This window comes from Vicia villosa, linkage group LG6 (genome assembly GCF_029867415.1).
Source record: "Vicia villosa cultivar HV-30 ecotype Madison, WI linkage group LG6, Vvil1.0, whole genome shotgun sequence".
Classification (NCBI taxonomy): Eukaryota; Viridiplantae; Streptophyta; class Magnoliopsida; order Fabales; family Fabaceae; genus Vicia; species Vicia villosa.
The window spans coordinates 153,686,625-153,758,713 of NC_081185.1; the positions used below are offsets into that span (position 1 = coordinate 153,686,625).

At 32.2% G+C, this 72,089-nt stretch overlaps 8 protein-coding genes and 1 pseudogene across 8 annotated transcripts; 4 read left to right on the forward strand and 5 right to left on the reverse strand.

Moving 5' to 3' along the window:
* Positions 1-3,514: 3,514 nt before the first annotated feature.
* LOC131612830 (putative UDP-glucuronate:xylan alpha-glucuronosyltransferase 4) lies at positions 3,515-6,261 on the reverse strand. Its single transcript, XM_058884582.1, has 2 exons — positions 5,509-6,261; positions 3,515-4,601 (listed from the first exon to the last, which is right to left on the reverse strand). The coding sequence occupies exons 1-2, from the start codon at positions 6,254-6,256 to the stop codon at positions 3,658-3,660; spliced, it is 1,692 nt and encodes a 563-aa protein (XP_058740565.1). The 5' UTR covers positions 6,257-6,261; the 3' UTR covers positions 3,515-3,657.
* Positions 6,262-16,509: 10,248 nt separating this feature from the next.
* On the reverse strand, positions 16,510-31,589 carry LOC131615036 (putative UDP-glucuronate:xylan alpha-glucuronosyltransferase 4; annotated as a pseudogene).
* A 3,584-nt stretch (positions 31,590-35,173) lies between these two features.
* Positions 35,174-38,378, reverse strand: LOC131615037 (putative UDP-glucuronate:xylan alpha-glucuronosyltransferase 4). The gene is made up of 2 exons (XM_058886553.1): positions 37,640-38,378; positions 35,174-36,117 (listed from the first exon to the last, which is right to left on the reverse strand). The coding sequence occupies exons 1-2, from the start codon at positions 38,376-38,378 to the stop codon at positions 35,174-35,176; spliced, it is 1,683 nt and encodes a 560-aa protein (XP_058742536.1).
* A 10,761-nt stretch (positions 38,379-49,139) lies between these two features.
* On the forward strand, positions 49,140-53,041 carry LOC131610609 (uncharacterized). Its single transcript, XM_058882599.1, has 6 exons — positions 49,140-49,347; positions 49,421-49,460; positions 49,637-49,717; positions 50,742-50,934; positions 52,322-52,589; positions 52,674-53,041. Exons 1-6 carry the CDS (start codon positions 49,285-49,287, stop codon positions 52,878-52,880), a joined length of 852 nt encoding a protein of 283 aa, XP_058738582.1. The 5' UTR covers positions 49,140-49,284; the 3' UTR covers positions 52,881-53,041.
* Positions 53,042-54,492: 1,451 nt separating this feature from the next.
* Positions 54,493-55,798, reverse strand: LOC131610610 (uncharacterized GPI-anchored protein At5g19250-like). Its single transcript, XM_058882600.1, has 2 exons — positions 55,554-55,798; positions 54,493-55,127 (listed from the first exon to the last, which is right to left on the reverse strand). Exons 1-2 carry the CDS (start codon positions 55,633-55,635, stop codon positions 54,616-54,618), a joined length of 594 nt encoding a protein of 197 aa, XP_058738583.1. The 5' UTR covers positions 55,636-55,798; the 3' UTR covers positions 54,493-54,615.
* A 314-nt stretch (positions 55,799-56,112) lies between these two features.
* Positions 56,113-57,879, forward strand: LOC131610608 (NADPH-dependent aldehyde reductase 1, chloroplastic-like). The gene is made up of 4 exons (XM_058882598.1): positions 56,113-56,306; positions 56,422-56,798; positions 57,176-57,534; positions 57,651-57,879. The coding sequence occupies exons 1-4, from the start codon at positions 56,187-56,189 to the stop codon at positions 57,671-57,673; spliced, it is 879 nt and encodes a 292-aa protein (XP_058738581.1). The 5' UTR covers positions 56,113-56,186; the 3' UTR covers positions 57,674-57,879.
* On the reverse strand, positions 56,380-61,490 carry LOC131610607 (mevalonate kinase). The gene is made up of 5 exons (XM_058882597.1): positions 61,079-61,490; positions 60,725-60,968; positions 59,913-60,166; positions 59,134-59,547; positions 56,380-58,771 (listed from the first exon to the last, which is right to left on the reverse strand). The coding sequence occupies exons 1-5, from the start codon at positions 61,212-61,214 to the stop codon at positions 58,653-58,655; spliced, it is 1,167 nt and encodes a 388-aa protein (XP_058738580.1). The 5' UTR covers positions 61,215-61,490; the 3' UTR covers positions 56,380-58,652.
* A 3,728-nt stretch (positions 61,491-65,218) lies between these two features.
* On the forward strand, positions 65,219-66,822 carry LOC131615038 (uncharacterized). Its single transcript, XM_058886554.1, has 3 exons — positions 65,219-65,705; positions 65,989-66,207; positions 66,302-66,822. Exons 1-3 carry the CDS (start codon positions 65,219-65,221, stop codon positions 66,820-66,822), a joined length of 1,227 nt encoding a protein of 408 aa, XP_058742537.1.
* A 587-nt stretch (positions 66,823-67,409) lies between these two features.
* LOC131615039 (uncharacterized) lies at positions 67,410-67,958 on the forward strand. The gene is made up of 2 exons (XM_058886555.1): positions 67,410-67,839; positions 67,951-67,958. Exons 1-2 carry the CDS (start codon positions 67,410-67,412, stop codon positions 67,956-67,958), a joined length of 438 nt encoding a protein of 145 aa, XP_058742538.1.
* Positions 67,959-72,089: the final 4,131 nt, after the last annotated feature.

Below are 72,089 nucleotides of genomic sequence, written 5' to 3' on the forward strand. Positions count from 1 at the left end.
TATTACACCTCTTGATTCTCTTAGGCATTTGGCGAAATTTTAATTTTGCCCCCTGCTTTCGTAGATGCACATTCGGATACACCTTTTTTTTGTCAAAAAATTAATTTTTTCGTAGGTACATCTGCAGAAGTATTTTAAACTAATGTATGTTGAGAGAAATTGAAGATTAATTCAATTCAGGGATTTTTTTTCATAGGTACATCTACGGAACAACTTAGCGTCAGAATTTTCTATAGATGTATCAACAGAAGTATCTGATATAGTTTGAACCAGCACAATCACTCCCCCATTGTTACATTTCTTCTTCAACACTCACTCTCAACACCCTAAAAAATCATACACCGTCAATATCATTTTTCACTCTAAAGCTTCAACTTTTTGGTGCAACAAATCAAAGGGAGCATGAGAAGACAAAATTTCAGGTAAACATTCATCTTTATCCATTGTATTGCTCACATTATCAATCAATTTTCTATCAAAAAAGTAATGTTGCTTCCGCAGGTACATCTACGGAACGTGTTGAAGATGAACACGTTCCGGAGGTACATCTACGGAACGTGTCTGTGCTCATTCTCGATTCTACCTATAAGACCAACAAGTATAGACTTCCGTTATTTGAGATGGTCGGTGTTACATCCACCGAGAAGACATGCGCAATTGATTTTGCTTTTTTGGAGTGCGAAAAAGAGGATAATTTTACACGGGCATTAGAGGTGTGTCGGTCACTACTTCTTAATTTTTTTAATTCCTATTTCATAAATTATTGAGCTTCATGGTTGCAACTTGCTCCACCATCCATGTAAGCGAAACAACATGAAAACAAGCTTTTCCGATTTATGGTGACGTTAGACGTAAGTATTCAAATTCTAATTTTTATCAATAAAGAAAAAAATTAGTGGATTGTCCTCCTCGATACACTTCAATTTTAATTCAAAGTAAAAAAATTTACAACAAAAAGCCTGCTGGTAAAACCCGCACTGATCCTCCCTGCCCCATTTTAAAAGTGGGTTAGGTTGGGCGGGCCAACTTAAGGCAGTGAGCTGAAAACCTCATCCTTGTCCCCCATAAATGGTGGGTCAAACGAGTTGGCCCGACGGGTCCAGCCCATTTTGCCACCCCTAATTAGAATACTAATCTAGTTCCGATTATCCTAAGAAACCTCGATTATTCCTCAATTCCCATTTTCTTAGGAACGTAGTACCTTGACCACATAAGTCCAATCATATTAATCTAGTTCCGATTATCCTAAGAAACACCTCAGTCATTCCTCAATTCCCATTTTCTTAGGAACGTAGTACCTTAACCACATAAGTCCAATTTTCTTAAGAACAAACACCTCGATTGTTCCTTAGTCTTAGGTTTCCTCGGAGCATGGTACTTAATCCTTCACATAGTCCCAATTTTCTTAGGAACAAAATTACATGATTTCCTACCTAGCTCTAATTTTCTTAGGAACGTAGCACCATACATAATAGCTCACAAAACTGTACTACTACGGTCCCAAAAGTACCAGGATGCATTGCACATTAGTATAAAGGGTGGTTTTTTTAATGAAAACCATCATTTTTCCAATCAGAATGTGACTTGTGACAAAAAGAATGATGGGATGGCCATCATGAGGCTAACGATGGTCACATAACCCGTCACCTCAAATGACAGTTGTCATTTTGACCTGGGCAAACAAAGTTCACGTCATGAGGATATTACGACTCTCATATGGGCCTGGGGGCATGACGAGTAATTCCTGACATCTTGGCTAGAATTTTTCATTTTTTTCTACATTTTTCACAACAAACAAACACATACACACTCAAACTACTTATCAATGTACAACCAAATACACACGAATAAATTTAGACCCGCATGTAACACAAATTTCAATGATTACCATGCTCAACATACCATTTCAATTATAGATTTAAACACGTATGCATTATTAAAGGGTAAATTTTCCTAAATCTTAAAACATGCAAGAAATCATAGATTTGGCTATCCGTCTAGCTAATTACCCTAAAGGAAGGAAGAAGAAGGTGATGACTTACAGTGCAGACTCGCTCTTTGGCTTGTTATACTATTAATGCTTCAAGAATTTGCACATGCAACATGAGACACAACTCGAATCAAACCTTTTCTTGTTTCTCCAAACCCTCACTTTAGTCTATTATATATATATATATATATATATATAGAGAGAGAGAGAGAGAGAGAGAGAAAGAGAGAGGGAAATGGGATGAAAAATGAGTTTCATCACAAAAAATTGATTTATAAAGCTTGTCTATGCATTGACCAAATTGCCCTTACCAATTATGTGAACTTGCTAAAAATGACACACAAGATAATTAGGCTCATGATTTCTTCATCATCTACTACATTACCATTTACCAATCATGTCGTTTCTCTTAATAGTCAATTAACCAAATTGCTAAATTTCTCATAAAGTGACTAGGAACATTATAAAGGGATGAGACTATTACAAAATACGACCTTCGCTTGAATATCATTCAAGGAATACATCATTTTCTTGAATACAATTCAATATATAAAACTTTTGAGATGAACATGATTGAGGAAAAATAATGGTTGAGGAAGGAATATGATATATGAATGAACACGAATGAGAATTAACGGTTATTTGATGTTAGGTTTCAGAAAGGGGGAAAACTTTCAATTTTACAATTAAGCATTTTGATTTTTTGGAAAAATGTTTTACAAAACAATATTTCATTATTAATTGTATTATTTTGTATTACAAGAACAATTTTTTTATTTTAATTAAGTGACTTCTCAACTTTGGTTTAGTTGGCGCCACAATGTTAATGATATATCGTTGCAACCTGGATCCTCGACAGCCTTCTTTTTAGCAGCCATTTGTGTAGCCAATTAATAGCCATTGGATGCAACAAGTGTATTAATTTTATAAATATACTGATTTTAATAATTGTTAAAAAATAATTAAAAATAAAAATTAATTACTATGAAATCAAATGTTCTATTTTCTGATGATTAATTAATTAGTGATTGATAACTTAATTTATATTTAGGATCAAATATTTTTTTGTCCTTTTAAATATCTAAATTTTATTTTTAATTCAGTTAAACTCCTTTTTAAATTGTAGTCCATACAATTTTTCTTTTAAATTCAAATTCATATAGATATTTCACTACTAACTTTAGTTCCAAATTTATAATAAGGGTTATTTGATGTTAGGTTTTAGAAAAGGGAAAACTTTCAATTTACAATTATGCATTAATTTGATTTTAGGAAAATGTTTTACAAAATAATATTTTCTTATTAATTGTATTATTTTGTATTACAAGAAAAAAATTAATTTTAATTAAGTGACTTCTCAATTTTGGTTTAGTTGGCGCCACAATGTTAATGACATGTCATTGTCACGTATTAAATGAATATGACACTTACGCAAAAATGAAGAGGGCAAAAAAATCATAAATAATTAAATAGGGGACAAAGTGATTAATTTTAAAATTAGGAAACTAGACTTTAAAAGAAAACTAAAATAGAAAAACTAAAAGTGCATTTAATCCTTGTTTATTTTATATATTTTTAGTACATGTTAATGTATAAACCAACTAATGCCAAAATCATGACTTAACATTAACATATATAAAATATTCATTCTTATGCACCACTTTAATCTAATCTAAATATTTCATCTTTCTAGCATCCTTAACTTCAATTCTCCAATGCTGATCAGACAAACTAGCATTTCTTGCTAATTTCCTGTTCCACACAAAATTTTCATTTGATTTTCTTGTCATTGCACAATATGATTGCAGATGTGTTGGTATAGTATCATAAACTTTCCACCAAACTTCATTAGCAGAATCACTTGCATACACATAATGATCCTGTAAATCCCAATTACAATCATAATCTCTATAACACATCCATGGTTTTAAACCCAAATAATGTATCGTGTACACATCCTCTTGTATCTGGTGTTTATTATCACCTATTTTCTTGAATGATTTCATGTAGTTTATTTTTGACGGTAATCTATGCCACCATGTGAATACTTCGTTCACAAAACCTTGATCACCTCCATTATATGGTTTCACCTTTGAAGTTTTGTTCATCATATACTCAAACATGCACTGAGATGGCTCAACTACAGTCAAACCAGAGTTAAACATCACATCTTCATTAGGTGCGGCTGATAATTGAGGATAAGCAAAGAAACTATCAATGTTCTTTAATACTAATAAATCAGAATCTATGAAAATTATTTTGTCATACTCAGTGAGTTGCCATATACGTAGCTTACTATAGTTCCAACGATTATAAGCCTTTTCCTTGGCAAATGGACTTTTAATACGTTGAATGCGTCTAATTTTCCAACCTGCAGTTCTTAAACCTCTAGTGGATTCAGCGCCAATTGAATCATCAGCTAAAAGGACAAGATCTATGGGTTCAAACATACTTTTACGAGATAAAAGTATGCTTTGTGCAAGAGTTATTGCACCACAAACATACTCTTCTGAAGAGTGAAGAACAGTTACATAAGCTAGCTTTGGACCTTGAACATTACTCTTATTTTTCCCTAGTGATTGTGGCAAATAACTCATCCATGTCTCTTTACCTTCAATAATGAGTCACACATAGTTACAACATTGCTTTCTTAATTTCAATTATAATCATATAATCTCTATTATAAGTAAAGAAATCATGCATTTGTTGGACAGAAAGAAAAACAAATGTCAACTTTTTAAAAAAAATAAAATTTTCCATGTAAAGTGGTAATAAATCATCTAAAATTCACATACAATTATAATGTCTCATGTTCGAGTTTTAGATAAGGTGTTTAGCCTATTAATATTGATACCCGTCATTTGAATTAAACCTTATGAACAAATGTTAATTAATTTTATTGATATATAATATTTTATCAAAATTATTCTTACACTAATTTCTCAATGCTATAAAAATATAATCGTTGATATGGATAATTTAGTAACTGTACTTTTATATGAAAAAATAACAATGAACTGTATTTCATTGTGTATTAATGCAATTTTGTTTGTAATTGAATTTGGACCGTTCGTAACAAAATATATATAAGACTTAAAAGTATTGTAAGAAATTCAAATGTTAGTCTTGTATTTAATTGTCTTCTTCAATAAGTGTTAATGCTATATTTTTTATTTTATTTTTGAGTTTGAAAGGTTTGCAACAAAATATAAGAAAAACTTACAAATGTTGTAAAAATTCAAATGAATGTGGTCCAAAATTTAATTAAAAAGGATTTTATATAATAATGATTTTCTGATTAATCTCGTTAAGTCAACTCAATTGGTAGTTTGATCCGAAAAAAATGATGTCCCGATTAAGTAAAGTTTCAAAAAATAAATACAAATTGGATCCTTCAAAATTCAATATATCAATTGTTAGCATTATAAAAAAAATTATATTTTCCTTATTTATCAAAGTCAAAATAAAGTTTAAAACTACTTTTCTACAAAAAAAAAAAAAATCAAAATAAAGTGTACCTGTTTCTGCATAACCTGGGGAGATTTGACATGATCCAACCGGCATTAGAATTTTGTGTTTGAGTCTCTTCAAATCAGGCTTGTAAACCCAAAAATCACTTTGATGCATCAATAGATCATCACATCTGAAAATCTCAACCATAGGACTACAAGATCCAACAAACACAACATACATATTCCTATGATCACTTTCCAACTTTTCAAGCCCCTTAGCTTCCACAGCCAAATTAGCCACCACTAAATTTACTTGTAACCTAAACACATCTCTAACGCCTTTTTCCTCCATTGATCGCTCCCCACATGGAACTTTAGCCACCACAACATCAAGGTCTTTGTAATTCTTCAAAGTTGGCATAGGCATGTTTGGGCATTTAGGCTTATTCACTTTGTCTTCCTCATCAATCCATTCTGGAAAAAAGTCATTCCATTTTAAATTCTCATCAACATGATCAAAATGGATAGGTACAATATTTACTCGTGATCGAATTGCATCTAGTTTTTCATCCATTGACCTTGGAATGATGTTAACCAGACCTATCTTTATCTTTGCTTTGCTATGAAAATCTTGTGCTATAAACTCGAACCAAGATGGTTTTGTGTTCTCATGAACATCAAATCTTTGATAATTTAGTGAAAAGACAAACATGAAAATGAGTAGAGAGATAAGAATAAGAAAAACATAGAAATTTCTTCGTTTCAAAATTGAATGAGACAAAGAATTAGAATGAGAAGAGAACTTGAAAGGCATTTTTTTCTTTCAAAATTTGTGTTTAGGACTTAGGTGGGTTAGAGTCTCACAAGCTTTGAATGATAAATACTTAACTAAGGATTCACTCAAATTGGGTTGCAATAATCAACCATTTATGAATGATATTTATGGTGCCGTGTAAGAGATGTCATTTTTTTAAGGCAATTTAAGTAAATGAACAAAACTATTCTTCTAGAGATGGATTAAATAAAGTAAATGAATTGAATCATAGTTTTATTTTTTTCCATTTTATTTTCTTTATTAATAATTGTCACTTTCTTTACAAAATTCTCAATTAAATATTAAAATTTCATGCATTGCTATTAATTTTTTTAATTGTATATGCTTTTTAATTTAAAAAAAAGTACATAAAATTATATAACATATAAAATTCAAATCATTAATTATTTTTATTAAAATGTTGTTTTAAAAATATTTTTTAATCAATAATATGAGTATTTGTCCATTTTAATCTTCCTAGCTGGAAAAATTAGTTTTTACATTACACACATATAATATATTATTTATATATATTACGTAGAGCTTTCCAGACACATAGTGTATTTTACTGCATGTTTTCAGATATTTTTTGCTTACAACTTGTCTAATGGGAGTTCGTTTGACATCAAATAACATATTATGGGTGCCATCCAGGACCGGTCCGATGGGTGTGCAACAAGTGCCGCCGCACAAGGCCTCCAAATTGTAGGGGCCTCTAATTTGAAAGATAGGCTTTAGTAAATATCACATTAAATAATATAATCTAGTTATTTAAAGCAACCGAGCGGTGGAGACTGGACTGGAGAATATGTTTTTGCAGCAACAACACATTGGTTATGTATATTTTTTATTAAACTTAAAAAGTGGTACACATATAGATTACCCAAGCACGTGGGTTTGAAATTTATGATTGACCCTTAACCCATAACTATTATATAATATATATATATATATATATATATATATATATATATATATATATATATATATATATATATATATATATATATATATATATATATATATATATATATATATATATATATATATATATATATATATATATATATATATATATATATATATATATATATATATATATATATATTATTGAAATAAAATTTGTAATCCTATCCAAAGATCTTTTAAATTTTATTTTCTTTCAATTTCTTCCAATTTTGTTTTAAATAATGACACTTTAACAAATATTGTAATTAAATAATTTGAAATTTATTATATGATTAATTAATTTATTATTAATATTTTTAAGATGAAATATTATATAATAGTATGTGGTTATTGTTTTCTCTATATAATTAACTTATTATATAGAGAAATACAAAAAACTAACTTCGATGACTGCAAGAGGAGAGAAATGTGTAAAACTAATTGAAAGTTAAATTTTAACAAAATACTTCTATATCATTTTTTCTTTATATATTTAATTTATTAACAATTCAAAGGAAATATAATTTTTTTTAATTTGTTGTGTTTTCATTTACTGAAGGCCTAATTTTAAAATAGAACAGGGCCTCCGAATTGTTTGGGACGGCCCTGGTGCCATCCAAATGGCGGTATTGGTAACTTCGACGCTATTGGTTTCCTCCGCATCAATATTAGGGGTGACAGGAGTTTCTTGAATAACAATTTAATTATGACTTAATTTTTTAGTGTCAGCGTGCTTGGAGTGATGGTCAACTCTAGAGTTTTGCTCCATGAGTGCATATGTTATCTCAAAATCTTTGAAAAGTTAAGATGATTCATGTACCTTTTCATATATCTGATCAAATGGGGGCTCCTACGCATGATACTCCCTGGTGACCTGATATACCACCAAGTGTGAGTCGCTCCTAGCCTTGAAGCTTGAAGTGCCTATCTCTACGGAGAGGACCATGTCGACGATGAGGGCTTTATACTTGGCTGATTTGTTGTTGGCTTTGAACTCAATCTTTAAGGATTATGCTGAAGCGGTAAAGTGGCAAGTAACAAAAGGTTTGGAAGTATTTATCCGGGAAGTTATCGTGTCCGCAAAGATTGGTCTATCGAATTGCCATTCAACAGTTTCCGCAATTATGAGTTTGGATTTGAATGAATTTAAATATGAAAATGGAAAAATAAATATTAACACAAAAAGAATTCATTTTTCAGAAAGAAGAGACTTATCAAGCATTGTATATAATCTACTTCTCACAAACTTAAACTTATCGACCAGTTACACTTAACCTACAGTACTCGTCAGTATCACCCGGCATCGCTCACACCTAAGTCATTTCTAACCCAAAGTAGAGAGACTACTATATCATCTCGGCGACGATCTCTCAACCACCTCAACAACACAGCAGACATCCATGTTAATCGTATCGACGATCTCTCAACCGACACAACCATCACAAAAGCATTAAACTTCGACACCCATAAAGATTGTTAGCTTTAAATCTATCTCTAAAATCCAGAAACTGACAGATAATCATCCTAGATAAGGATTCAAGAAGTATATCTCTAAAACAACCCAAATCCCTAGCATAGAGCAAAAATCTAAGACAATTGCCAATAAAGATTTGTAAAGTAGATTTTATATAACGTCATGGGCAACAAATATACATGAGTTCAAAGTAAATACATATACAAAACTCAACCTAGAGAAATACATAGAGAGAAAGAGAGATAAAACCACAAATCTTTCGGTTTGTCAGCGCCGGTCAATGAGCAATCCACCTCTGAATCACCGAATGCACGACCTAAAGTTGTTATCTAAGTTAATCTTAAAGAAAAACGAGGTTGATGGAGTTGAGAGAATAAAAAACCTCTCTCAAAACCATCACCCTACCAAATGAAATGAAAATGAAATATAAACAAAATATGTCCCGGTGAACGGCTTTATTCTGGTCACACAGCCTGTGCCACGTCAACAAGTGGGTAAAAATATCTTCTTTCGCCCGGCGACTCCTTATTATTTCGCCCGACGAACAAGAGGCAGACCAAGGTAGAAGCAAGACACTTATTTTCCACGCTCGCCCGGCGAGCCAATTGCTCCATTGGGTGACTCACACCAGTCTGCAACTTCTTATTTCTTCAATTGCTTCTTCTTTTATTGATCCAAAATTGCATCCTTGAAGCTTTATTACTCAATGCTCCATACATGCTCAAATACCTACAAAATGAATAAAAAACTATTAGTCGATACATAAATGAATTACAAACTCGATTAAACACAGAATCTACATATTTATGTAATATACACTAAAACTCATCTAAATAAGGAAAAGGAGAAGATAAGTGCTGCAAAACTATACACAAAAATAACTACAATTTTGCACTTATCAAATTGCTCTATCAAGAGGCCGTCTGATCCCTCTATAACTATTTTGGCACCCCATTTCAGGCTTGAGTCATTGTGCACAAATATAATCCATACATGGGGAGTATCCTTACATGCTGGCAAACTGAACTCTATTACGAAGTCAACCAACACTTGTGATTTGTTGCTCCATCTAGTTATGCATTGGATATCATACTCATATAACTTTGTTGACCATGAAATAATCCTTCCCCCGAGATCTAAATTCTCCAAGACTTAGCGAATATGGTAGTTGGTCTTTACCATGACAAAATGCCCTTGTAAGTATGGGTTTAGCTTCCTCTTAGTTATCACGACTATGAAGGCTAGTCTATCGATCTTATAGTATCTCGACTTAACACCTTTAAACACTTTACTCATAAAATAGACAGACTGCTCAACTTTGTTTTTCTCTTGGATAAGCACATCGCTCATCACCTAATCAATAACTGACATATATAGATAGTGGGTGCACCAGCCTATGGGTGTGCCAATATGGGTGATGTCTCCAGGAATACATTCATATTGGTAAATTCATCCTCTTATTCGCTAGTCCAATTAAAATTTTCCTTCTTCTTCAATGTCGCAAAAAAATGAAATGCCTTTTTACCTTCACAAGAAAGAAAACGGGTGACTAAGCACCATGTTAGTTGTTTAACTTCTTTAATATTATTGGGGGATTCTCATGTTGATATTAACTTGGAACTTGTCTAAGATCTCCTTTATCCCTTTCCTAGCTAGCATAAATCCTAGGTATTTTCCTGCTTGCATACTGAAAGAGTACTTGACGTTGTTTAAGCACATGTTAGACCTTATAAATGAATCCATGATGTTTTCTAATTCTGCCTAATGGCTTTCCCCATATGAATTTTTCACAATCATATCATCGATGTTTACCTCCAGGTTTTTCCCTATTTACTTTAACAATAGATCCATAATCTTTGGTAGGTGGCGTCCGTGTTCTCTAGTATGAAAGGCATTACATTGTAGTGATAATTGCTATGGTTGAATATGAATGTTGTTTTAGGTGAGTCCACATGATACATCTTTATTTGATTGTAGCCTAAGTATGCATCCATGAAACTCAAGGTATTGTAGCCCGAGGACCCATGAATTAATCAATATTGGGGAGCTGTTATGGATCCTTAGGGCATGCGACAATTAGGTCTGTGAAATCGATGCACATGCGCCACTTGTTTGTCGACTTTTAAACAAAGACTATGTTACCCAACCAGATCGAATACTGAATGTCATTTATGAAGTTGCCAATCCTCCATTTCTTGAACTCCTTAACAATCGCCCACTTCCCCACGCCCACCTTGCGTTTTCTCTCACATACTTGCTTCACTATGAAATCGATGGTGAAACAACGCCATACCACCATGGCATATATCCCAGGAATATCTGTGGGCGCCTAGGCGAATAAGTTGACATTCATCCTTAAAAAGGCGGTTAATTCTTCTTCCTTGGCTTTAGATAAAGAGTTGCCTAGTTTGGTGATATGAAAATCTAGAGGCCTAATATGGACCTCATTTAGATACTCTTTAGGAGTGAGCCTTTCGTTCTCCATTTCTATTCTTGAATATAAGTTAGTAGTATTTGCTTTATATGTGTCTAGTTAAGGAGTGATGGTGATGACCATCCCTACTCTTCTTGCTTTGAGGTACTTTGGTAACATTCTTAGGCAACCTCTTGGGTCCCTAGGACTACTCTAACCAGGGAGCCTTAAAAAGTCCAAATGTGATCTAGATTAATTCATAGTCTCTCAAAGGTACCCTAAAATAGAACATCTAATGAGCTTTTAAGGCCAATCAACACCAGTTTTATGTCTCATTATTTGTAACGCCCTATGATTACCATGGGGTAATTTTTGTGAGGGATGATGACAATGAATTATAAACTAAAAAAAGGTGATTTTTGGCTCTATCTCTTTTTCCAAATCTACCTTAGGGATGGCGGGTAGGATGTTTGTCAATAAAATATGTTGAACATACTTCAGGCAATAAGAGCTGAATTTCTGACATAAGTAGAATCCTCGTGTTATGGTCCTGGCAGTTGGGTCAACATTGTTGGGCACTATGATGTCTCATTCTCCCATCACACCGAAGAAGGCAACTAAGGTGGCTGGTGAATGAAAATGGGTGTGGCCCATTTTATTTTTATTAGGCCCCATAGTGGAAGTCAATTGTACTTAAGGGGTGGAAAAATGACACGCCTGGCCCATTAAGGCCCCCCCAAAAGACCTTAAAAAATTAGGCGAGGATGTATGAATATAGTTGAGTATACGAGCCTAAAACCTTGGCTTGCCTACATAAAAATGAAGGTGGGACATGCTCGCTAGCACTGCGCATTTGAAGCTTGAAAATTAAAAAATCATGTTAAAGTCCACGCCCTCAAAAAATGGGATGGGGCTGGAACATTAGAGGGTGCGGGCCTAAAATCTTGACCCGCCATGGGAAAAACGTCAAACGGGCATGCCCCGCGTGTTGGGCCCGTTTTGCCACCCCTAATTGTACTCGATGAAAAGTATAATAATGGTAAATTTATATTTGGATGGTTACCTGTGGTGTTTAGGTTTATTGATAGTATTTACGGCTAGTTCATGTAGAGTGGTGAGAAGCTCCGTGTATCAATCTGTGGGAGAAAGATTCGATCCTCATTCCCATTAAATTGTAACTTCATCCAAAGAGATTGACAACACACACATATATGATAAATAAGGGTGAATATAAAATGATTAATTTTATACCTCTTTCATCAAAGTTCTCACGTTTCTAAGTGGGCATGTATATTTCCATGAGCGACATTGCAACTGAACCATAAATAATTTTAAATGGTGTTTCCTTTGTGGAGGAGTGGAGTGTCTTGTGATATGACTAAAGTACCTATAGCTCTCTGTCATACCCCAAAAATTTTCCCTCTTGTTTCATCTATCAAACATCTACACCATGACTATTCCATCTGATCATGGACATGCCTAAATTGTTATTTGCATCATTCATTTGCATTCAAAGGTTAACTTTGTTATTTTAAGCATATTTACATTTTTTGCATAATGATTTATGAGTTTTTTTGAATTTATTTGATTCCTTTAGTATCTTCCTCTTTTATTTGATCTTTGTTGAATTTTGGTAATTAAAGTCATCTTTAATTATTAAAAGGCAATTTAAAATTAAATAAAGTTTGAAAGTGATAAGTCAAAGTTTTGACTTTGGTTTTTGTATTGTTTTGCATTTTTATCTGGGTTAAATATGTTTTTAGTCCCTATAAATATGGTAACTTTAAAATTAAACCCTACAAAAAATTTCTTTAAACAATGGTCCTCGCAAAATTTTCCGTCCCTATTTTTGGTCCCCCCGTTAGATTTCACTAACGGAGACTTACCTGGCATGCCACGTATCACGCCACGTCAGTTAAAGTTAACCCTAAAGAAAAAGAGATAGATTGTGGGGGTTTTAAACCCCATTTATATAACTTAAAAAACAATAATTTTTCACAAAAATAAAACAATATTGTCAAACGCTCCGTATCTTTGGAAGATTTCTGGTGTTCATTGACAAGGATAGGCTCTGAAGGTGTTGTTCATAAACATGGATTTAAGTTGCTAAATATCAATGCTAACTTCATTTCTGAAGAAGGAATAGACAAGTTGCATAATATATTTAAAAACTCACCTGATTTGTTGGGTCCTTTGGGTCCTTTAGATTTCTGATTCCATAACTTGTCTTTTTTAAAGTTTACTAGATACATGCTCTTAATATATCTGGCAAATGATACTTAGCCGTAGAAAGTTTTGGGCTTTATTATGCCTTTTGCTGCCAGCCTTTGACTGCTTGGTCATGCTTATGTTTGAAATTGATCTCATTAGCATATTATTACCTTTGATTGCTTGGTCATGTTTATGCTTGAAATTGATTTAATTAGCAGATTATTACATTTCATTTCTTGGTCATGCTTATGCTTGAAATTGATTCCATAAGCAGATTTTTACATCGATTTCTTGCAGCTATAGTGAAATAGTGTGAACGCAATGGATTTTGTCCCTATGGCGGCAACTCGTGAAGTGCATCCTGTTATTAATAATTATCAACTTTGTTGCTTTTATTTTGTCAAGGAAAAACAATTATCTCATGTTATCTAATCTTAGCATCCTTTCATATAGTTTCTTCTACCAAGCTTCTTCAAGTGTGTGCATGCCCTGAGCGCTTCAGCAACAAGCCAACAACAACTCCACCTTCAGAGCCTACCCTTGTCGATGAACACCACACCAGAAATCTTCCAAAGATAGGGAATGTTTGACAATTATTGCTCCAGTTTTGTGAAAAATTATTGTTTTTTAAGTTATTTGAAGGGGTTTTAAAACCCCTGCAATCTATCTCTTTTCTTTAGGGTTAACTTTAACTGACGTGGCGTGACACGTGGCATGCCACATAAGCCTCCGTTAGTGGAATCTAACGGAAGGGACCAAAAATAGGGACGGAAAATTTTGCGAGTACTATTGTTTGAGGAAAAGTTTTGTAGGGACTAAAATTGATAGTTGCCATATTTATAGGGACTAAAAACATATTTAACCGTTTTTATTTTAATTGTTTATTTCAAAAGTAATTTGAATTAAGATAAATAAATAATTATACTTTGGGGTCAAATATCCACCTGTCATTTACTTGTACTTCTTTGATTAGTTTGTTTTTTTATTCTTCTCATTACAATTTTCTACATTATACCAAGAAAAATTAGATAAAACAAAAAGTCACTTTTCTTTTCATCTACTATCTAGCAATCAAAATAATAGTCCTGCACAATTACATTATTGCCCTTCCTTTTTAACTAATTTTCTACTTAAGGGTTAGTTTGGTCATTTCATAAACCAACTATTTTTCTACACTTCCCACATATCCTCACCTTTTTCTTTTCTTCTTTTCATTCAAATTTCAAATTTCTCCCCACATTTCTTTTTCTTACACTTACTTTCTTACATTTCAACTTTCTTATTCATATTTATTTTCTTATTTTTCTTACACTACTCTTATTCTATCTCACTTCTCTCTCCACATTTATTTTTCATTTCATTTCTACATACTTTTCTCTCTCTTTCTCTCTTGCATTTTTCTCTCCAATATTTTCACTTTTATTTTAATTTTTTCGCTCACAATTTTAATAAATTGAATTAACATAATTATTAAAAAAATAATTTTCAAATATCAAAATGATTCATAATTATTAAAAAAATTATTTTCACATGTCAAAATTTCTACTTTTCTCACGAATCACTATGAACAAAATACATATTTTTGTTTTAGTTGACATTATACTTATTTGAGACACAAAATTCTTATTTTCAAATGTCAAAATTTTCTATTTTTCTCACGGGGCACTATCAATAAAATAATCATTTTATTTTAATTAATAATTATCTTTATTTGAGACACAAAATTTTTATTTTCAAATATTCAAATTAAATTTAAATTATTATTATTCATTTTATAATTAAATAACTCATTTCAAATTTAGATGTATATTTAAATAAAATCTATATCGTATTAAATAATTTGTAACAGGACACGATCAGTTAAATTTACGCAAATTTTTTTTTGATAAATATTGCTTTCAATATGCATTTGAATACAAATTTACTATACAAAATTATTTTAACCTATACAAACTCATGAATATCATTAATTTTTTATACAAATTATTTTTTCGCTCACAATTTTAATAAATTGAATTAACATAATTATTAAAAAAATTATTTTCAAATGTCAAAATTATTCATAATTATTAAAAAAATTATTTTCACATGTCAAAATTTCTACTTTTCTCACGGATCACTATGAACAAAATACATATTTTGTTTTAGTTGACATTATACTTATTTGAGACACAAAATTCTTATTTTCAAATGTCAAAATTTTCTATTTTTCTCACGGGGCACTATCAATTAAATAACCATTTTATTTTAATTAACAATTCTTATTTGTAACGGATTAGTTAAATTCACACAAATTTTTTTTTTTGATAAAAATTGCTTTCAATATGCATTTGAATACAAATTAACTATACAAAATTATTTTAACCTATACAAACTCATGAATATCTAATTTTTTATATAATTATACTTATCATTCAATATTCTAAATATCTAAACAAACTATATATATAATATCAAATAAATGTACCGTGCGGCAGCACGGGTAGTTTACTAGTTTACAAATTATAATACATGTTTGATAAAATAAAAAATCTTCATGTATCATCATGCCATCACCATATTCATATATCATACATGCGGTATGTTATGATCATCACCATGCCAGCTATAAAAAAAAGGACACACAGAAAGAAAATCAACAGCAAACATGAACCCACATACAAGGGGCCACACGAAATTGCAATAAGCTCACTACGCAACCAAAACCAACAACTTTGCATGGCTACTCCCCCCCAAACCCACCTCTCTCCACCTGTATAGATCATCCTTGATTCACTTATCTTTCTTCCACAAAATACTACAAAAACTCTATAGACAAAAACAAATCTCTCACTATACAAACTCCCCCTTCAACTCTTCTGAACACACAACCATTCTTCATTAACTTGCAAAAGGTACTACATGCAACTTTCTACTTATGAAAACTACAATTGTATACGAAAGTTTACAATTTTTTTCTTGTAAAAATTATAGGTATTAAATGTCAAACCATAATAAATTTGTGAATTGTATTTTTGTTTATTTGGCCTCATTTTGTGACTTCTTCCATGTTTCCCAACACACCTTATATTTGTTTATTTTATGTTTAGTAAACTATATGGTAATTTATAAACCAACTAATGCCAAAAAAATAAACCAACTAATGCCAAAAAATAATAATTTGACATAAATGTATATAAAATACTTATACTTATACATCACCTTATTCTAATTTAAATATATCATCTTTCTAACATCATTAACCTTGATCCTTCAATGTCCATTAGGCAAACTAGCATTTCTTGTTTTTTTTTTTCTCTTTATTAGCCACAAAATTTCATTTGATTTTTTTGTCATTACACAATATGATTGCAAATGTGTTGGCATAGTATCATAAAGTTGCCACCAAACTTCATTAGCTGAGTCACTAGCAAATTCATGATGATCTTCCAAATCTCAATTACAATCATAATCTATATAACACATTCAAGGTTTCAACCACAAATAATGTATAGCATATACATCTTCTAGTATCTCATATTTATAATCACCTATTTTATTAAATAATTTCATGTAGTTTAATTTTGATGGTAATCTATACCACCCTGTAAATACTTCATTCAAGAAATCTTAAGCACCTCCTAATATGGTTTCACCTTAGAAGTTTTATTCATCATGTTCTCAAACATGCATTGAGATGGCTCGATTACTATCAAACCAAAGTTGAATATTACTTTGTTATTAAGTGCATCTGATATTTGAGGGTAAGCAAATAAATCATCAATGTTCTTCAATACTAATAAATCAGAATCTATAAAAATTATTTTGTCATGCATGGTGAGTTGCCATATACATAGCTTACTATAGTTCCATCTATTATAATCATGTATTTTGGCAAATGGACTTCTGATACGTTGAATACATGTGATTTTCCAACCCACGACTTTTAAACCTCTAAGGGATTCAGGACCAATTGAATCATCGGCTAGAAGGACAAGATTTATAGGTTCAAACAGTGGCAGAGCAGCAGGGGACAAAGGAAGGTCATGACCGCCCATTGTTTTTTCAAAATTATAATTTACTGCCTAGATCATTTGGTATGAATGAAATTAAAAAATGATAGTTTTTAGATATTAAGACATACTATAAGTAAATTAATGCATTACTCCTTTTTAGCTATGACGACTTACGTACCCTAAACTTAGCTAGCTGTCCATCAATTAACCTTTGCGTTTATTGTGTTTTATTAACTTAAATAAATGTAAAAATTAGTTATTTTTATTTAATTAGAAATGGTAAAATTTAGAAAACATTAGTTAAATTCGTCGTTAGTTAGACGGAAAAAATACTATTTTAAAGAGTTAAGAAATTAACATAAATTTTTTTGTAAATTAAAGAATCAAATTAAATCTCAAAGTTAACATAAGGAAAAAAAACATATTAAACCATATGTAATCATGGTATATTTTGTTGATAATTATTATAATGTAAATATTTTACACATAATATAATTTAAATTTTTTCTTTACCCACCTCCCTATGGGGGTCACCCCCAGCGAAATTCCCAACTTACCCCTGTTTCGGAGATTCATCTCCGAAGTTATTTTTTTTTAGATTTTTTTAGATTTCGGAAATGCATCTCCGAAAACACCAAAAAATTGGTGTTTTCGCAAATGCATTTCCGAAATGCATCAAAATTCATTTATTTTTTACAATCAGGTAAGAAAACCATTACAGGACAAAAATTGTAATCAACCTGATTTGAAATTTCGAAGTGCCTTTTCTTTCTCCCCCACCACTCTCAGACAGTTACCTTCTAAGAAATGTGGTAACACTTTCCTACTTAAAAGCCTGCTCTCTCACCCATTTTTCTTCCAATCACATCCAAAATCAATTTCGATCCTCCTACTCCTACATATGTTGCAGCTCCGGTTGTTCGTCCACCAGTTGCAGCGCCGTTTCTTTTTAAAAATATAGTACTCTATATATTTATATCTACTATTTAATTTTTTGTATTCCAAAATAATGCAATAGTAGTAATAAAGTGGATTTTGGAAAAAATGATAAATATATCAAATAAATGATAGTAAATATTCACCATTACAGAAGTCATTCTTATCGTTAATTAAGAACTCAAACGATCTTTGTCCTAATACGTAACAAAAATTGGGAAGCTCCACAGTCACACGCTAATTCCATTTTATTACTTAGACGGTTAACTTCTAAACACTTTCCTATTTAAAAGCTTCTCACCCATTTTTCTTTCAAAATATCCCAAATCATTTTTGATCCTAAGTCTTCTTCTTTGCTTTAACGTTTTCTATCTCTTGTTACTGCTTTCATCACAATGTCTCGCCGCGGTGGAGGAAATCATCCTGAAAGTCGCCGGAGTCAACCATCTCCTACACATTCTCAACAATCATCCGTCAATGCTGCGGGATCAGGCCGTGGTGGTGGTGGCCGTGGCTCTCGCGGTGGACGTACCTCTGGTTCTTCTTCCTCCGGACATCCACCTCCTCCGTCATATGCTCCGGCCCCGGTTACCTCTCCTCCATCTATTGTTGCAGCTCCGGTTGTTCGTCCACCTGTTTCAGCGCCGTTTGTTCCATCTGTCGCAGCGCCGGTTGCTTCCTTGAGTTCGGCTCTGATTTCCATCGAGAGCCTGACTGCCGAAGTTAAACAGAAGGCTACTCTAGAGTCGGCTCCGTCGTCTCAGAAGGCGGTTAGGTTCCCTAACCGATCTGGTTACGGTCAATTGGGAAGGAAAATTCAAGTTCGTGCTAATCATTTTCAGTTGCGAGTGGCTGATAAGGATCTACACCACTATGATGTAAGTATAGTTTGCTCATAAGTTTTTTGTTGTTGTATATTATGTTGGTAAGTTACAATGTGGTATGGATTTCTAGAGGATCAGGACTTTCTAACCTGTTGCAGCGTCTCCTCCATCGTCTTCATCCGATTAAATAAAGCGAATCGTTCTTGTTTGTTATTTTTCTTCTGTCCAGACCTTATTTCGGAAGTGCATTTCCGAATTCCTCAAGGGGGTGAATTCGGAGATGAACTTCCGAATTCACCAATTTTCTAAAAATTAACCTTATTTCGGAGATGCATCTCCGAAATCAATATTTTTCATTAAAATATTCACCTTTTCGGAAATTCATTTCCGAAAACACCTTTTTTTCCAATAAAAGTACGTTTTCGGAAATGAACTTCCGAAACAAGGGGTATTTTTGTAAATTCGGCAGAGGTGACCAAGAAAATTAGGAGGTTGGTTAAGAAATTTTCTATAATTTATATACTTACATATTATTTTTATAATTTTTGTTTATTTTGAAAGCCATCCCGAAATCTCAAACTTGTTGTCCTGGCTTCGCCACTGGGTTAAAAATACTTTTACCACGTAAAGATGTGCTTTGTGCAATGGCTATTACACTACAAACATACTCTTAGAATGAATAACATTTGCATAAACTAGCTTTAGAACTTACACAATAATCTTATTGTGTCCTTGTGATTGCAACAAACTCCTCTATATCTCTTTATTTGCAATAATAAAGCACACATAATTATAAAATTGTTAACTTAATCTCAACTATATTGATCTTAATTTTATATATATATATATATATATATATATATATATATATATATATATATATATATAAGATCTCAAATTCGAATTTGAGATAAGGTGTTCACCCTAGTCATATCAACATTTCTCTATCTAACTAAATCTTATGGACAAAGCCAACTCATTTATCCATACACTTAATATTTTATCAAAATTATCCATTCATTAATTTCTCAATACATTGAAAAACATAATAATTGATATGGATATTTTAATAAATCTAATTTTATAAGAAAATAATAATAATCATAGTTAAATGTCTTCTTTAATATGGCTCTATTTGGTAAAGTTAGCAATTAGATGATAAATTAGCTTATAGTTTATGGCTGATGGCTGATAGCTTATAGCTTATAGCTGATGACTGATAGCTGATAAACTAATTAAAGTGTTTGGTAAAATTAGTGCTTAACTAGCTGATAAATATAAAATGACATAAAAAGACATTTTTTTAATTCATAAATCTTCATGAACGTACATATTTTAATTTGATTTTTGTAAATTAATTTTAAATTTATTTTCTACCAATATTATTTAGAACACGCACATTTAGTCAAAAGAACTTTTTTCAATTAAATTTTATTTGGGTCATGCTAACATGTGCCCTAAGGGCACATGTTAAAGATTCTATAAATAGAAAAAAATAAATATAAATAAATGCAATAAAGTTATATTTAAAGTTTCGATACACTAAATGCACGCGTTTTAAGAAAAAAATTCTATAAATATTTCATTAACTTGTGCTCTTGGGGCACATGTTAGCTTTTCTCATTTTATTTTATCAGATAAATCAAATAAATTTCAAATAAATATAGAAACCATATTATTACTAATTAAGTGTGATAGTAAACAATAGAATAAGTTAATATCGTAAGATCTTATTCTTTCCTATAAGTTATTATTATATAATATAAATAAATAAATAACATAATATCGTTAAAATTGTTGCACCAAATGACATTAATTAAGTAATATATAAACTATCTTAAAATATCAAACACACTTTAATATTTGGAAAAAAAATTCTTAATTTATAAATTTAATAGCAGTAATAAAATATATAACATTGACGAACTGATACATAAATATATTAAGTGATATATTATACATAACAAAATTTCTTCTAGTAAAATATTTTAACACTAAACACATAGACAATGGTTGAATCATCAAAGACAATAAAAAAAAATTATATAGTCAATCATTTAGTGAAATATATAGATTCGTACTCTCAAACATATAACAAATTATATTCTAACAATTTGAAGAAGATTCTAACACAGTCAAATGTTAGAGATTTTTTTTTTTAGAATAATACAAATATTTATAAACAATAATTTAAAATAAATATAATCACCTTTCTGGGATGCGTTAAAAAATTATTAATTTATTAATGATGATCTATAAAAAAATATAACTATCTTTTTGGGATGCGTTAAAACTATTTGTTATAAACAATGATCTAAAAAATATAACCATCTTTTTTGGAATAGTTTAAAATTATTTGTTATAAACAATATTCTAAAAAATATAACCATGGATAGTTTAAAATTATTTGTTATAAACAATATTCTAAAAAATATAACCATATTAAAATTATTTGTGTTAAAATTATTTGTGTCATTCTTCTAGAATGACAATTATTTTATGCGCGTATTACAAATTTTTAGATCGAAATCCTTCTAGGGTATTCAATATTATTATTGATGCAATCATTTTACTAGTTTTTAACATAATTGAGACAATTCTTCTGGAATTCATTAATATTTATAGATGCAATCCTTCTGAGATTCGTTAATAGTATAGATGCAATCCTTCTGGGATTGTTAATATTATCCTTCAGAGATGTTTTATAAGTTCTTCCAGAACTATATACTTTTATTTTGCTATCCTTCAGAGATGCTTGAGAAGTTCTTCAGGAATATATATAAATATTCTTTTGCTATCCTTCGGGATGTTTCATGATCATCGTTATTTTTGTTTTGACAAATGAATTAAGAATGAATCAACCAAAGCAAATCAAAATTAAAATTGAATCAATTTCAATCATATGATATTAGACATGTTCTAATCAAATAAAAAAAACCTATTAATTATATCAATATATAAACTTCATTATTATGTATAAATCATATTCAAATTTAATGACTTAATGAGAATTATACTATGACACCATTAAAGGAATTTAAGAGTTTTTTTTAATTTTTCATGAACTCAATCACAATTTAATTATTTATTTATTTATTTATTTTAGTTTTTCAGGAATTTAATCACAAATCTTTTGTTAATAAAAATAAAAATGATTGCAATCTTTCAAGGATGCTTGATAAGTTCTCCATGAACTATATAACAATTAATATTATTATTCAAGAATATTTGATAAGTTCTTCACGAACTATATAATAAATTCATTATTATCTTTCCGAAATATTTGATAAGTTATTGAGGAACTATATAATAAACTTATTATTATCCTTCATGGATATTTATTTAGTTCTTTAGAAACTATATACGAAAGACATTGTTTTGTAATCCTTTAAGGATTTATTGATAATTTAATAAATTATAGTATCAAAATTGAACACGGGTAATGAAAAATAAAATAAAATAATGAACTAATATTACCTCTCTTAGTTAGTTCTTCAATTTTTGTATTTTTAAAGTTTGGTAGAGTTTCGTGCTGATAACGAGTTATGAAATAAATAGAAATAAGATAAAAAGAGAGAGATATAATTATTCTGCATTATTTTATCTGTGTATTTTTCTATCATGAGATTGGTCCTATTTATAAGACAACATAGAGACAATGTAATAAATTCAAATTGCTATAAATAATGAATAAAATTATTGGGAGACAATCATCCAATTATTCATAACACATTTAAAATAATTAAAATTTATAAGGGTATTAATAAAAGAAAAATGATAAGCTAAAACGCTATTTAAAATAGCATCTGAAAAATAAGCTATAAGCTAGTAAAATAGGCTATAAACTCGGGATGAAAAAATTGTTACCAAACAAATCTTTTTTTATCATACAAATTTATAAACTCAAAATATGACTTGTGAAACAGAGCCTAATTAACATGTTAATGTAGTTTTGTTTATAATTGAGTTTGGATGATTGGTAACAAAATATAAGTAAAACTTAAAATGTTGTAAAAATTTAAACGAATTTGATTGAAAATTTAAATAAAAACACTTTTTAAATATTCTTTTGTCAAATATAATTAAAATTTATCAAAATATATATAAGGGTTAAATATACAAAAACTCCTGTAATATAGGCGAAATTCACTTTTCTCCCCTATATTTTTTTTTTCAAACACCCCTTAAAATATAAAAATACTATGTCTTTTGCCCCCTAAGTGTAAAGTTTAAGTAATATTTTTTTTGTTTGATTTTCCTTCCAAATTTGGTGTAAAATTTACACGCTTAGGGGGGTAATCCAAACAAAAAAAATTACAGAGGAAAACTAAAAAAAAAATATTACCAAAGGATAAAGCGAATTTCGCATATATTACACGGATGAAAGTGGTATTAACCCTATATCAAACTAAAGTGCAAAATCAATTTTCTACAATTAACTTTTTAATGCAACCAATTACATACTACTAAATTATGAAATAAAAATTGTAGGCGAATATGTGGGGGAAATAGTAAACAAAACACATCTCTATGAAAAAAAATTCAAACTCAAAATAATATATACTTGTTTCTGCGTAACCTAAGAAAATTTCACATGATCCAACCGGCATAAAAGTTTTTATGTTTAAGTCTCTTCAAATCAGACTTGTAAACCCATTAATCATTTTGATGCATCAATAAATCGTCACATCTGAAAATCTCAACCATAGAACCACAAGATCCAATAAACACAACATAGATATTTCCATTATCACTCTCCAACTTTTCTAGCCACTTAGTTTCCACAACTAAATTAGCCACCACTAAATTCACTCGTAATCTCAACCTATCTCTAATTCCTTTTTCCTCCATAAAAACATAAAAACGTCTTTGTTTGGAAATTGAATGAGAAAGAGAATTAGAAGAGAACTTAGAAGACATCTTTTTCTTTCAATTTTTGTGTTTAGAACTTAAATGGGTTACACTTTCACAATTTACGAATGATATTTTAAGTGGTCATCTGAGAGATATCCTATATTGATATACATTCTCAATATATAGAATCCAATCAAGTTAAAAAATTCAGTAGTCACATGCTCATATATGTTAAAATGGTACATAACATTTTGATGAAGATTTCATATCTTAATTTTTTTGGTTAAAAAGATCATAATATATTTAAATTGATGATTTTTTCTAGTTAAAGAGATCAGAACATATTTAATTGATGATTGCTAATTTGCTATAAAAGAAAGAGAAAATTATAAGTAATATTAAAATATTAAAATGTATTATATCCAACTTATTCAATTTTTTTCTATGAATAATATTAATAACATATATATTGATAATATTGAAAAAATCGGTGAATAGCTTTGTATCTAAACAAACACACCCTGTCAACATTATGCAAATTATATTGACAGCTAATTACAACACAACAACACAATAATAAATTAACTAACAATCATTAATTTAAAAATGTTAAATGTTTTATAATTATGACTCTCATAAAATTAGTGGTTGGGTGATAAGTTAGTTTATAACTTATGGCTGATGGTTTATAATTTACAGTTGATGATTGATGACTGATAGTTGATAAGGTAATTAAAGTATTTGGTAAAATTAGCGATTTATCTAGCTGATAAATATAAAATAACATAAAAAGATATTTCTCAATTAATAATTAAATATATATTAAAAATAATTAAAATTTATGAGGGTATTAATAGAAGAAAAATTGATAAACTATAAGCTAAAATACTATTTAAAATAACATCTGAAAAATAAACTATAAGTTAATAAAATAAGTTATAAACTCACAATAAGAAGACTATTACCAAACATATCTTTTATTATTATACGAGCTTATAAATTAAGCTAAAAATAGAGTTTGCCGAATAGAGCCTATACCTTATTTATGCAGTATAGTAAAATACTCACATGTGATTAGTTTGAGAATCTCTTTTAATAAATTATACTTGTTTATACTAGTTTTTATTGATTAAAACTCAAAAAATAAATGATAGTTTTTTCTTGGGCAAATTCAATAAATTTTAAGTTTATATGCTTCAACAATTCAAATTATTATTTTTTGTTTTTTTAGTTTTTTGTTTACTTTTCACCTCCACTTATGTCTAACTAAGAAAATATATGTATCACTATAAAAAAAAATCACGTCTATAACGACGTGAATTCCATGACACGACATGGAAAATCACGTCAGAGCATAAAATTAGCGACATGGTCATATACGTAAATCACGTCATATTGTCACAAGGATTTGTTATATATATTATTTTTATGTAAAGTTTTTGCATAAAAAGAAATGAATAATATATTTAATTAATTAAATATTCATAATTTAAAATTGAAATGAAATAATATAAATAGTAAAGATATTTTTTTATAGAAAAGCTATTTTATATATATATATATATATATATATATATATATATATATATATATATATATATATATATATATATATATATATATATATATATATATAGAATAAAATGATTATGATTTTATTTTAAATGGGTGCATCAAATTACTACATTATCTTTTATAAATTTGAAGTGAATTTGATTTTGTGATTCAAATATTTGTCATTTTTTAATGTATTTATCAAAGATAAAAAAAATTTCTCGACTTTTTATTTATTTATCGAAGACAACTTCGCCTAATATATTAATTAATGAGAAATAATTGTCATATATCAATAAATATAAGTTTAAATATGTTTTTGTCCTCTTAAATATCTCAAATTTTGTTTTAAATCGTTCAAAATATTTTTTATTCAAAGAATAATTCTTCTAAAAAATTTAATTTTAATTTTAAGTCCCACCTGCCAAAATTATCGCTAACTAAAAAATCATCGTTAATTATGTCGCTAAATTGTAAAAATCATTGCTAAGTTGTAGGAGAGACTAAAAGTTAAAATTAAAAATTTAGGATGACCATTCTTTAACACATATATATTTTGAAGGACTAATAACAAAATTTGAAATATTTATGAGGACCAAAACATATTTAACCCATAAATAAATGTCATATATTTTTATATTAATTATTAACTTTAAATCCTATGTTTGACCATTTTTGGACACTTTATCAGAATTTTAGAGGAAATGAACCTAACACAAGCCTTAAGACACAAGGTTCTACTTGTAAGAAACAATTTGCATTATTTTTAGAACTTGATTACAACAATGTTCTAGAGTAATGCACATACTACAAAATGATGTGTCTGGGGTTGGAATTTGTGAATGCAATTAAATTTCAATTTTAGTAGGATAGAAATAACAATTTCTGATTGGGTCACCCAAAAATGATATGCCCTTTCCAAGAGAATCTCAAGCAAACATGGTTAAGAGAGAAGATGATGAAATTGATCTATTGGAAACTAGTGAAAGGTATCTACCCTTCAAGTTTGTTTCTTCAAAGACTAACCAAAAAGTTGCATCTACAAAACTCAAGATGGAGTGGTTTTATTGGAACATTAGAGCCTTGACAAAAAACATCGATGGTGAGATAAATTTGTTTTATCTTCAATAAGTGTAGTGTTATATTTGTAAATGACCTGGATAAGGCGTTGACCTTGAGCCGTCTATGTCGCACGCTCGCGAAAAAAAGAACAGAGTCGCCACCAATATATTTATCCCATAAAGGAAGGAATATCATAAAACCTAGCAAAGGAAGGAACATGGTCTTGCAACCAGAGAATCTAGGTACGGGAGTCGGTTACGCGAGGGGAAGGTATTAGCACCCCTCACGCCCATCGTACTCGATGATATCCACCTATGTTTGTTTCTATCTAAAGGGTGTGTACTATGTCTATGTCTATATGCGAATGAATGCAAAATGTAGGGAAAAGAAAGAACTGTACTCGTACGGGCCCTACCCCGCTGACTACGTATCCTTTTCAGGAATCAAAGTTACCGTAGCTCGGCTCACATATTTCTGTTTGTTTTTGTGTTTTTTAGTTGGGCGGAGTTAACGTTCGCGCTCTTGCATAAGGGACGACCTACGACGCGATCGAGCGGAAATAACAGTGACCTTAGGTGCCAACGAGGCAAAAGAAAAGAAATGATTGGTTTGTGTCTTTTAGCGTAGATGAGTGATGAACAGTTCCCAATACCAGCCACTCACCACTTCCACTACTTTGTTTTGAATTTGAACCATTGTTAGGTGTTTTAAGTGTTTTTGGTTGGATGTTTTTTTAAAGGGAATTTGTTTGCGAGTTGAATCACATAAAAGGTATATAACGGTCGAGAAACATATTAGGGAATGAATCCCACTCATCTCTCTTCCATTATATAGTGATTGAAAAACAGATTAGGGAATGAATCCCACTCATTTCTCTCTCACTAAGTAGTGATCGAGAAACAGATTAGGGAATGAATCCCACTCATTTTTCTCCCACTAAGTGATTAAGAAACAGATTAGGGAATAAATCCCACTCGTTTCTCTCTCACTATTAGTAACGTGTGATTCGCGTCTTTTATTTATTAAGTGTTTTAAAAGTCGAAAGGAAAAATAATGAAATAGGGAACTAATTCTAAATTCTAATCTAAGTTGTCTATACAAGGGAATCAAAATAATAAAAGAACTATACACTTTATTAAAGGAAAAAACTATACATGGAATAGGTAAAGGGAAATCAATATACGACAAATAAAATCGAGAACTATAACAGATAAATGGTATTCACAAACACACATACATCAATTAAATCTATGGGAAAAAATCGAGACTAAAATTAATTCCTAAGTCCATTAAAGAATTATTTACAAGGAAGTATTAAAAACAAAGAAATTCAAACATATTGTAAAGAAAAAGGTTTATTAAAAGGATTAAAACAATTAGAAAAATTAACAAAAATTATGACAATTATTTAATCAACCTAAGCTATCTATGAAGAATTTTTATGTACTTTTATTTGAGTTAAAATTGGATTTGTGAAGTAAAAGTTAAAGGAAACAAAATTAAAATAAAAATCTAAAATCTAGACATCAGGGGGGGTGTATCAGTAATTTTAAAATTAACTAAAATCATGTTATAAAGCAAACTGGACCCAAACAGGGGGGTGGTAAGAGCAGTAGCGCTCGGGCCCATGTTCACAAGGTTGTAGGTGTGTTAGCAACAAGGGGGCGTAATTCCAGAAAGTGACAGAGCCCAATGCATGTGAGGCCCAACGCCCTCACTTATTTCCATTTTATTTCACTCATTTATTTACTCAGTATGTTAATATTATTTTAGACTATGGTTGAATTAAAATGTGGCATTCAATTAACATGTAGACACTGCATCAATTGGTTCAGATGAGACTTAAGTTAGAAGAAGACGAAAATAAAGCCCAGCTAATCACGTCTAGCCACGTCACCATTCAATCATTTGAGTAAGACAAAAATGCCAAGAAAAAAAGGAGGCTCATCCATTAGCAACGTGCCACGTCCTGGTCAGAGAGAAAGGAAAGTCAAAATTCAGACGCCGGATATTCCATTCCGGTCGTCTTCTCCGGCGAGCCTCCGCTGTGGTCATGGCCCAAACTTCCCATAAAAACAAGACTCCACCACTGCCTGACGCGAAATTTCGCACTGAGTCCAGATCCGGTGTCCAAAATCACTAACGTCCTCTTAAAGTTCCAAACCGAATCATTCTTGTAAACCCTAACTCTACGAACTTCCTCCATAACACATATAAACAACTCATACACCTCCTGTACACTCATAGATCCTAGATCTATGCTTTAATCCGATTATCATACACGTTTCAAGCACATGGATTCAAGCTCAGATTAACCAAATTTAAGCATAAATAAGAAGCAAGATTATACACTCTCAGATGCACATGTCCTACGTGTTATTGCTATAATGCCAAGGGAGATTCACGAACTTACCTATTGATGATATTTGAACAAAGAAACGAGAAATCTCCAAGCTTGTGTGCTACTGACTTGAGGAGTGCCTTGATCCTGAGAACTTGATGATAGTGTAACCAAATTCAGGAAGCCATGAGGATTGTTGTGCTTGCTCGAATCTTTGTATATAGAGAGTGAGATGATGTGGATGAGGCTTGGTGAGAAAGAGTGATGGAGATGAAGGTGGTGGTGAATGAAAACAGTTATGGAATTGATTCGTTAGAGATGATTTGTTGAAGTGGTGGAGGAGTTTGTTATAATATGTAACAAACTCTTTGGATAGAAAGAGTGAAGAGAGAAAAAGAGAGTGAGTGTGAAAATCGAAAAGAGGAAGAGAATGTGGTTCGTGGTGTCCAAATTGTGAAGGCTTTTATCTTTTATAGTGTGTATGCATGAGTGTGTATGGTGAGCTTATGGTGTGGTGCAAGAGTAGCAGAACTTTCCCAACACTTAGTGAACAAGTATACTCATTTATGGCAGGATTTTCTTTGCTTTTCATGTAACAGTTTTGTGCATGGCTTGGAATGGCAATATGACATACTTGAAGTACCAACTTCATGTCTACGTATCTTTTTCCATACATGGTTAAATAGCATGAGATTGACACTATTGCAAAGAGGATATGGATCACATCAAGAATGGTGTTGGAGTGATTGTAAGATGATGTATTTATCTCTTTCAAAAATGGCTTGGAAAGTATGGTGCCCCAATGGATCCTATGTGCGCGCGTGTGGCTTGGTTTTGACCCACATATTTTGGCAGGAACAAGACTTGGTCAGGGAGCGACTTTGGAGCCTTATATCTCATTAATCACACCACTAAAATCAATGGTCATTAGCTTGTTGGATAGAGGACATGGCAAAAAGTGTTTTGATACCTAGCTTGATCCTATTAGAGGTCTGTAGGGCTTTAAAATTGGCATTCAAAATGGCACACCACGTGTTTGGCAAAATGCACGCGTATGCCTTAGGAACCTGGCCCACCTTGCCATGCAGTGGTGACTTGATGAGGGCATGACCTTGAGGCTTCATAAATGATTCAATACACACCCAATTTGCTTGATTCTTCTTTCAATGGATAGAGGGCATGGAAAAGAGTAGATACATACCAAGCTTGCATTTGTAGGTTTCTTGAATTGTCCTGAAATTGTCTTCAAATGTTGCACGCCATGTGTTTGACACAATGCTTACGCGTGGCCTGGATTTTGGCCTGCGTCATGACTTGAACCAAATGAATTTCTTAAAACTTCAAACCTTTGTATCTTTTTATCTAAGCTTCAAATGAAAAAGTGTCCAACTACAAAGTTGTTCTCCTCCATGAGAGAAACAACTTTGATGTTGGAAATATCTCCAAAAAATGTCATTTGCCACGTGTAAACTAATGGTGAAGTGGACTGCTCATCAAGCTTTTAAGAATAAAATAAAAATTCTAAGTATAAAACTTCCTTTTTTTTATTTTTTTTCTATTTTTGGCAACTTTTGTCAAACTCCTGATTTTATTCATTCTTTGACTTTTCTTGACCGATTTTCCATCAAAAGTCAATTTTTGAGTGATTGACCTGATTTTTACCCAAAAGTCAACTGTTCTGATTTTTTCTCCGATCTTAATGAAATTCCTGATTAATCTGTTTCTGACCAATGGTGATCAACTGAACACTTCCACATAGTCATCATACCATATCCCTTCATAAGATCAGCTCTTGATCAATGTGTTGACCAAAAAGTCAATTGTGTTGACTTTGGTCAAGAAACCCTAATTCAGGATAATCAGATGAACGACAAGCTTGGATTTTCTAACCAATGCTTTGATTTGAAGGTGAGGGAACCCTGATTCAAGAATGCCCTCAGATGAATAATGCTACAAGACCAGACCTCAGATCTTTATATTTAATCAGAAGTTCTTTGCGCCAGGAACTCCTTTCTTATCTCCTTTTTTGGAACATTAACCATGATATGAATGCATGAATTGGGCCATGACCTAAATGATGTATGTATATGGATTATAGGCCAGATAAATAGGGTAGGACAAATTTGGGGTATGACAGTCTCCCAAAAATAAAAACAATCACATATCTCCCTCAGGGAGGTATTGCCTCACCCATCAATACTTCTTTGTCCCTCAATCATGGGAAACATGAGATAAGATAATTTTGGAGCATAAAGAAGTTAGGATCAACAACTAACCCGCATTCCCTTAGAAATAAGGCTTTAACGATTCGTTGTTGACTAGGAGGGCAGTGACATTTCCCAACGAAATACTAACCACCATACATCATAATATATATAATAAGGCCTCTGAGTATCTTTGCCCTAGTAGAGGTAACATGCACACCCGTACTTTTTTATCAGTACAATGACACCCACCGTGGAACCCAGTAAAATTAACCTGGGTCACACTTTCTTCATCACCATCACCATACTCATTGTTACCCTCCACTCCTATATCTAGCCATCCTCGACAATGGTTATCAGGAGAACTCCATCCCTATATGCCGAAGGATACCAATGGTTGCGGTGATGCCAACGTCTTAGTGGAGATGCATTCCTCCATGGACGGACTACCTTCTTCAGTGGTGACTGCGATGACAAAGAAAACGGCGTTGGAGAACCTAGAAGAGAGTAATGCCATATTGTATTCTAAATTAGAGATAGATAATGAAATCTGCTTAGAGTCGACAGTTGTCGCGGTGCAAAAAATACCCGAGTGTATCGCATGCTTGAAATACAACAGAGTCGCCACCAAACTTTGTTTATTCCAAAAGGAAAGAGAAAATATCGATGAAACTCACCAAGAAAAGATAAGATAGTCACCGCAACAAAAAACGTAGCCTTGAGTTATCCATCGCACCTGGAGATACGTAGGAGCGAGATCCAAAGTCTCGTCAGACACAATAATAAAAAACCAAAAACACTTTCCTTTTTCTCTTTCTCGCATAATAAGTAGAAGAACATGAATAGACATAAGCTAATCGATCGCGAAACTAATTAAATGGGTCTCGTTGAGTACAACAGATGTGAGAGATGTTAATATCTTCCCTTTGCATAGCCGACTCCCGAACACTGATTTGGTTGCGATGACCATTTTATCCTTTCCTTTGCAAGTTTTATTGATATTTTCCATTTCCTTTTGGAATAAATAAAATTCGGTGGCGACTCTATTGTATTTCGAGCGTGCGAAACGCTCGGGTATTTTTTTTCGCATCGCGACAGTATGGTTAATCACTCAGCTATATTTTTTTACCTGTCAGATTTTAGGGAGAACGTTTCATAAGTAATATGAACTACAATTATAGAGCCACTCATAAGTGTTAAAAACATATTGTATATTCTAATTTTGATACTCATGTTCATCATTGTCAATTTTATCATTTCTGGGATTAAGTGTGTAGTTATTCATCTCATGGATATGTAGATCATGTATAGAGTAAACACCATATAATGTAGAGCAAAAGCCAAAAGCTAAAAGAAACACAAGAAAGAATAATCCCTTATCCAAAGTGTAAAATTATCGTTATAAATATAAGAGCTAATTGATCCCATCTTGAGGGCATGGATTTATCAAGCGATATGGTTAGAAAAACCCATTTGATGGACCAACTGTTGATAAGTTTTGTTTGTGTTCTGAATCAACAGATTAAACACAATGCATATTTTCTAGGTGAGAATGTGAATCATATCATAGTTACTCTCATCTATTTGTTGTCTTACAGACTAGAGAGAATTATTGGTTAAGGATTGCATAATTGGACGAAAATATCATAACCCTTGTGGTTGTTGCCCCATTCGTCAAAGGTTATTTTTAATGGACCGTGATGCTAAATAGGGTTGATAAGGGATGATATGGTCATCATATTATCTGCATATGTCGATGCACTAGGGTGTAGGATTACCATCAACGCAGTTGGTATGCCATATGGTTTTTCCTAACCACTATGAGGTAATGTAAATCTTAAAAGGGAAGGAGGCCTTTGGTATCCTACATTATGTGTAACTCTAGGAATGGTTGCTATACTCGACACTTATGATGGTGAAACCACTACTTCTGGTGATATATTCGAGATTAATATATGGCTTATGACATTAGAGTTTTCTCCAACATAAGTCGGAGTCCCTGTAGTACCAGCGATCGATCTAAATGGTTGGTCTCCTGAGGTTGGAGCATTATTCTAGGGAGGGGGTTGATTTCTTATAGGACGACACATTTTGGGAATTCCTTTACCACTCCTCATATGCATGTACGCTAAAAAATCTTAATCATTTTATGCATGAAGAACAAACAAATGGAGGTACGTAAAACACCACTTTTCTGCAAAAGTTTTAAAGTTATTTACACAAAACGGTCCCATCAGTTGTATCAATTTGTTTACCAGTATTTACACCAATTTGTTTACCAAAGTTTATCGTGCTTGTGAGATTAACTAAAAAAATCTCGGAAGCAATTTATGCAAAGTAATTGTATGAAAATAGTGTGTGTGAATTAAACGCAGTTGTTCGAATAAAGACAAAATAAACACAAAACATAACTAAATAAAAGCTTTGGTAAATGAAAAGTATGTAACATGCAATAAATAACATTAAACAATAATGGAAATCACAGAAGACAAAGACAAATTTTTCATTTAAGAAAACAACAAAATAATGAAAAGAAAAGACGCAGACTCATACATGTTTCTCATAATTTGTTTCACTTTTTGACTCAGGTACTTCAGTTCTATATAGAGAATGTATGAAACTTTGCAACCTCTATTATAATATATGAGCTTGCTACTTATACTACTCTAAAAATAACGGTTTTTGACAGTTATACTTCCAAAAGGAAGACACATATCAAATTATACAGTTTAACATTCTAAAATGCTTCCACATTGTCAGACTTTATAACTTCTAAAGAGCCAATTATCCGATGTTCATAACTTTTCAAAGCCACTAACTGCTTTTCAAGAATATTTGATTCACTACTCATCGAAGCACATATTCTTCTAACTGATCCTTATACTTCAAAAATATCTTAAGTTTTAGACGATTAATGACTCTTTCGAAATCAATCTTTCTGTCGAAACCCTTTACGTGATTTTGGACATGTTTAGAGGAAAGAGATCCTAATCTTATAGATATGTTGTTGATATTCTTGCAAACCAATGCTAAACATACCAGTCGAAGTCCCTTTCCTTGACGTGATTGCTCTTGTTGAAGCTTGTCATAAATGCTTTACAACATTCATTATTTTCTCAGTTTGACTTGCTTTTGACTTTCTCTTAGCTGAGATTTCCAGGATAACAATAGCTCTTACCAGAATTGAAGCCTTTTGATTTATTCATCTCAAGGTATGATAATGAAAGTAGAACTTGAGTAGAATCATGGAAATACTTTAGTAAGTAGCGTTAAACTCACACATTATCATCGGAGCATATAAACTCTAACATTTTCTTAAAAATCTCAAATTTTCAAGATTTTTCCTAGAGGATAAAGAAATGTTCAAGTTTAGGGTTTTGAGATTAGTTTGTCATATCATATTTTAAGTATGATTTCAAGTACTTTTTAGTGCTTTTTCTTTTAATTTGTCTGTATTTTATAGGAATTAACAAAGATTTTGAAGGATCATAAGAAAGACTAATCCAAGCTTAAATCTTCAACCAGAAAAGTTATATGGTATTTTAATGTGGAAGTTATCGTGACAAAGCAAAAAAAGCACTAGTATATGAGAAACAAAAGTTAAAGAGGAAAATTTGTAGAAGAGCTAGAATAACGACACACCAATATCCAAATGGAATTAATTAAGCAACAAAGGACAAAGTGTTGCTCCAAAGTCATAAGAGGAGCCATTTCAAGCTTTTGTTAAGCAGAGTTGTGCTCTCATAAGCTAAAGTGGCAGGATATTTATAATCACATAATGCCTCGTTAGGTTAAATGTAATCATGATGAATACTCCATCGTAAAAAATAATATAAATTAAAAATTAAAAATTTAGCCATTCTCAAATATTTTTCATTCGCATAAGATATAGTGGGTCATACAATCCCTATAAAAGCTTCAACAATAATAATACCTAATAAAAAATAACACATTATGTTTTTTAAATAAGAGGAAGGGTCAAAGGTCCAAAAAACAAAATTACAAAGAAACCCATTTATGTAATTTATAAATCAATTAATGTCAAAATTGTAAGTTAACATCAACAAATATAAAATATTTGTACTTATACATCACCTCTCTCTAATTTAAATATTTCATCTTTCTAGGATCCTTAACTTCGATTTTCCAATGTCCATCAGGTAAACTAGTATTTTTTGCTATTTTTCTGTTCCAGACAAATCTTTCATGTGATTTCTTGGTAATTGCACAATGTGATTGCATATGTTTTGGCATGGTATCGTAAACTTGCCACCAAACTTCATTAGCTGAGTCACTAGCAAATATATGATGATCCTGCAAATTCCAATTACAATCATAATCTCTGTAACACATCCATGGTTTCAAACCCAGATAATGTATAGTGTACACATCATGTTCTATCTCATGCTTATTATCACTTATTTCCCTAAATGACTTCATGTAGTTTAATTTTGATGGTAATCTATGCCACCATGTGAATACTTCGTTCACGAAACCTTGGTCACCCCCATTATATGGTTTAACCTTAGAAGTTTTATTCATCATATACTCAAACATGCATTGAGATGGCTCAACTACAGTCAAACCCGAGTTGAATATTACATTTTCATTTGGTGAAGCTGATAATTGAGGATAAGCAAAGAAACCATCAATGTTCTTCAATACTAAGAAATCCGAATCTATGAAAATTATTTTTTCATACATGGTGAGTTGCCATATACGTAGCTTACTATAGTTCCAACGGTTATATGCATTTTTATCGGCAAATGGACTTCTAATACGTTGAATGCGTGTGATTTTCCAACCAGCAGCTATTAAACCTTTAGTAGATTCAGGACCAATTGAATCATCGGCTAAAAGAACTAGATCTATAGGTTCAAAAATATTTTTACCAGATAAAAATATGCTTTGTGCAAGAGTTATTGCCCCACAAACATACTCTTCTGAAGAGTGAAGAACAGTTACATAAGCTAGCTTTGGAACTTGCACAATACTCTTATTGTGCCCTGATGATTTTGGCAAATAACTCCTCCATGTCTCTTTACCTGCAACAATGATTGTAAATGTTCTTCCTTAATTTCAAATATACTCTCAATCATAAGCAGAAAATAATGTATTTGCTTATTGAAATAAAATCAAAAGTTAACTAATTTTTTCTATTTGTTATCATAAATAGAGTGGTAATAACTATCTTAATGTCTTAATATTGTAAAAACATAATCATCCTACAAGATCTATATTTATCGATTCAGCTGAGTTTTATAGACAAAAATTAACTAATTTATACATATGTTTAGGGGTAATGTTAACTTGTGCCCTAAAGACACATCTTAAGAAAGTCATAAAAGGAAAATTTGTGTTAAAAAAGGTAATAAAAAATTTACTATCAATTTTTAATAAAATCAATGCATAATTTTCAAGATTTATTTTTACATTTAAGTCTTAACTTGTGCAGTTGTGCCCTTAGAACACATGTTAGCATTACCATATGTTTAATATATTATAAATTAACATATTAAACATATGGTAATGCTAACATGTGTTCTAAGGGCACAAGTTAAGACTTAAATGTAAAAAAAAAATTATGGGAAAAGATAATCATTGATATGGATAGTTTAATAAATAAAATTTATTTTTACATGAAAATAAAACAACTAATTGTATTAAAATATCATTTTTAATAGGATTCAAACTTAATCATAAACATGTGACAATGTTAAGTTTTTTTAAAAATTTTGTTGCAAACTATTGTGACTTTCATCATCTCGAAGAATTCATATTCAATTTATAATCCCAAAAAATTGTAATAAGTATGTTTATTTTAATTGAATTTTGAGGATCCGTCATAAAGTAAAACTTAAAAAGATTGCTAAATGTCAAATAAATTTGCTTTAAAAATATATTATGTTTTTTATATTTAAACTTTATTAAAATGTATATAATAATATGTCTTGGTTAAACTAATTTTAAAAAAAAGTAAAAAATTGACTATAAAAAAGGAATATGTGTTGATTTAGAAATGTTTATTAAGAAAAATATAATTACCTTATTTATTTTTAATTATTATTTTTAACCCTTTTAAACACATACAAATCATATCATATACTCTCTCAGTCCTAAAATAAGTGTCATACTTTCATAGAGATTAGAAAAATGTGATAAGTAAAAAAAGAATAACAATTTTACTAAACTATTGCTTATGGTTATTGATATATTCAAATTATAATTAATGTAAAGTGGGAGAAATAGTAAATTTGGAGTATTAATTAGATGAGATATCATTATAAGATAAATACTAAAATTGCATTGGAAAATAAAAGCAACACTTCTTTTAGATTTTTTTTATTTATAAATGATACTTTTTTAGTGACGTAGTAGATATTATTAATTAAATAAAATTAAAATAGTGCAAACGAATCCTCCATTACTGATTTTATAGTGCAATCAATTGGAAACTACTAAATTAAAAGATAACATAATTTTTCATAATAAAAAAAAAGACAAATATGCTGAAAAAACATATAAAACAAATCTTTATGAATGCTTCAAATTAAAAATAAAATGTACCTGATTCTGCAAAACCTGGAGAAATCTGACATGATCCAACTGGCATAAGAGTTTTTTGCTTAAGTCTCTTCAAATCAGGCTTGTAAATCCAATAATCACTTTGATGCATCAATAAATCATCACATCTGAAAATCTCAACCATAGGACCACAAGATCCAACAAACACAACATACATATTACCATGATCAATCTCCATCTTTTTTAGCCACTTAGCTTCCACAACTAAATTAGCCACCACTAAATTTACTTGTAATCTAAACACGTCTCTAATCCCTTTTTCCTCTATTAATCCCTCTCCACATGGAACCCTAGCCACAACTATATCAAGATCTTTGTAATTCTTCAAAGTTGGCATAGGTATGTTTGGACATTTAGGCTTATTCACTTTGTCTTCCTCATCAATCCATTCTGGAAAAAAGTCATTCCATTTCAAATTTTCATCAACTCGGTCGAAAGGGATAGGAACAATATCAACTCGCGATCTATCTGCGTCAAGATTTTTATACATGGATTTTTGGTTAATGTTAACCATACCTATCTTGATCTTTGTTTTGCTATGAAAATCATGCTCTATAAACTTGAACCAAGATGGTTTTGTTCTCTCGTGATCATCGACTCTTTGATACTTCAATGAAAAGACAAATATGAAAACGGGTAGAGAAATAAGAATAACAAAAACAAAAAATATTTTTTGTTTGAAAAATGAATGAGAAAAAGAATTAGAAGACCTAGAAGGCATTTTCTTTCTCTTCCAAATTTTGTGTTTATGACTTAGGTGAGTTCACTTCAAGCGACAAGTTATTATAACGTGCGAGAGATGTCATATATAGTTATTTTTTACTCAAGAAAATTTAAATAGATGAACAAAATTATATTTCTAAAAATATATTAAATGAAATAACTTAATTGAATCATATTTATCTTTTCCCCATTTTATCACTTTTATTAATAATTGTCATGTTCTTAAAAAGTTTTTAATTAAACTTGTTATGCGCATGTTTTTGAGTTTAATGGTAGTACACTGTCGGTGTAAAACAAAATTACACATACATAGCATCAATTCACAACTATAATTATAGTATTAACATTTTGACCAAATTTTCATATATTTGGTAATTTTTCTTTTTTGGTCAGAGAGAGAAGAATATATTTAAATTGATTATTACTATAAATGAAAAGATTAAAATAATTTTAAAATATTGAGAAATATTATATTTAAATTTTTTGACTTTATTTAAATGATATTGATAATATATAATGATTAAATATTTTTTAAAAAATTGATTTAGTAGGTAGATTCATACCCTCTATCAATATTAATGTAAATTACAATGACAACTAGTTAAAACTTTCCGACACTATACTGTCTTTTATTTTAAAATGTCAAATGTTTTACTTTTACCAACTAGAAGGCAGTGTAATATTCGTTTGTGCATTTTTTTTAATGCGCAAACGTGTGAAAATATTAATAGTATTTTTTATGTATTTACTTTTAACTTTAATTTATACATTATTTATAAATTTTAAAAAAATTAAATAAAAGAGATATAAGGGAGTCCTATAACAGTTAGGGGGTGTTTGTTTCGAAGATACAAATGTTATTCCCGAGAATGTGACATTGGGATTCACATTATTCTTTTATTCTTTTGTTTGTTTCAAGTTTTGATAAATTATTCCCGGATACTTTTATTTTCAGGAATAAATTTTGTTCATGAGTTTCTTCATTTTCATTCTCATATAAAAGGATGAGAATCTTACATTCCCATGGAATATAAAATAACCAACCATAACTTCCCACTCTCTTATTATTTTAACACATTTACTTTTTAATTTTTAAAATTTAATTTAAACAAAATTTAAAAATATTCCTAAGAACTTTATTCATTTGCCAAACACATTGATAGGAATAAAGTTCAAAGCAATAATATTCATAGGAATGATATTCCCATAATTATAATTTTAATCCTTCAAAACACCCTTAATAGATGAAAAGTTGAGGTTTAAACTTTAAAACAAAAACTAAAAAGGTATAATTAGAATGAAAATAGCTGTACCAAAACTATATTTTGCAAAGGTATAGATTTTTTCGAATATTAAAATATTCATATGTGAATTAGCTAGAGCATCTATGTTGATAAATTATGTTTATTTTCAACAATTCCTATTGGTTCAAATTCTTATGAATTTTTAAATGATGTTTATCATTTCTTATTGGTTTTTTAAGGTTTGTCTAACTAGAAAATATTGTGATATAGACATCGATATCATTGTTAGAGTATGATGAATATGCACTGACAATATAAAATAATTTTACACTATCCTTCAATAAAATAATAATAAATTGTTAAATTATTAAAATTTAAGTATGAGTTGGTTAAATACACGTGTTGATTGATTATCACTAGAAAATATGTATATCCTTTTTCTCTTACTATTATGTTAAGTATTTCCAAAACAAAAAAGTTAATAATATATTTTAATTAGTTAAATAATTTTATCATAAAATTTAACTAATACAATTGAAATTAAATAGTATATTATATACTATTAGAAAATAAATATTTTTAGATAGACTTTGACACAGACAGATTAGCGATAAACAAATTATCTTAATTATAAAAAAAAAAGATTAGTGATAAACTTTAGACATATTTAGACATAAAATTTAATGCAGACAAATTTTAGACACAATATTTCACATATACAAAATTATACAAAATTTATGTAGTAAATCAAAAACGTCTTTCCCAAATTTTGTCCCAACTTCTTTCAAATAATTTTTCAACAAACATATTTTATTTTATTTAGATGAATACTTAGATACAATTTTTTATGTGTGATTTGTACTATTTTTCAATAAAAATATGACAAGTGTATAATTTTTTCTTACACATATGCAATTTTCTCCTATTTTCACTCCTTGAATGATATTAAAGTACACTTTCATATTTTTATTGACAAATAGCATAAATCACTCCTAAGGAATTATATGTAACTTTTCTCCTTTTATTTAATAATTTCTCAAATAATATTCAAACATATTTAAAGCATATTTCAAATGGATTACAATATACTTTAAACATATTTCAAACAGATTTAGAATATATTGCAAACAACTTTCAAACGGTTTTAAAATATATCTCAAATGGATTTCACACATATTTAGAATATATATTTCACTTATGGTATAGAATCACCCATCTTGATCTTGACTACTTTCTTTTTCATCTAAATAAGTAATTTTCATATACATTTGAAGGATTTGTTTGTGATTTCATTGCTTTGTTTTTGTCCATGTGTCGACGAGTTGTCTTCTTTCCTGTCTCGTTGCATAGTTCATCGGATTCAGATTAACATATCATCTCTAATTCATTTAGTACATATTCAATTAACAATTTCAACGTCTTAACATTGCAAATCCAGATGAATGAGTATTATATTTGTAACATCCCATTTTTTAACATTGATATGGAACCGTTTATTCGCCAACCAATGGAAATTTGGGAACCAGATATAAAATAGTCATTTTACTTCAATGGGCATTTTGGTCAATTATAAGTCGTTTCGTGTGAGAAATCAAGTGAACCGGCAACTTAATTATAATTGAGATAACAATTGAGTCCCTGATCCACTAACAAGAACCAAAGGGGCATACTGGATAACTCTTCTATTTTTATTTTGAAAAACAAATAAAATACTTCAATATACTAGGAGGCATAAGTGATGCCAACACATAGTACAACAAAAGCCAAATAACAAGTCCACAACCCCACCTATCTCACCATGCAATCCAAGCTAACGGACATCCAAATAAAATAAGTGAAACATTTTCCTCTCTACTACAATCATGTGGGCATGAATTTTGAGATGCAACCAAGATGCCTCTACTAACCAAATTATCTCTCGATGGTATCCTATTCTGGAAAATCCTCCACACCGAAGTCGAAACTTTGAGTGGAATTAATTTACTCCAAGAAACTGCTAGCTCCTTATATTCTATTCTAACATTGGTGATTTTTTTCCATAATTGCATAATACAAACTGAGTAGCCATTCTTAAACCACTTCCACCTATCCCTAACATTGTCTCTCAATGAGAATGAATTGATCCTATCTTTCAGCTCCTCTAATTATGTGAGGGAAAAATGGTCTTTTGGTATTGGCTCTATATAAGTGTATAATGTGTGGTCTCTTGAAAGGAGAAAATCAGAACTCCCCTTCTTTGAGAAAAAAAAACTACACGATAGAAAAGAAGAGAAGGAGAGAAGCTCTCAATTTAACTTCATCTTCCACTCTCAAAGGATAAGTCATTAAGAAGATGCAAGAGCAAAGGGATTCTCACTCAATTCTATCTCTATAACTCAGAATTTGTGAGAAATTTGAGCTTTGACCTCAAAAAGTGAAGGAATTTATGGAGGATTTTAAGTGTGAAGTTCATGTATGTGGATTGGGAAAATGGGAGAGTATTTTTCATCATCGTCAATTTCATAAGGTGGATTTTCTTAAGAATTAATCTCTTGTTTTATGATTAGGTAGTAATTGATGAAATTAGGTTTCTCTTAGGAAGTTAGGGTTTAGTAGAAATTGTTGATTCTTGTATAAATCTTGCAGACACATTTTTGACATTCAACGGTAATTTATCCATAATCTCCTTCTCATAAACAATTTGAAATTAATGTTTATAAAATTGGAAACAAGACAAAAATCTACACGAGATAGACTCTGGAATGACTCGTTTTCATTAGGTTTTGATTGAGTAAACAATTATGCAAGTTACGTTAATAATTTAAATTTTGTTTTGATGGTATTGTAATGTTTTCACTATAACTGTAGGTATAAAACTCCGATTAAGTTGATTTTAGTGTCAATTGAAACTAGACTCAATTGCCTTCAAATTAGGAAATAATTTCGTTGAAATCCATTGAGTTTTGATAGAGAAAACTGAGTTGTAAGATGATAATTCTAATTTCTATTTTGGAGAAAAATAGTAGTAACAAATGTCTAGTTTTTGCGCTATTTTGGAGGAAATTGAGTAGTTGCGTACTTCTAGTTTTGGGGATGTTTTGGGTTGTTGGAAATCAATACTTTGAATTGGCATGATTAAATTAATTAGTAACTCATTATATTAATTAAGAGTTACTAGCATAAATTATTTGTTTATATCGATTAGTAAGGTTGGTAAAACTTGTTGTGACATTTAGTGTTGATGTTAAATTTTTAGTAAGGTAGACAATTAATAAAATAGAAGATTGTTGGTGTGGGTACAAGATTACGACACTTAGGGTAATATCAACGAGTGAATGCCTATTTTGTGAATGTTACAGGTTTTCAACGTATGTCGAGAATAACCCTTCCCTTGAAATTTAGGATATACGACTTGTATTTTATTTTAGATGTAAAGATAGGATATGAGTCAAGGTGTTAATTATGCATTTACTACTTTGAAAAAACTAGAAACCTTGTGAAAATAATGCAATTTTTCTCAAATGCCCACTTTTTATGCTTAAAACTATTTGAGTTAGGATGGTTGTATGTTATATGGATGTTCTTATGATGATTATAAGAAAATTATTTTAAATTACTCAAAATTTTATATTTTGGGATATTTTATATTAAGTATATTTAGATGTGAGAACCGATCCACTTAAGTGTTGTGACTATTGTTGTTGTGGTTGTTTACTTATTATGTAAACACATATTGCATCCATCTTGTTGTTCAACCTTAAGATTATGCAGGGTAATCATGGTGCTTGGTTAACATATAGTTTCAAGTTGAATGATTAGTGAGGCATAGTCGGTGAGTAAGATTAATTATGTCAACACTCATCGGCGGGTGAATATTGTTGAGTTCATCACTCTTGACAATATTTGCGGGATTTAATTAAAGAGAACCATATTGTTATTATGTGTTTATCTGATTATAGCTAGTTGCATAAGGTCTAATACATGGTTATGATTATCGATGGTGAAAAATATAATCATATGATTAAGAAAGTGAAGGACTGTGCTTACATTGTTTGTGTGTGTATGTGTCGTTGTAACACGTGTAAAAATGAGATTCTTCGGTGGAGGTCATTTATGGATTTTAGTAGGGAATCCTTTAAGTTATAATCTCACCTCATTCTATTTAAATTTTCTAAACCATTTCTCAATCTATGCATGTCATCCTATCGATAGAGGCCATGTTAATCTTTTCATTAACGTTCCAATTTTTTGGATGTTAAATTAAAATTGGGTGTTACAGACTTACAATACTTATGTGTGGGATGGATGTGACATGACATGCCATGATGGAATATTTTAACTTTTAAGTGTGCCTTAAATGGGTAGAAGGGTGATCAAATGGTTAGATCAAGATCCCACTGAGATTAGTATCTCATCCTGTGTTGTTGAATCATTTTTCAGGTATGTAAATATTTAAATTGGTCTTGCAACGATGAGAGCTAGACACTGGAGATTTATTGGGTTGTATCTTCATTGTGCATAATACCTTGTATATTAGTTGTTTGTTTGATGTATCACTGATGAAATTTTAATCTAGTCCATTTCCATACATTGACGTTGGTGTTTCCAATACCCGTTATTAATGCTATTAGTTATTATTCTAGACACATGACTAAGGGTATTATAGTTGGTATCCGCATAGGTCGGTTCACAACCTAACCATGGGTCATTAGTGTTAATTCGTGAGTAAGATTTTGGGAAATCGACTATGAGTTTCTACTATCATTGCATAAATGTTAAGTCTGATCAGCTCAAGATTTATGTGTGGTTAGCGGAATCGTATAATTAGTAACCAAGAAGGAGTGGCGGGATTGGGGAAACCAATGGAATTTCAGAATTTTTTGGAGAAGGAAACCTTGAAAATAAGGGAGAGAGACAACCGCCAAGTTACCCAAGAATGGTTGAATGCTCAGAGTATTAGAGGACATTGCTCTGCAACTGGAATAAAGTGTTCTAACGCCTACGAGCGCTTGAGTCCTTGAGAGTCAGGCATTCGAATAGAAGAAATGTCCCAACTTATTAACCAAGATGTTCATTAAGTTGACAAGGGATTAATGGTGACTATTAAGGGGTAGTAAAGTTGATGGTTAAGCATGGTCCAGTGAATGGTATTCCACGAATGAAGTTTGAGCATCACAGGTCCAATGTCATATTACAACCACATAATTGTTTGGGTGTATGAAAAAAGAGAAGTTAGAGCTTTGACCTCAAGAAGTGAAAATTTTTATGGAGGATTTAAAGTGAGTAGTTCATGCATGTGGATTGGGAAAGTGGAAGAGTATTCATTATCATCATCAATTTTATAAGGTGGGTTTTCTTAAGAATTAATCTTTTGTTATATGATTAAGTGCCATTTATTTTGGCTTTTTTTTTTAAATTAATTTTTATAGTGTTACATAATTTTGTGTAAAAAGAATTTACAAAAACACTTTTTTATAAAAAATTCAAAAGAATTTGAATAGTTATTCTTAAAATGTTATTTTAGATACTTCATCATTTTATCGAAACTTATTTAGGATATCAAAATTTAAAAAAATCCTTTAATTTAGAAGCTGTTTCAAATAGCTTTTCATAAAAATCATTTTTGAGATACAACTTTTTGAAAAAATTGTCATTTCAACAATGTTTTGATCTTCAATATGTATATTAATGTTACAGGATGTCAAAATTAATCTTTCAATTTAGAAAAAATGAATATAAAAACTTGTAATATCAAAGAACGGTTTTATAAAATCCATTTTTAAAAATAGACAGAAAAAATCAAATTTTTTAAAGCTAAAACAAACAGGTCATAGGTAGTAATTTATGAAATTAGGTTTCTCTTAGGAAGTTAGGGTTTAGTAGAAATTATTGATTCTTGTGAAAATCATGCAGACACATTTTTGACATTTTGTGGTAATTTGTCCATAACTTCTTTCTCATAATTAATTTGAACTTAATGTTTACATAATTGGAAACTAGACAAAAATCCACACGAGGTAAACTCTGGAATGACTCATTTTCATTAGGTTTTGATCGAGTAAATTATGTTGCAAGTTCATTTAACAATTTAAACTATGTTTTGACGGTACTGTAATGTTTTGTCTATAACCGTAGGTATAAAAATCCAATTGAGTTAATTTAAGTTTCAATAGAAACTAGACTCATTTGTCTTCAAATAAGGCACTAGTTTTGTTGAAATCCATTGAGTTTTGATAGAGAAAAACTAAGTTGTAAGATGAGATTTCTACTATCCTATTTGGGAGAAAAGTTAGTAGTAACAAAATTTAGTTTTGGAGGGCAGTTAGAATCCAATGTAACTTAAATTTTCATTATTTTATGGGCAGAGTTTCCATCTTAATGATGACGTCACATTTGTCTAGGCTTACTTTAATCCCCTTTTTATGAGATATAATTCCACGAATTTGCCAACCTTGACTCCAAATATGCATTTTTCCGAGTTCAACCTCATGTTTTATTGGCGTACTCGGTTGAATATGGCGGTAATGTGGCCCCTAGTAGTCGTTCCTCACCAAATTTGAATCATGATATCCATGTATTCCCTCTTTCATGTCACAATGTCTTACTCAAAGATTTTGTTCACCGTCAAGTGGTAGGTTGCACCTGTGTTTTTTAAGCCAAATAGGATTGCACTGTACTTGTAATTGGTGGGCTTTATCATCAAAGTTGTCTTATTCTTGTCCTTTTCATGCATTGGGATATGGTTGTACCTATAATAGGCACCAATGAAGGGCAAATGCTTATACTAGTATGAGTTTTTCATCAAGTTATCAATGTTAGGGAGAGGATGTCAATTTTTTAGGCAAGCTCAATCAAGATTGGTGTAGTTAACACACATGCACCAATGTTGTCCATGGTGCTCTTGGTGGCTTCGGCTTTCTCAAGAGTCTGATATTGTCTTCTATGGGCAACGATTTGGGAGAAGGGTATATGTTCAGTTGATGGCATGCATCGCTTGGGTTAATGCCCAACATCTTCTTGGGGGAGCAAGAAAATTAGTCGACATTGGCCTTAAGGCATCTAATGAGATAGTCTATCATAAACCTGGGGAGATTTCCCCGATCTTTATAATACATGCTAGATTGTTGCAAGTTAGACATATACAAAGTCTTCATCTAGGCTAATTTAAGTTCTACACACATGGTTACCACCTCATATTTCATATTCTGGTATTTCATCTGCACATGGACAGTGTATGACAATACCCTTAAGACCTTTATCATGTGTATCCCCTGAATGCATTTGCAGACTAATTTACATGGCATTACTAGGAACTGGATGTGATCAATAGCGTACACTACCCCCATAATTCTTTCCTATGATGTGATCAATAGCGTACACTTTGAGAATCGGGGTCGGAGTCCCTTGTTCCTCTTCTTGTCCTCATCTTCATGGTGTTTGTTATCATCAATCTCCCTAATATCTTGTTTTTATCAATGTCTTCATCCATTAACTTATCTTTGTAGTTGATGTATGGTTAAGCCTGAGCGAGTAGCTTACTCATGCTACGTGGTTCCTCCAATTACAACGTATCTCTAAACATGCAATATGACTTCTCTTTCTCAATATCCAACATTCAGTTTGTACCAGCCCTTATAACTTCCACGCCATCCTTGGTGAATCTATTAATGTATTCTCATAATGTCTCTTCCTTCATATATGACATTGAGAATGAATATTGTCTTGGATTATAATGACATGTTATAAAATGGTATATGAATTCATCGAATAATGTTATCCAAGAACTATAGGAGTTGTCTTTCAAAACTTTGAACTAGGTCAAGACAACTCCCTTTGGACTGAGAATGAAAACCTTGCATTTTAGTACTCCTCTTTCTTGGTAGAAGTCTAACACGACGTCCACATGTTTGACATGCTATTTAGGATCTCCGATACCATCATAAGTTTCTAACTTTGGAGACTTCTCCAAGAACTTATGGATGTGACATTAAGTGATACATTTTGCGAACTAATACATTCCAACGATGGGTGATGGATAATTCGGTGGTGTTGTGCCAATGCTTCCTTCACGAATGATGGGAAGAAGATCTCCTTGTATGATGGTTTTTAGGTGGTGTACGAACGATGTCTCAATCACCAGAGTCATGTGAAGGTGAGTTATTACCACACTGAGGAGGATAACGCCTCTTTGAAAACTCTTGAGTTTTTAATGATTATGGATCGACATCGATAAGAGCGTCCACCAGAATAGTTCTTGAGTGTCAGTGTTGCAACACTTCTAGTTGCGTTGTTATATCACTTGGAAACTTCTCTTGGTTTTCTTCAATGCACGTTAGTTCCAGTTTCGTTGTTGTAGCCAATTGAAAATGTTTAACATGAGTTTGTTCATGTTTTATGTGGTGAACAAAGCTTGAAGTTGTCAGATATCATGTAACCGTGGTGGAATCGAAGTGTGATGAGGAAGAATTGAAAAGTAATGTGGAGGAATATGATTTTATAGTAAAGGAATTGGACGAGATCCTTGGATTAACAGTTGCAGAACCATCGTCGTAGCTTAGAGACCTTGTTTCAATTTTTCTTCGCATGCAGAAGAATATGAAAAATTGATCGGAGATCGTTCGAACTTTATGTTTTGAGCTACTTTTGAATAAGTCATCGGAGAAGTATTAGAAAAACAGTTAGAAAAACAACTATGATTTCCTATAGTTATAACATAAAATGGTTGTAGTGGTGAAACTGAGAGAGTGTGAGACAATCAAAAGACAATTCCCATATACGACGTTATTATTGTAGAGAAATACTTGCATGGATACAAACCTAAATCCATATTTTTAGGCACAACCAATAAAAAGTGAGAAAATTGACATTTGTTAAAAATTTAATTTCCTTTTTAATTGCTATCATGGGGGTGGTTGGTTTAATGGAGGACAGAGATAATTTTAATTTTAATTTTTTAATTAATAAAAAAATATGATTGGTTGTGTGTAAATCCATGTGTAATGGTTGTGTCCATATAAGAATTTTCCATTATTGTATACTAAAATAGAGATTTGTGAGTAGGTTAAAGACGACACAAAAAAGTTAACACTTTATTACTCAAATCATTCTATGAATGAGGTTGAACTTTATGAATACGAGTGAAAATATACTTGAGAGTGATTCAGAATTACATTTATATAGAGAGGATTGTTCCAACCATCTCCAATTTGCCCAACGTAAAGTTATCCGTTGGATCCAGACCCAACAATTCTAATAAAAGGAGAGTCGTACTTCTATGCGACACTTATACATACGAGTTAACCTGGGCATCAGTGATCAACACTCTTTAACCGATTTGGGCCAGTCTTTGTAAACCGTTGACCACCGATTTGAGCCGGTCTTTATAAACAGTTGGCCATCTGAGAACACCTTTTAATCAAGTATATCCTCTTAAAAGGTGAGGTGCAAATAATATCTCCATAAATAGGCTAGGCCCATTGCACATGTCGAGTAAACTGATCCAGTTTATACTTGCAAATTGCAACGAAAACAGAGTAGCGTAATCTACCGAACATAGATTTGTCTGAGTAAAGAAAAGAAAAGAAAAATAAAATCAAAACTGAGAGAGAGTGCGAACAAACGAAAGAAGAAAGAAGAAGAGATAGATCTGTGGATCTGTGATCATAAGAAGAAGAAGAAGAAATGATGACATCAGGAGGAAAATACACAACGATTAATAATCAACAGTTACAAGGATCTGTTCCGGTTTGATTTTCTTTCTTTTTCTTTTCTTTCCGTCCAAATTCTTTCCTTCCGTTTTCACTCTCATTTCTTTCAGGCCGTTCCAGATCCACCGCCGGTCACCGTCAAATTCACCGGTACAAACTCTTCGTAACTTTGACTTTTTTCCGATTTTGTTAATCGATTCAGATCGGATTCTGATAGCTTATGATTTTCAATTATACTGCATTTCCATTGCATAACTGATTTTCATTTGAATTGATTTTACTGTAATTGATGTGATGTGATGATTGAATGTTTTTCGCTTTGTTAGATTCAAATCTTCAGACGTTTCCTCCATCACAAGCACAAGGGAAGATTACTAGTGGTTCTAGACCACCTCGAGATGCAGATGGTATGAGCTAGTTGCTCTTTTATTTTTTGTTACGTTGTTTTGCTTCTAGATTCATTTCACTAGTCTTTTACTCATTATAACCGATCCAGTTACTAGTATGATATTTTATTTGTCTTTGTATGGGAATGTAGTAAGAGTATTAGAGATTAGGATGTTGCGTTGGATCTGTGTTAAGACTAGACGGTATAGGATTGGAAATGAAAATATTAGAGAGTATTGGGGTAAGTAACACCTATAGTAGAGAAGATAGTGGGAAATAGATTAAGATGATTTGGGCATGTAGAGAGAAAATTTGGAGATTTTGTAGTAAGGTGAGTAGATCAGATGAAGAGAAAGTTGATCCATGTAGCCGATCCCACTTAGTGGGGTAAGGCTTGGTTGTTGTTGTTATAGTCATTGTGTGTGTTGGAATGTGTTTTCTCTAATCCATCATAGGTAATGGTTGTAAAATATATTAGAATCCGAGTGTGAGTATTTTCTTAGTTGAGTGATCTAGAGATGACAACGTATTCCATCTGGAATGAAGTATAAGTAAAATTGTTCAAATTACGCATGTTAAAAAAGGTTAGATTTCATTTGATTAAATTGCAAATCTTGAGAGAAATATGAGGCACATTTTGCTTATATTTCATTCCGGAGGGGGTAGTAGATGAAATGACCGCGGGGATTTGTGTTTTTTTATTTTGACGATACTTGACAGGTTCTGAAATATTGCCTATGCTAAGTAACATTCCTGTGAATCTAGCTTCGACTTTGTTTATCCTTTTTTGTTTATCATCATTTACTTGATACACCCGTATGATAAATTGAGTTAAGCTATATTGTATATGTAATTGTCTGATGGAAGCTAGAAAGATATGCCTGGAAGAAGGCACCGTGAGGGTAACACGGGTTTATGGTTACTATTTATAACATTGTCTTTCGCGTTTCTAGCAATTTTATGGTTTAAGTTTAACGTTTAATTGGTTTTCTTGGTTATCATTCTGTCATGTTCATGTTAAACTGAGTGACTCATTTTATGCAGATTCATTTTCAAAACCTGTACCTGGTGGTTCTTCTGATGAACCTCAGCAGGGTGGTTGGCTTCGAAATTTCGCAGTTGCTGCTTACAAACCATACTTTGATGTTGACACTTCAGATGTTCTAGAGAGGATTATAGACTCCCTTTTTCCATTCAGAGGAACTTTTAATGAAAAAACTTCTACCAACCCTGATTTGTAAGTAGACTTTTTCTTTTGCTCATTTAATTGACTGATCAGAGTAATAATACTTTACTCATGAGTTATGCCATATTTCAATATTCAATTATGGTGTGAATATTGTTAATATCATTTTCTTCTGACCGATCCTTAAATGCTAATGTCTTGTGAGCCTAATAATGTAGAAGACATTAATGATGAACTATAACATTTGGTGATTTTGGGTTTTATGCTCGAGTTTATTATGGTTCTCCTTTATTTGAAGGGGGGGTGCACAGGAGGTGAATTATCTTTTACCCGTTTATCATTGTGAAGAAGTTTATCTCGGAAACTAGCATGATAAACCGCCATGTGATATATTGTAACGCTAAGAAGTTATTATTGATTCCCTCATACCAAGTAGCCCTAATAGCTATTACGTTTTGTAACCGAAAGAAATAACTTTGTATAAACAGTAAGATTGTCTAGTTTATACATGTTAGCTGGAGAAACAACTTAGCGTAGTCCGGGCTTAAATAACTTTTTACTATACAGTTTTTTAGGGTTTGGATCCTCTCCCATATGCATCCCTCTGCAACAGAAAAATTGCGAGTGAAAGGGAGAAAATATAAGAAAAAAATGAAAGGGTGATTAAGTGAGAAAGCAATCAAGAGAAAGGTAGATAGAAAAATGACATGAGAGAGAAAGAGATGTAGAGAAGTTTTGTGGGAGAAAATCCAAATCCATTTTTTTGGGTTCAGTCCCTAGAAAAATATCTTGTAGTTTCCTTCCATGAAACATAGGAAATTTCCTTTTGATCATTGTTAGAACCAGTTCCTATATAGTTCCTATTTCTGGGACTAACATCAATATGATCTGCATATTATGGAGATTAATTCCAGCGTATGGACAAGTGCTTAAACGAAAGCAAGGACCAAAAGCAACTTTTACTTTAGAGATTCAAACCGGAAAGCATTTGTTATAGCTGTATAGGGATTAAACCTAAATTGGTGCATATTACTGGGATTAAATAGTTACTTAAGCCATAGAGACATAGACTGGTCAATATCCAGCAATACTAATTTCTGCTACAGGTAGTCCACTCCTAAAAGCATGAATCGTATAAATTAAGAGCCACTCCTGTACTGGTTATGAATTTGATTCCATGGCTAATGTTGTTTGTGTTCTGCTCTGGTTCAATTATCTGCCAGTTTTGTTTAGTTTCTTGTTTATTTGTGGAAACAAACAACTTAAGTGGCCTAATTTATTATTACATGAATACTGGTGTTCTAAGAAGAAGATGTTACCCATTTTTTATCTTTGAAGGAAACATGTTCTATAGTTTTGCCTTATGAAAAAGGAGGAAACTTTGTTCTTTTAGCTGTCTGGCTGCATGTAATTTTGAGTTCACCATTAATGTACTCAGGTATGGGCCATTCTGGATTTGTACTACATTAATATTTCTAGCAGCATCTATGGGAACATTTGTAACATATATAGCACACAAGCTGAAGGATCAGGAATGGAACTATGACATAAATCTGGTGACTTGGTCTGCTGGTTTGTTTTATGGCTATGTTACGATCGTTCCTCTTTGCCTTTATGTAATCCTCAAGTACTTCTCTGTACCGGCGGGACTTGTTCAACTACTCTGCCTATATGGATATTCCCTGTTCATCTTTATTCCAGCTCTGGTAAGTCATTACTTATCTTCAACTTTCTCCCTTTTATTTTAAGGAGGCATAGAATTGACATCTTAACCCTTTTGTTTGGTGCAGTGCATGTCCATTGTCCCACTGGATATATTCAGATGGGTGATTGCAGGTGTGGCAGGGTTCATGTCGGCAACATTTGTTGCACTTAACCTACGGGCTCATATCAAGTCAGCAGGGGAACAGTGGTTCTTCATTGTTGCTGGCATTTTTCTACTGCAGTTGGCTCTATCCGTTGTTTTAAAGATCTACCTCTTTACGGTATCAGTTTAAGATGAAACTGGAATGCATGAATGAGAAATATATTTCGAAGAGATAGTTTTTTGTCCTAATAGGATTTCATTAATACAGTTTAATTGAAATATCATTCACAGATTAAACCTTGTGTATTCATTAATTCATCGCAATATATAGAAGCATTCTGTATTTGTTCATATTACCAGGGCAACTTGGGATTTCGAATACAAATTTTTAAATAAGTTCTTTATCTTGGAGTATTTGATTTGACAATGAAGATGTGATTAGTTAAAAAATAATTGTGGCATTTTCTAATTCCATGTAATATAAATCTTTGGCAACTAAAGTAAGACACTAGTGCCTAATACCAAACACCCTTGAGAATTTTGATAACTAATATTAGTAACAGACCAAAAAACTTGGTGGAATGAACTGAAGCTCATGGAAAACTCACAATAAACTGCATCAATTATGGAAAAAAAAATGAAGAGAAATAGAGTCTAACACCAATTACAGATAGAAGCAAAACAAATCCTTACACAAGGATTAGAAGAGGTTACTTAATATAAAAGCATGCTTAGACTTATGGTGGAATTGGCAAAATTGCGGGGATTCTGTTGAAACTATAAAATGTATCTTTTACCAAAATTATAATAGTTCACATTCATTATGACAAATTCACTGACTATTAAGCCAAACAAAACATGAACTCAAGATGCCCCTTTTATGGTTTATTGAAATCAATGTCTTGTCCCTTCAACTGGAAAATAGCATAGTTTTGTGAACGAAGACTCCATCAAGCATCAAAAAGTCATAGCATTGAGCTAAGATTTTGGACTTTAACCTGAGATGAATAAATTAATAACAAAGAGTCAAGCCATAATCCTGAAATTAGGGCTCTCTATGACTGTATGGTTGGTTAAGCACGACTTTGCAAAAAAATTAGTACTTAAATTGACTTGCAAGACACCAATAGTGCACATATCACACTTAGACAATTATTGATGTCCCATGTATCAAGATTCTATTCATTAGTCAAATAGTGGTAAAGATGTTTTGCATTGCTCTTCTATAAATCCATTTGGTTCCGATAGAAAGGTTAGTCTTAATGATGTGACTATATTTTCAACCTCAACTCCTTCTGAACTCCTTTGTTTTCTGATCTCCTGAAGAAGCCAGAAGAAAAGAAGCTTAATGATTAAAGTTGTTGATATGTCAATTTCAAGGTCTCAAGTGAAGTATTTGTTTCTGATATTATTACTAAGCATTTCAGTTTTAAACCATGACCATGAAACTGATGCTAGATATGTGAAGGTAAAAGTGGAACACATTCAAAATGAAACAGAGACTGGAGGGTGTTACACTGGAGGGTGTTACACTGCAGTTAATCGACAAGTACCCTCCTCTCCTGACCCTTTGCATAACAGGTAGGTGTTAAATTTTAGTGTGAGAACTTGATCTCACAAGTGAATAGATTTCTGATCTGTTAGTAAAGTTTTTATTTCTTCTTGAAAAAGCAAGTTTGCATTTGAGTTTAAAAAATCTTGTGTATGTTAATTTATTTATTGCATTGTGACAACTATCCAAATAGATAGCAAAGAAAGGTGTTATGAATTAATCCAAGTAAATAATTTGGCTAATAGAAGGGTAAGCACTAAAAACACAGCACAAATTAATTGCCAATAAAGTTCATACTACATTTACACAACCAAAACAAAGAGTAATTAAACTTCATACATAATGAAGCTTTAAAAAGCTAGAAATTAAACACTCAAGGTATGTAGTTGATGATGAGAATCATCACAAACAACAAAGCCATCCAAACAACATTAACATTAGCAAGAAGAGAAGTTGCTGCAGAGAAAGTTCCAGTAGGTGTATTAGTAGTAAGAACAAGAACCATCCAATCATCCTCAGAATTAAGTCCAACTCCAGTGTACTTTGAATTGTTGAGAAACTTTGCATAGTTATCATTATGAGTGTAATTAGATAACACAACAGTTGGTTCCAATTTAGGCACACAAACAGGTAGAATGACTCCATCTGTTGTACTGTTAACGTTAATATCACATTTATCTGTATGTTTGAGCAAATTGGGAATCCTCATGTTTCCACCAGGACCAGAAGTTGGGTAGTATTGATTCGCTTTTTCACATGGTGTGTGTTGGATTTCTTCAGCAACTTCATCAGCTAAACAACTTGCCTTGTCATTTTTGTTCAGTGGTGCAACATTCTTTGTCTGTCTGTAGCTATTGAGTCCCTTCAGTACACTGTCCACTTTGTCTAATCAAACCAATCAAGTGTTTTCATGTATAAGAAAATCATTATCAATAGTAAGCAACTCTTTGTTATGAAATCAAATCAACCAACATTATCATTGGATTATCAATAAATTAATGGAAAGAGACAATATATACTATGAAATCTATTTTTTCTATCCATCCAAAATTACCACTTTTTTTATATTAGTCATGCAAAATTTGGTCCCGAGTCTAAAAATACATTATATTTGCAGAAATCAAAAACATATTTAAATTCATACTATACTTGGAATTATGTGGTGTTATCATAAAATCGCTCAAAGTCTAATGCAGAAACATAAATTGAAGTAACTGAAACAACTTTAATTTTCTGGAAAAGTAACCAAAAGAGATACATAAAATTTAAAAATGTGAGCGAATAGAAAGTGTTAAGAGAGAAGAAAATTACCACTACAGTGCGCTGGATTGGAAAGGAAAAGGAAAGTACAGAGAGATGCAAGAAATAGGAGATTAAGATTGACGCAAGCCATGGTGAGTAATTGAGTCCTAAAGGGCAGGATGTTTTGAAGAATGATTAAAATAAACTTAAGAAAAGTGAAAACTTTGAACAGATGAAGTAAAAATGGGAGCCTAGGTAGTGACAGGTATAAGTGCTTCTTTCACACGTGGCTGACATGCAAGTAACAAGTTAACACTATTATCTTGTGAGTTTTCACAACATCAAATAAAAGGGTTAATAAATGTTACCATAGTATGTTGGATAGCCATGTCCAAGACAAACTCAAACTCTTGAGTTGTTTTCCAGAGTGTCCATTTTTCTACAGATGTGTCTCTGCTGCATGCCATCAATAGCACACGTCAACACCTCTTTTGCCACTCCTCACCACTTGGCATGTTCATATTCTCTACAAGAAAACACGTGTAAACAGAAGCCAAGATCATCCTTCACTCGTACAACCAAAATCAAACTGACCTCTTAGTATATGTTTACACCCCCTCACACACTTTGTTCGTAGACATCTTTTGAAAAATTATCTCTACATTTTCTTCAATAACTCATAACTAGCTTTTGTCTTTGAAAATGGCAACTAATAAAAAATTTACTCCTCAGAAGCAAGACACACAACCTGGCAAAGAACATGTTATGAATCCAACACCTCAATTCACCAGCCCTGATTACAAACCAGCAAATAAGCTTCTAGTATATATATCATCAGTGTCTCTATATATTACTAAATTTATACAATAATTCACTTACTCAATCTTTTTAATAATAAAAAAAAACAACCAATTTAATAATATTTTTTGTTTTTCAGGGAAAGGTAGCATTAGTGACTGGGGGTGACTCTGGAATAGGACGTGCAGTATGCAATTTATTTGCATTAGAGGGTGCCACTGTGGTTTTCACATTTGTGAAGGGGCATGAGGAGAAGGACGCAAAGGACACACTTGCTATGATAAAAAGGGCTAAGACTGCAGATGCTAAAGATCCACTGGCTATACCAGCTGACCTCGGTTTTGACGAGGATTGCAAAATAGTGGTTGATGAGGTTATCAAAGCTTATGGAAGAATTGACATTCTTGTCAACAATGCAGCTGAGCAATATGAGTGTGGTTCAGTTGAAGAGATTGATGAACCAAGACTTGAGAGGGTGTTTAGAACTAACATCTTCTCTTATTTCTTCATGACCAGGTAATAAATGTTACAAGTTTTCATCATCTTTAACATTAATACTTTTTAAAATATCTCACAAGTATTAAACTTTTTTATAGATTAATGATGATTATTTAACTTTAGTACCCCTTTCAAGACAACAACAACAACAACTAAAACAACTAAGCCTTAGCCTTATCCTACAAGTGGGATTACCCCATCCAAGACTATTTAAATAATATTGAATGCACTTGTTACTTAAGCTACAAGTTTCTATAATTTTTTATTTACATTTCAACCAACATTTAAATATGCATGTTTATTAAGTCATTACAGTCTTTAAGCTCTTAATTAGAATTAAATAAAGCAGATATGATTTCATGATTTTGGGTTTGACAAACTATTGTACAATATAGGCATGCCCTGAAGCATATGAAGGAGGGAAGTAGCATTATTAACACAACATCAGTGAATGCATACAAGGGGCACCCAACATTAATTGACTATACGTCTACTAAGGGTGCAATTGTGGCCTTTACAAGGGCACTTTCGCTACAGCTTGTGAGCAAGGGAATAAGAGTGAATGGAGTTGCACCTGGACCTATTTGGACTCCATTAATACCAGCTTCTTTCAAGGAGGAAAAAACTGCTGAGTTTGGTTCTGATGTGCCAATGAAGAGAGCTGGGCAGCCTATTGAGGTTGCTCCTTCCTTTGTGTTTCTTGCTTCCAACCAGTGCTCCTCTTACATAACCGGCCAAGTCCTCCACCCCAATGGTGATACACATATATATGCTTCATGTTATATTTTTTTACACATTGTATGGTTTTTCTAACATCTATTTTATTTTACTTTTCAGTATGGTTTTTCTAACATTTTTTAATTTTATTAGGTGGAACCGTTGTGAATGCATAGGCGGTGCTCTTGATCTATGTGCAATGGTGCTCTTGATCTATGTGCAGTGATCTATGTGCAATGTATTTTGTGGTTTTGCGTATGTAATCTATGTTATGAATGGCTGAACATCAGTCAGTGTAGTATGATGTATATGCAGTACATTTTGCTCTAAAATGTATTAACCTTATCAAATAAAATAGTATATATATATATACTGCATGGAATATGTCTTGTCATAATTAATATTATGGTTGATTGGTTGTAGAATTTCGTGTTTACCTGAGTCTTCATTAGACGTTAATTAATCTTTCCATAAAATTATGGAAATTCAATATACCCTAAAATTAGAAGTTAGAGATGAGAATAAAGAGACAGTGTTATAAAAACATACCTGTGGAATGGTAGGGTGAATTTGAGGGGAGCTTTTCCACTATAAGAGTTGGAGTAACATAATTTGGTGAGGGTTAAAATGAGCTAAAATAAATAATTAGAGATTCAAGAAAGCTAGCTCATATAGGAGAATCGATTATTTATGACATGCAGAAGTTAATAATGGATAGTGAAATATATGAAATATAATAGCACTTACTAACTTGCATTTGGTATTTTGGGGAGTTCCTGGTCTCATTGATTGACATCATGATCTGTATTCGTATCCGAATTTATAACCTTCAATTTCTGTTCAGGATTGAATAATATTTTTACAGAATAAACTACAGACTTCTGCTTTTTCTTTTTGACTGCAAAAAGACTATTGCATATAACTTTCAATAAGATGAACAATACAATCAGGAATGGAAGTAAACAAAGCAAATAACTGAGTACAAGCTTGATTAGTGAGCTACCCTAACAATAGCGTGAGCTACCACATTACATTGGCTTGTCTAGAATTTCAAAATGCACAAAAATGTTACAAAGAGATACATGTACTATCATACTATTTATTAATCAGATCTCGATCATTGACCTCATTCCTAGGAAAAATAAAAAATAAACATCAAGATGAATGCTCAAAACTAATTTCAACACCATTGCCACCAATTCTGGCAATGAAACATTGGAACCCGTTTGACTCCAGTTCAGCAATAACTTTATCAACAATGGTGGTCGATAGCACTGATTTAAGCATGTCAAGGAAGTGAACAAGAAACTGAGATTAGATAACATATAAGGGTAAAAAAATAACTATAAGGGAAACCATCCGCCCTCCTCCAGAGAATCCTGGTTGGTTCTTTCTAAAAGTATTTTAAAAACCCAATTCAATTGAAAATCGATCAGTATTTTATCAGTGTCCAGATTGAAGCCTTTCAGGACAACCCTCTTTTGGCAGAAAGTAGAGATAAGTGCCAAAATATTATGATGATTTAAGCTAGAGCAAATATAACAGGCTATGAATGAAGAGTAGACAAGAAATTCTAAAGAAGAAAATCTGAAATATAATGGAAGCATGAGGAAAAGACAATAAGTGAAGAGGATACATGTTGGAAGCAATGTCAGAACACATCCCCCACCACCAGCTCCTGTCAATTTAGAAGCTAACTTGTACTTCAATGTTGTTTGTAGAACAGTTTCTATTGTGGCATGACTAACCCCCATACTCTGGAGCAGACCTTGATTCATTTCCATTAGTTCTTCTACCTTCTCTTCAATCTGGGTAACAGTGAGATGATCTGGTGTAGGTGACTGAAGAACGGTAGTCAATTCTTTGCTGATAGAATCAACTGCACTAAACACAAAAGCCATGGCACCTGGGTGCCTCAGCATTCTCTCCGAAACACCAGCTACCAATGCTTTTGTGTTTCTACCTACTTTCGTGTTGGTAATAAGCATTTTAAGGGGCAAATTTGACTTCATCCGTGTCAAGTTACCAGATTTGAAGCTGATAATGTTACCTGATGATAACAATTATTGAGTGAGTTGCACATTCACAGGAAATAACTAGTGCGTGTAAACAAGTATACAAAAATTATTCCTCCAAAAGAATCAGAATTTGTACAGATATATTTTTCATCAGACCCTATGTCTTAATTGGTCAATTCGTTAATACGCTAGGAAATTCACATTTCTTATTCTGATTTTGGGCATCATACTATACAATTGTATTTGCTATTTAATTAAGGGGACTCAAACTATATAAAATGCATAGTCATGTTCCAGATATGTATGTGTGTGGATAATAGGATGAATTGACAACAGGTATCAAACTTTTAATCTTGCAACTTTAACCATTAAAAGAAGATGGAAGTTTGCAGCATACCATATGAACTGACTGTATTGTCAATTCCAGAGGGCTTTCCATGGATGATCTTCTCACCTTCAAAAGCCCATTTATTTACCAAATCAAGTTCTTTCTCTCCAAAAGATTGCCACCCTTGCTGGCACACATCCACAGAAACAGAATCAGTGACAGAAAGCAAGGCTGCTGCCAGAGAAACACAGAATGCAGCCGAAGAACCCAAGCCCGCACCCAAAGGAAGTTCAGAAGAGATAACCACAGTAGCAGGCTTAAATCTACACAAACAAGGAAACATAATCAAAACCAATCAAACACAAATACAAACACAAACAATGTAATGACACATAAACATCAATTAACAATTTGAGAAAATGAAGCTGATTGTATACTGTTTGACTTTCGATCTGAAGTATTTGTGCTACATAAATCAAAACAACAAAAAAGAACATATATGCCTCATCTAAAGATATTTAACTATAGAGTGTAAAGCAAGTAATATTCACTAAACACTTAGACATTCATAACAAAATCATGAGTTCTAGATTCTATGAAGCACAAACACCATAAACACCACACCACACCACCGCTTACACGCTGACACCAATAATAATTTGAAAAAATGAATAAATTAAACATAACCACAAGTGTCAGTGTCCAGACACTGACGCTGGCACACTTTTTTTCTGACGTGTCGGTGCTACAGAGATTCTAGTTAACATTACTTTACCGTGTCCACATCAAATGAGCCAATTATATAAACAAAACATTCAAAAAAATAACTGAGCTATATAAGCAAAGAAAAACAATTGAAATGAAGAGTTATAGATTGAAACCCTTGAATAGACAAGTATAACCAAAGAAAAGCAGAAACTCCAGAAGCAAGTCCAATTTTAGCCTCAGGTATACTAAGTTCTTCAACTAAAGCCGCAATCGATTTGGTACTGTCAACAGAGCACGAAGCAGGCGATGAAGATGACAAAGCAACAAAATCAGGAAAAGCTTTTCTAATTCTACTAATCGGCCACGAGAATTCCAAATCCACATCCTTCAGAACAAGTTTCAACGATTCTTCATTATCTATACACCATAACACATAAATCATAAATCAAAATGCATTAAACCGCATAATCATCGATCAATAACGATAAGATTGGGGGAAATGATTGAATGAGGGAGAGAGTGGTTACCGGAAGAAGGAGTGGAGAAGCGGAGAGAGACGTAGGTGTATAAAGCGATGGAAGAAGCGACGGCGGTTGATCCGTGAACAACGGCGTGTTCGCCGGCGAGGATGATTTTACCGGGAGCTCTGGATTTAACCTCCATTGATTGATTGATTGAAGTTTGTGGATCTTGTTGTGATCTATGATGAATCTGTTATTAGTCTCTTTTATATGACATTGTTTAGTGTGATGGAAAACGACGTCGTGGTGTTATGGTGTTGGTTGTTTCGTTGAAATGGCGATGGTATCTTACAACTGTGTCGTCTTGTATATGAAGTCGAAATAATGATCACTGTGAAGTCTCCATTGGAGTTCCATGTGGGATGCGTGGAGTTTTTATTAATATATATAGAATGAGTTCTTGGTTGTTTTTGGACTCAACGTGATGCTTATTTTAGTTTTATAAATTCTAGAGTGGGAAGTATCTCAGGGGTTCATAATGGACCAATTTTTTTTAGAGAATTTCTTTATTGAGCCCCTATGGGGTGACCTCGAGTGAAATTTCAAAGTTGTCCCTGTTTCGGAGATATATTTTCGAAGTAAATTTTTTTAAAGATTTTTTTCAGATTTCGGAAGTTCACTTTCGAAAACACCAAATGGGAGGTGTTTACGGATATGCACTTTCGAAAACACCTTTTTTACATTTTTGGGAGTTTTCGGAAATGTACTTTCGAAATATGCAGAAATTGTGTTTTTTTTTTTTATCTTTTTCTAAACAACCTTTAGTCCCGTATTTTTAATTAAACAAAAACGCTTACTATAAATAAAATATAATCCGAATAAAATAAGCAACATATCAACATAAAATACTAATATTATAGATACAAGCCGAATAATATATACAAGTCAAATAAAATAGTAATAATGTGCGAAAATGTACGTGAATGTCAAGAAATACAACCCAAATACAATAAAATCCAAGAAAAAAAATCTGGAACCCCCAACTGAGTATGCCTAACCCTAACGCCCTAGGACCTCATCTGCCTCCTATATGCCGCCGCACCGGCCGCATCACTGACCATCCTCTCCACCACGGCGACTGCCTTTGGACCGCCCTGATCAATGATACCTCGCTCCAACGCGTCCCGCCCAAGCATCTCTATCCGATGGCATATCGGCAGGAGATTAATGGCATGGTCATCCTCAGCCTGCTGGTTCTCCAGGATCTCCTCGTGTGCTGGCCTAGAAGCTCCGGGAGCGTCGTGTGTCATCAAAGGATGTGACACCCGATAGAACCATGTCACGTACCCCTCTACACAATGCCACTCCTGGGTGGCCTGCATGCGAAGATACTCCTCCGGGACCAAATGATGCTCCTAGTTCGCAAATATGGCAGTGAGCTCCACTCGGGTAACTGTGTCGGGAGCAGACTCAAACGGTGACCTCGGTATTATCTGCACGCGTCCAAACTGCCGCATGCACCGATCCGGTAGATACCTCACCATGGTGTTGACCCCGCATGCCAACCACCCAGAGTATAACGCGATGCGGTCAAAGGGGACAACAACAGTGTAGTCACTGAATGGCCTCCAACGAATGTCATCGTGAGCTGTGCGGTCGAGGTACCTGCAATATGGTCCCACTGCATTGTTCCCCCTTTGGAGAACATATCGGGCGGCCCTGGGCATGGCGTCCTCGTACGCAGGATCAATGGCGAAGCCGTGGATGCGGGGGAAGTAAGAGATGATCCATCCCTGAAACACAAACACGATAATGTATTAAAAATAAATACGAACCATAAATAAATGTGAAACAATTAAAATGAAACGTACCGTCAGGAGTGTGGCAGATCCGGTCAACTGCCTGGTCCTCCAGTTGGAGGCTTCATTCAGCTTCTGGTATATATATACCAGAATAGCTGATGCCCAGTTCCACTGGTGAATGATAGTCAAGTCCATGAAGTAGCGGAGGTAGGTCACGTCGACGTATGTTGCACTCTTGTCCACAAAGAGTGCAATGCCTACCAAAAACATGAGCCAGCACCGGAGAGTGCAGACACGATGATACTCCAAAAATAGGTCGTTATCCGCCTCCTCATAATCGGCCGCCACTATCAAGTGGTGCTCATACAGCTCTCTCAAGGTGGAGAACTGGATATGAGCCCCATTTATCGTCCGACACTCATAATTAGCCATATAAAGGTCCATACCCAGATAGATTCTCATCCACTCGATCGCATCGACCCTCTAGATCGGGGAATGGTTCAGCAGCATCCCCGTAATCGGCAAGTGGAGAAGACAATGCACATCGTGCAAGGTGATCGTCAACTCCCCAACTGGTAAGTGGAAAGAAGAAGTCTCCCTATGCCACCGCTCCACAAAAGCCCCCTGCATGCCATGGCTGATGGTGGTATACTCGGTCATGCACAATCCACCTAGCCCGAAAGCAGTCACTGCATCATCAAATCACCGCGCCTCTGATTTAAAGAGAACAAAAATCTTCCGCGCGTGGTTCATCATTTTAGCGCCGGCCTTTCCTGTTACAACAAAAACAAAAACAAAAAACATTCTTAATTAGACCGTTAAGAAAATGTGGAATAAAAAGCTAAATAAAAAACAGTTAAATAATAAAGTCGGTTAAATTATAAAAAATATCTCTCCCTCCCAGACATGTCGAGCGACGTGCTCGTGGTAGGAAATTAGCACGGAACTGTCCCTAGGCCCTCCCGGGTAGCCCTCCTCCTCATCCTCCTCCTCCCCGTATGGAGGATCTGCATCAGGTATCTCCTCCTCCGCCTCCTAGTATCTCACCTCCTCCTCATCCCGTACCTCCTCCTAACGGGAAGAAGATACCGGAGCCAGCCGACTCCTCGATCCAGACGAGGAACCAGGCTCATCTGTCCGGACGGGTGCTCGTACTATACCCCGTCCCCGCGTCGATGCCAGTTGTGCCGCCCGCTCGCGTCTAGCCGATGCTGTTTGTGTCTCTCTCCCCTGTCTAATTCTAGCTGGGTTGCCTGCCATTTTCCTGAAATAATTGAATTCCATAAGCGAACAGGTTAGAAGGCGAAACAATCAAGAAAATAAAAAAACACTTTTTGGTCAACTTCGGAAGTGCATTTCCGAAACTGGTAAGGGAGGTGTTTTCGGAAATGCACTTCCGAAAACACCTGCGACTCCATTTTTGCAGAAAACTCATTTCTTCTCCTAAATGCTTCAAAATCAGATTTTTCCTATCTAAACAACCTACGTAACTAATAGTAACTTAACCCTATATCATTATCCTAATTTCTAACAACCCTAATATGAATTTTAATGCTACAATTTAAGTTTGTGAGAACTTACAATTTTGAAGCTTTGAATGTAGCCTTTGAGTAGTCTTTGAAGGTTGCAGAGCAACTTTAGAGTAAGTTCGTGTAGTAGGAACCACAAATGGGAAGAAATTTGAAATTTTTTGAGTTTTAGGGTAAAATGGAATTTGGGGGGGGGGGGGGGGGGGGGCTGTTTTGTTTAAACAGCAGAACGCGCATTATTTCGGAAATGCATTTCCGAAATGTTGTTTTCGGAAATGTATTTCCGAAATATTTTTTTTACGTAAAAAAAGGTGATTTCGAAAATGCATCTCCAAAATCAGTCTTTTTTTCAACTTCAAAAATGCATTTCCGAAGTAAAGGGGCAATTACGAAATTTCAGCGAGGGTGACCAAAAAGAGAGGGGGTCAATAAAAAAATTCTCTTTTTTTATAAAGAAAATATGTGATTGTGCCTTTTTTGACTCCAACATGTTAGAGATCTTTATGGGAGAAAATAAAATTGATGGGATCGAAGAAATAGATTTGATCAATAAATTTTGGGTTGCCCTTATTTTTTTCTTTTAAATTCTTATTTTCTATCTATTTCTCTCAAATTTAAATTGACATTCTCCATTTAAATAAATGAGACAAATAGATTATTTATATCGGGGTCTTTATTTATATTGGGGTCTTTATTTATATTGCAGATATGTCTCACCAAGTGAAGCAAGTTGAAGGATATTTTCTTTTCCCATTCATGGAAGGTGTCCTGCCGTTGAAAGATTGTATTTTCATCTTGAGGGCGACAATTCGATTTATTATACCAATTATGAGCTGATAGATGAGGTCCTTGAAAAATCAAGTGTGAAAGAATCAATGTTTACCGATTGGATGGAAGCAAACAAGACATATCCAAAGGCCAAAAATTTGACATACTCAAATTTCCTTACGAAGTTTGTTTATGAAAAAAGATACCGACGATGGAGACCACGTAAGAGAGGGCATACCATTGGAAGAGTTATCTGGGTTCCTCCAAGTACCGGTGAGTTGTATCACTTAAGAATGATGCTGACTGTTGCAAAAGGACCAACATGCTATGAAGATATAAAAAAGGTCAGTGGAATTGTTCGGGACGGTTTTAGAGATGCATGTTTTGAAATGAGATTTCTTAATGATGACAAGGAATATATTGCAGCCATTAACGAGGCGAAAGATTGGGGTTCAGGACATTTTTTGAGAAAGTTATTTGTCACTATGCTACTATCCGGTACAATGAATAGACCGCGTCATGTTTGGGAAAAAACTTGGAAGACGTTGTCCGACGGTATTCTTCACCGACAAAGACAATCAAGCAATATAAGAGGTACATTGCTTGCTTATATATAGTTAAGGAATTTGTTGTATATAACATACATAACACAAATTGTTTTTTATACCAAAAAACAATCTTCAAATATATGTTCATTCTGACCTATACAACCACTTTAGAATCATATATAATCTTTGTAACATGGAATAAGATACTGTAACATATCTGTTTATATAAAATATTATGCTGTTGTCATGCATATATTGTTAATTGATACCTTTATCAATTTACTTCCATGCAACCACATATCAAGTTTTAATTGGTGTTTTTTTTATAGATATGCAGTTAACAGAAACTGAGTTGAAAAATTTGACACTCAATGAGATTGAGAATATGTTGCAATCCAATCGAAGAAGTTTACACGAATTCAAAGATATGTCGTACCCGGATGCTTATGTCACACGACACGTTGGCAACAGATTGATTTACGAAAAACATGATTACAATGTCGAAACTGAGCGAGAAAACTTCAACAATCTCTTTCGTGCCCTTACAGGTGATAGTTTATATTTATACTATTTGTTGGCATAAATTGACATAATTTGTCTATACATTTTTAGAAATATAACAATTTACATTATCATTGATAGATGAGCAACATTCAATCTTTGAAAAAATCATGGAAGCTGTCAGGAAACAAGGAGGAGGGGTGTTTTATTTACATGGTTATGGAGGGACCGGTAAAACTTTCATGTGGAGAACACTATCAAGTGCACTTCGTTCGAAGAAAAAAATTGTTCTTACTGTTGCTTCAAGTGGTATAGCTTCATTATTATTGCCAGGCGAAAGAACTGCTCATTCAAAGTTCAAAATTCCTGTGCTCACCCTTGACAACTCTACTTGCAATATTGACAAAAACATAGAACATTCTCAGCTATTCAAGGCAACGAATGTAATAATATGGGATGAAGCACCTATGGATCATAAAAATTGCTTTGAGGCATTGGATAGAACATTTAAAGATGTCATGACCAAGAAGGGTCTTGGGAATAAAATCTTCGGCGTCAAAGTTGTTGCTTTCGGAGGAGATTTCAGGCAGATTCTTCCAGTTGTTCCAATAGCAGGGCGTTCTGACATTGTTCATGCATCAATATGCTCCTCTTATATTTGAGACTATTGTCAGGTTCTAACACTAACAAAAAACATGAGACCTCAACAGGGAAGCGATAATACAAGTTCTAAGGATTTAGCGGAGTTCTCAAAATGGATCTTAAATGTTGGTGATGGTAAGATATCTGAATCAAATGATGGATTGGTTGACATAGAGATTCCTCAAGAATTATTAATTACCAATTATGAAGATCCTATCAAAGCTATTGTTGAAAGTACATACCCCAATTTGGTTAATATATTCTAAGATGTTGCATATCTATAAGGAAAAACTATTCTTGCCTCAACCATTGAAGTTGTGGATAAGATCAATCATTATGTATTGGACCTAATACCAGGTAAAAAATATTTATTTTTTATTGATGCATAGAAAAAAAAACTTAAATATCATGTTGAATTTCCTAATGTTCATATGTTATTATTATTTTTTTAGGAGAGGAGAAAGAGTATCTTAGTTACGATTCAATTGATAGAACTGATACGAGTTATACTGCAGCTTATGAAGTGCTAACTCCATAATTTCTTAGCAAACTAAGAACACCAGGTTTACCAAATCATATAATCAAATTGAAAGTTGGTACTCCCATTATGCTGATGAGAAATTTGGACCAATCTGATGGATTGTGCAATGGAACAAGATTAATTGTTACAAGATTGACCACTCATGTCATTGAGGAAAAAATTATTTCTGGAAAGAACATAGGTAACATTTTTTACATTCCTCGAATGTCTATGTCACCTTCTGAGTCACCGTGGCCATTTAAGTTGATTAGGAGACAATTCCCGATCATTGTCTCTTTCGCAATGACAATTAATAAGTCTCAAGGTCAGTCACTTGATAGCGTTGAATTGTATTTGCATTCTCCCGTTTTTAGCTATGGACAACTTTATGTTACAATTTCAAGAGTTACTACTAAAAGTGGTCTTAAAATCTTAATACACAACAAAGAGAATGTTTCGTGCTCCACCACTACAAATGTTGTATACAAGGAGGTTTTCCAAGCACTTTTTTTAGATGGTAAGCTTATTCTTCTTTTCTATTTTTGTATCTGTAGATGTCACACACATTAATTTTATGGCTCAAAGTTTTACATTATCGATATCTTATTTTATACATTTTACAATGCAGGTATATGATGCATGTTGTTGGCTGCTTACAATCATACAAGAAGATAGCAGTTGATATTTATACCATCCATATGTTTATTGTTTTTAGTTAAAGACATAAAAAATTATATGTATTAATAGGTCTTTCATTGTTTTACCGTTATGTATCATATGTTTAACATTTAAACATTTATCAACATTTAGTAAAACTTGAAAAAGCATTTTGGCTAAATATATATGGTTAATTTATATAAGGGAACTTTGCAAGTGATATTTTGATACATGTAATGTGAAGTCCCGACCAGACCCGTGCGACAGCACGAATTTGCTACTAGTTTATATAATAAAGATTTGAGGAATAAAACATATACATAAAAAAGTAAGAATAAAATATCAAATATATATAAAAAAATACAATGAAATGAGGCATAAAGCATGAGAGCGAATCATTGTTGGGTCACTCAATCGTAGTACTATTTATAAAGTGATTGAGTCAAGTTAAGTCCCGTATCTTCAATGTCGGACGGAGATTCCTCCACCGCCGGTACCGTTAAACTTCCGATGGAGACCTCGGGAGACCTATTTGAAAACATACGAATAATTTAGTTTTTCAATTTAAAATATTTTTACTATAAAAGTAATTTAAAATTTGTCTTTTTAAGTTAATGTAATAATAGTTACAATCATTTCAAAACAATTTTTATTTAAAAAATGAGTTTCATATTAATAATTATTAAAAATTATTTTTTCTAAGAAATATTAATAAGAATAATATTATTTTATTTTATTAACAAAATTATTATTTGTTTAAAATTGAAAGTAAGCATTATTATAGTTTAAATAACATTCTGTTACTCAAAAATATTAAAAATCATGTATTTTTATGAAGTATTAATAAAAATCTTGTACTTTTAAGAAATATTAAACATGAGAAATAAAATATCTATACATGCCTTTTTAATCAATATTTATAACTTTTTATTCATCATTTGTTTCTATATTTATAAATGCATTATGCATTATACGTTATAAATTTATATGTTTTATATTCTGAAATTGGTATTCGAAATTTTACTTTAATGTTCAAACATTTAATTTTTTTAATATAATTATACTTTTAGTATTCAAAATTTACGTGGTTGTTGTTATTAAATTTATTTTTCTTTTGAAAATTTTAGTAATATATTATCTATAATTAAAACTTTTATTAAAATATAATAAATTATATAAAAATATTAGTTTATAAAAAAAATGTTAGTGTAAACGTTACTCCCTCCGTTCTTTTTTTTCGTTTTAGAAGAATTTTTGTGTTCCTATTTAAGTGCCGTTTTATAATTTAATATTATAATTTGTCAATTATACTTTTATTTTCTCAATAACTCTACCTCACATTTTTTAATTAGTTATTGGAAAAAGAGAGTGTATGAATGAATTTATTTGGAAAGAGAAAAATAAATAAGGTTATGATAGGAAAAATAACTCTAATAATTCACTATCTTGGTTGGAGAGCTTTGTGCTAAAATGACATTTAAAAAGAAACGGAGGGAGTATCATTTATACTAAAATATGATATAAACATTTATTTTTGATAAAAGAACATGAGAGAATTATGATAGAAAAATACATAAATTTGTTATGAAAAAGATAATCTTATCATCCTTTTAACATTTCTACAATTATGTATTATCATTTTATTTAATTAGAACACATAACATAAAGTTTTATCACTGCATCAAAAGTAAGTTTTGTTTCTTTATAATAATGTAGAAAATAAATTTTGACGGGGTACTGTCATACATTTTAGATTTGTAAAATTTGTAAATTTAAAATTTTACGAGGAGTTGTCATATATTTTAGGTTTGGAAAAATGGAATAATATCTAAAATAGGTTTAATAATTTTTTTAGAATTAACTTATTTGCATTCAACTGTGGTTTGTTAACTCATTTGGATTCACGGATAGATGTCAATGTATCTATGAGATACCATGTTTGATATATATAAAGGAACATTGCAAGTTAGAATTAGATACATGTAATGTGAAATCCCGACGAAACCCGTTTCCTACTAGTTTAGTTTAATAAATTCTAGAGAGGGAAGTATCTCATGGTTCATAATGGACCAATTTTTTTTTAAAGAAAATATGTGATTGTGCATTTTTAGACTCCAACGTGTTAGAGATCTTTATGGGAGAAAATAAAATTGATGGGATCGAACAAATAGATTTGATCAATAAATTATGGGTTGCTCTTTTTTAAAAAAAAATTCTTATTTTCTATCTATTTCTCTCAAATTTAAATTGACATTCTCCATTTAAATAAATGAGACAAATAAATTATTTATATTGAGGTCTTTATTTACATTGAGAAGCCCAAGCTCAACAAATCTCGTCTTCACAACAAAGTGAGAGAAATCGTCAAATTGGCCATATCACAATTAGCTTCAATTTTCCCTCTTAGTAACGTTTTAGTCATCATATCAGGACCATTATCATTTGTATGAACAATCACTAGAATAATGACCATACTTTTGACAACTGAAATACTAGATGTGACTTTTGTCAAGTTTTCGACCACCACCTTTTCCTCTTCCTGCAACACCACCTCTTTGCTTGCTTTGGTATGACGGCCTTCTCTGGTTCGAAGCATTTCCTTCATGCTGGTTTCCTCTACCAGTCAAATTGTTGTAGCCTTCTCTACCTTTGTTGTCGAACCATTTTCCTTTGTCTTTCTTTTCTCTTGTTAATTGAGCCTACATAGTCACATCTAGAGGTGACAAATGGGTCAGATCGGCCGAACCGGCCCGTTTGACCCATCATTTTTTGCGGACTAAACTGAGGTTTTTGGCTCGGTACCTTAAGTTGGCCAGTTCTGTCTAACCCGTTTAACAAAACGGTCCGAGGCGGAGCGGTCGCATTTTGCCCACGAGCTGTTTGTTAAAACTTTTTATTTTTTACTTAGAATTAAAACAACTTTAACTATCAAAATAACACTATTCTCTTAGGACTATGTCGATTGAATTGCATTCTAAATTATTATACAGACAAATTGAATTATAATTGTAAGATTCTTTCTATAACTTTCTAATACATGTGTTGATTGAAAAAGGTTAAAATAAAAGAACAATTGTGTGACATGAAAAATACAACTTGTCAATACATTAGCTAACATGTTTTTTTTAGAAACAAATGTTGATTTTAAGAAAAGAAATGATTTGATTGTCGTATACTTGTGATTAATTCATGATATAACTATTAAGGAATCAGTCAATATAAGAGTCGATATGATGTAAAAAGTGAGAAAGCCAAGTGTTTATAATTTATGTCCTACTATTTTATGAATTGTAATTGTTATCATTGTTTGACTTGTGCAAATTATTAATTGAGATATTTTAGTAATTAGTTTTTAAATAGGATTAGGATGACATCTATCATTTATTTATTTATTTTGATACATTTTTTTATATATTTTGCTTGAGTCTATTTCGTTATGTTTTTCTTGTAATTAGTCTTTTTTTAGTTTTGAACTATTTAGATTTAATAAATGTTGAAGTTTTATTATGCGTTGTTAAAAAAATCTTTTGTTAGCATCTTTGATAAAGATTAAATTTTTTGTAACTTATATAATAATTATATAAATTAAATTGTAAAATAAAAGATTAAAAAATTGGCGGGTCGGCCCGCCAACCAGCCAAATCGTTAGTAAATTGGGCGGGCTTGATTTTTGAGTTCAGACGTCTAAGTTGGCATGTCCCGCCCCGCTTTTAGACGAGCTTAAACAGGGCGGACCGCCCACTTTGCCACCCCCAGTCGCATCACTCTTTCAGACATTCTTTGTTGATGAGATTCAAGCGTCCCTTGATGCTCTTCCTTTGTCAATGTTGACAAATCGTTAGAATCTTTTATGGCTACCACCATATGGTCAACTCTGGAGTCAAAGACCTCAAGATATTTGCGACAACTGATCTCGACGTCAGCGCTTCTCCACATAGCTTGATTTGATTCATCAGTTTTTTAACCCTAGTGAAGAAATCAGTTATGTTTTCACTTTCTTCCATCAGAAGCAATTCATACGTTCACTTGTGAGTCTCTAACCTCGCCTCTTTCACCTTTTCAGCGCCTCCAAACGATTTCTCCATAATCACCCAACTTCTCAAAATTGTC

What these genes read in the sequence shown, in the direction of transcription:
- LOC131615039 (XM_058886555.1), top strand. Translation starts at nt 67,410, where the DNA reads ATGCTGATGAGAAATTTGGACCAATCTGATGGATTGTGCAATGGAACA.
- LOC131615037 (XM_058886553.1), bottom strand. Translation starts at nt 38,378, where the DNA reads ATGCCTTCTAGGTCTTCTAATTCTTTTTCTCATTCATTTTTCAAACAA. An exon ending in TCCAGGTTTTGCAGAATCAG is followed by an intron (nt 36,118 to 37,639) that starts GTACATTTTATT and finishes TCATTGTTGCAG; the next exon opens with GTAAAGAGACATGGAGGAGT.
- LOC131615038 (XM_058886554.1), top strand. Translation starts at nt 65,219, where the DNA reads ATGTTTACCGATTGGATGGAAGCAAACAAGACATATCCAAAGGCCAAA. An exon ending in ACAATCAAGCAATATAAGAG is followed by an intron (nt 65,706 to 65,988) that starts GTACATTGCTTG and finishes TTTTTTTTATAG; the next exon opens with ATATGCAGTTAACAGAAACT. An exon ending in TCTCTTTCGTGCCCTTACAG is followed by an intron (nt 66,208 to 66,301) that starts GTGATAGTTTAT and finishes TATCATTGATAG; the next exon opens with ATGAGCAACATTCAATCTTT.
- LOC131610607 (XM_058882597.1), bottom strand. Translation starts at nt 61,214, where the DNA reads ATGGAGGTTAAATCCAGAGCTCCCGGTAAAATCATCCTCGCCGGCGAA. An exon ending in CTTCTCCACTCCTTCTTCCG is followed by an intron (nt 60,969 to 61,078) that starts GTAACCACTCTC and finishes TATGGTGTATAG; the next exon opens with ATAATGAAGAATCGTTGAAA. An exon ending in TTATACTTGTCTATTCAAGG is followed by an intron (nt 60,167 to 60,724) that starts GTTTCAATCTAT and finishes TTGTTTGTGTAG; the next exon opens with ATTTAAGCCTGCTACTGTGG.
- LOC131610608 (XM_058882598.1), top strand. Translation starts at nt 56,187, where the DNA reads ATGGCAACTAATAAAAAATTTACTCCTCAGAAGCAAGACACACAACCT. An exon ending in TCTTATTTCTTCATGACCAG is followed by an intron (nt 56,799 to 57,175) that starts GTAATAAATGTT and finishes TGTACAATATAG; the next exon opens with GCATGCCCTGAAGCATATGA. An exon ending in CCAAGTCCTCCACCCCAATG is followed by an intron (nt 57,535 to 57,650) that starts GTGATACACATA and finishes TAATTTTATTAG; the next exon opens with GTGGAACCGTTGTGAATGCA.
- LOC131610609 (XM_058882599.1), top strand. Translation starts at nt 49,285, where the DNA reads ATGATGACATCAGGAGGAAAATACACAACGATTAATAATCAACAGTTA. An exon ending in AGTTACAAGGATCTGTTCCG is followed by an intron (nt 49,348 to 49,420) that starts GTTTGATTTTCT and finishes CATTTCTTTCAG; the next exon opens with GCCGTTCCAGATCCACCGCC. An exon ending in ACCACCTCGAGATGCAGATG is followed by an intron (nt 49,718 to 50,741) that starts GTATGAGCTAGT and finishes CATTTTATGCAG; the next exon opens with ATTCATTTTCAAAACCTGTA.
- LOC131610610 (XM_058882600.1), bottom strand. Translation starts at nt 55,635, where the DNA reads ATGGCTTGCGTCAATCTTAATCTCCTATTTCTTGCATCTCTCTGTACT. An exon ending in CAATCCAGCGCACTGTAGTG is followed by an intron (nt 55,128 to 55,553) that starts GTAATTTTCTTC and finishes TGGTTTGATTAG; the next exon opens with ACAAAGTGGACAGTGTACTG.
- LOC131612830 (XM_058884582.1), bottom strand. Translation starts at nt 6,256, where the DNA reads ATGCCTTTCAAGTTCTCTTCTCATTCTAATTCTTTGTCTCATTCAATT. An exon ending in CCCAGGTTATGCAGAAACAG is followed by an intron (nt 4,602 to 5,508) that starts GTACACTTTATT and finishes TCATTATTGAAG; the next exon opens with GTAAAGAGACATGGATGAGT.